Source organism: Anabrus simplex, chromosome 1, assembly GCF_040414725.1.
Source record: "Anabrus simplex isolate iqAnaSimp1 chromosome 1, ASM4041472v1, whole genome shotgun sequence".
NCBI classification, from domain to species: domain Eukaryota; kingdom Metazoa; phylum Arthropoda; class Insecta; order Orthoptera; family Tettigoniidae; genus Anabrus; species Anabrus simplex.
In genome coordinates, this window is record NC_090265.1 from 457,098,801 (window position 1) to 457,170,889 (window position 72,089).

The 72,089-nt window shown below is 41.2% G+C and overlaps 1 protein-coding gene and 1 long non-coding RNA gene across 2 annotated transcripts; one reads left to right on the plus strand and one right to left on the minus strand.

The window, feature by feature from the left end:
• Positions 1-13,770: 13,770 nt before the first annotated feature.
• On the minus strand, positions 13,771-40,464 carry LOC136872942 (venom protease). Its single transcript, XM_067146676.2, has 7 exons — positions 40,342-40,464; positions 31,672-31,920; positions 26,816-26,907; positions 26,594-26,709; positions 21,274-21,530; positions 17,956-18,113; positions 13,771-16,766 (listed from the first exon to the last, which is right to left on the minus strand). The coding sequence occupies exons 1-7, from the start codon at positions 40,424-40,426 to the stop codon at positions 16,602-16,604; spliced, it is 1,122 nt and encodes a 373-aa protein (XP_067002777.2). The 5' UTR covers positions 40,427-40,464; the 3' UTR covers positions 13,771-16,601.
• Positions 40,465-55,218: 14,754 nt separating this feature from the next.
• LOC137498960 (uncharacterized) lies at positions 55,219-56,376 on the plus strand. Its single transcript, XR_011017949.1, has 3 exons — positions 55,219-55,565; positions 55,875-56,033; positions 56,319-56,376. It is a non-coding gene; the product is annotated as an uncharacterized lncRNA (long non-coding RNA).
• The last annotated feature ends 15,713 nt before the right edge of the window (positions 56,377-72,089 follow it).

Consider the following 72,089-nt stretch of genomic DNA (forward strand, 5'->3'; position numbering starts at 1 on the left):
ATTAGACCATACTGCGTGATCATAATTAACTTCCTCGTAATAATGGTGTAATTAATCCATATCTAAATTGTGATTTCAGATAAAATCGTCACACGGTAATACAATTATGAATTAAATATTCCTCAATTTGCACTTAAATTGTGATAAGCCTGCCAATTAAAATTGTACACTTCCTATCTAAATATATGTCAGTGGAGGCCTGGGTGTCAGTTCCGAAGTCATATCTCGTAGTTCTGGGTGCTCACGGAATAAAATTACACTATTTACCAGCCATGCATTATCATCGCTGGACTAACTACAGCCTAACTTGAATTACTCTGAATTACTAAAAAAAAATTGGTCTCCTGACGCATCAATAATTACAAGTTTCCCCAAATAAAATGATTAAGTCAAAATACTACTGCATGCAAACTTATCGTATTACCCCTTTATTTACAATTGATTGCTCAGACGTGTTACTAATTAAATAAAGTAAATAGAAGCTACGTGTATCATGGTAGCACATCTACATTACTGAAGTTACAATCTTTAACATTATAGCGTCAGGTAATGATAACTGTTCCCAGCCCAATCTGATTACGTCATATTAATTATGATTGATACTCATCTCCATCTCGATGACCCGTTGTCAGCTCAGGGAGTCCATTGCTGGTTTAGTGCTGACCCATAGGCACCAAAGCATTTACTGGAGGCACCATTCTTCTTTCCAACCGGGAGTCCATTGTTCTAGGTTGACGAAACCGCTGGCAGTATTCCTGAGGCACACAACACGTCACTATTTATTCCAAGATTTGTTTAGTTACATTCAGTGTGAACGTCCAGCCACGATATCGGACCTCACTCCGCAATCCGCGATTCAGTTTCGGATTCCGCGTACCTTTGTTACTACTCGACACAGTAGCGCCGTAGTAATAATAATGATAATATTATTACAAATTATATTTAATGTTCGCGACACGTCCCTGATCTTTAAAGTTTAGACACTTAGCATCACGTCTATCCAATCTCTGCAATATTTACGCACAGTACGCGATTTCACTTGTAAATTAAATTGAAATTCACTCAAACAAAAGATCACTGGAAGCTCGACGGCACGTAGCTTCGCCGTCTGTAAGCCACAAATCCCGACTGACTCTTCTCCCTTCCTGCAGTAGTTTTTACTAGGGAGCGATACCCCTTCCACTAATTTGCGTAGCGCCTATTCCCGGCGTACTCGAGGTAAAATAGTGCGGGTGACCGGTGACCAGTATCTAGTTGGTGCGATTGAGACATAACCACCCAATTATCCTTCGGTGAATCTCTTTAAATTAATTAAAATATGTTCTGCTTCCCCTACCACACGGGGTGAATTCCCTCCGTCGAGGACGTGTCATGAGACTAACCAGATGGCCCCAGTACTTTTCCACGCAGAAACAACACAGTATTCTTTCTTCTGCTGAAAGTTATCACGGAAAAGGACATTAAACACTCTAAATAAATGTCCCAATAACATTCATCCCTTTTAAATCGGGAGATGAGCCCCTAATTCGAGTTTTATTAATTTTCTACCTCGTAGGTAATTAAGTTGGCCAGTCCGATTCAAAGATGGCTCCTATATTCCGTTTCGAAAAAGTTAGTTTCCCCTCATTCTGTGAGCCTTGAGGAGGGATGTCTTCTCTCGAGTGATGTCACAGGGAATCCCCATTCGTAACCCCTCCCGGGTCTAAGTTGGCTTGGCTTCATCTGCGGGGCCCCCGCTACACAAAGGATAATACTGCGCAATAAGTCGCAGACAAAGAAATCTCGTAAAATAATTTTAAAATACATATGAATATTAATTAGTTTTGGTATGACCCCTATTAATAATATGAATATTAATCATTTTCAACGTTCTTTCCCTTTAATAGCATTGCGTGCGTAATTACGGATATCGATATCAACCTAAGGTCCTTGGATCATGCCCCTGTCGGGTTCAATATATATCAATGAAGTGTGGGGCTACCTGGCCGAGACGGTAGGTTCGAATCTCCGTCAGGAAGTCGTAAGATTTAAGAAACGAGATTTCCACTTCCGGAGGTGCATATGGCCGTGAGGTTCACTCAGCTTGAACCAAAAATGAGTACAGGTTAATTCCTGGGGGCAAAGGCGGCCGGGCGTAGAGCTAACCACTCTACCCCATCACGTGCCGAGGTTACACATAGTGGAAGCCTTTACCTTCCACCAATCCAAGGGCCTTCATTGCCTGTACGGAGATGACTTTGCTATATATCAATGATAATCAGAGATAAGGCTGTTTGCAGATGATGTTATACTGTACAGAGTAATAAATAAGTTACAAGATTGTGAGCGGCTGCAGGGTGACCACGATAGTGTTGTGAGATGGACGGTGGGCAATGGTATGATGATAAACGGGGTTAAAATCAGGTTGTGAGTTTCACAAATAGGAAAAGTCCTCTCAGTTTCAATTACCGCGTTGATGGGGTGAAAGTTCCTTTTGGGGATCGCTGTAAGTACCTAGGTGTTAATATAAGAAAAGACCTTCATTGGGGTAATCACATAAATATGGTTGTTAATAAAGGGTACAGATCTCTGCACTTGGTTATGAGGGTATTTAGGGGTTGTAGTAAGGATGTAAAGGAGAGGGCATATAAGTCTCTGGTAAGACCCCAACTAGAGTATGGTTCCAGTGTATGGGACCCTCATCAGGATTACTTGATTCAAGAACTGAAAAACATCCAAAGAAAAGCAGCTCGATTTGTTCTGGGTGATTTCCGACAAAAGAGTAGCGTTACAAAAATGTTGCAAAGTTTGGGCTGGGAAGACTTAGGAGAAAGGTGACGAGCTGTTCGATTAAGTGGTATGTTCCGAGCTCTCAGTGGAGAGATGGTGTAGGAGGACATCAGTAAACGAATAAGTTTGAGTGGTGTCTTTGAAAGTAGGAAAGATCACAATATAAAGTTGGAATTGGAAAAATTGGGGCAAACATTCGTTTACAAGAAGGGTAGTTAGGGATTGAAATAACTTACCAAGGGAAATGTTCAAAATAATTTTCCAATTTCTTTGCGATCATTTAAGAAAGGGCTAGGAAAACAAGAGATAGGGAATCTGTCACCTGGGCGACTGCCCTAAATGCAGATCAGTACTGATTGATTGATTGATTGATTGATTGATTGATTGATTGATTGATTGATTGATTGATTGATTGATTGATTGATTGATTGATTGATTGATTGATTGATTGATTGATTGATTGATTGATTGATTGATTGATTGATTGATTAGTGGTGTGTGTGAATAATGAATAATAACATATAATAACAACATATAATAATAACATATAATAACATATTAATTAGTGACATATCGTCTTTCACTGTTGCTGTTGGTTTGTATTCGACGAGTTTTATCTTTAATACAGCACAATTTATTTGGCACTTGTACACTTGACTATTCCTTGACCTTTAACCCATACTCTAGCCCCGCAGTAAGTTTAGTGCTACAAAAGAAGGGATGAACTGCGGCTTCTACTGAATATTTACTGGGAGAACTTCCACTGTGAGAGCTTTAGTCATCTGTCTATTTAGAAACTGGTAGCCTGAGTGGCTCAGATGAGTAAGGCGCTAGCTAGATTTCTGAGTCCAAGTTGGTAGGTTCGATCCTGGCTCAGTCCGGTGGTATTTGAAGGTGCACATTTACGTCAGCCCTATGTCGGCAGAATTCCCGCTGAACAAAGTGCCGTTTCCTCGGCGTCTCCGAAAACCATAAAAGTAGACATAGTTAGTAGGACGTAAAACCTGTAACATAATTACTTTTATCCATTTAGGAACTCTTTATTGGGAGCAGCAGCCTTAGTGATGATGTGATGGCATTTCGCAGTGTGTATTTAAGTTCAGTAAGTTACGATGTTATAACCGGCAGGAGGTAAATACTTCTGAGAATATAAGAGAATATAAGAGAATCATTCATTAGATAATTGTTTCTCAGTTTTCAATCATAGTTTTAAGTTCCTCTGACAGTTTGTCACAAGACTTTAATTTTCTTCAAATATTTTGCTTCTCTTTCTTCTGCTTTCTCCATTATTCTTTTTTTAGAGTCATTGGGCTTCACTCTCGAAGGTCCAATGCAGTTCCCTTCTTTACTCTTTACTCTAGGTCTTTTTATGGTAAATGTAGGTCTGGTAATAAATAACATGTGAAACAAATTAAAAGCGGGAAGCGCATACGCTGCCTAGCGGATAAGTTTTGTAAAATATTCCATGCTGCGAGTTCCAATAGTTGTATCTAAAAATCACCGCGAGGTATAGGCTTCTATAGCACAGGTTCGACCTAGAACGGTGTATAACGGAATGCAAACCTTACTATAACAGTAAGATCTATTATGAAGGAGAAGTTTAAGGTAGACGTAGACCGTTCGATCTCCTATGTGAACAATGATGCATAACATTGTTTATCATAGTCAACAACATGTGCGGTAAATATTAGCAATTTAATTATCCACCTAGAAACCAAGATTTAATATAGGTAGTGGTGAATTTGACAAAGGAATCTAAATAAAATCAAATGCACGATGTCCGGGAGAAGACAAAATATTTGAATATAGTAGGCCTACATTAACGATTATTTTTGTGTACTGGCACACGAATTATCATTTGCTGAAGTGAGCATGGGGAAACTATATAATCTGTTTGACAGCTGAACATAACAGCTTTGGAGTTAAAGCCACATCTTATAACATAGCTTGTTACATGATGTTCTAGTAGTAACGAGCTATCGACTGATGGTTGCCGCTCTCGGGCAATTCTGATTGTCATGTTGCCAACGTAGCAATCTCTACTGGCGAACATGAGAATTGTTGTAACCGAGATCACTGTCTTTCAGGCGTGGCGCGTTCTGTAGGTTCAGTGGCTTAGTGAACCCCTACAAACAGGTAACTCTTAGTGCAATAGTTTATAAAGGGCCTACTCCTTTAATTCAGAAGGACGTGGGTTCGATTTCCCGTCAGGAAGTTAAAAAATTTAAGAAACAGAAACGATATTTTCACGTCTGGAGGTGCACATGACCCTGACGTTCACACAGCCTACACCAAAAATGAGTACCAGCTTAATTCCTGGAGCCAAAGGCGATTGGGCGTAGAGCTAACCACTCTATCCCTTCAAGTGCCGAGGTTACGAGTAGAAGAAGCCTTATCTTCCACCCCTTCCAGGGCCTTCATGGCCTGTACGGAGATGACTTCGCTTTCCTTTCTTACTCCTTTAATTAGCTCAGTACATTGTTTCATGTAGCGATAATTTTATGCTCTCCGAAAACAGCGAAGAAGTTCAAGTTTTGGACTATGAGACGTAGGGAGGTTGCGTAAGGCGCAGGCTGCGGGAATCAACGAGAACATAGCTTAGCACGAGGTACATCGCGAAGCTCCGAAATTAGCCGGAGCACTGACTCATAGAACGCGATTAAAATTTACCTAAATGGTGGGTTTTTCAGGGATTTTAATTTCACGATTTTGCGGTTTTCATTTAAATTAACTGCAATGAATCACAATATTTTGGTAACTATGATTTGTACGCCTATGTGAACAATGATACATTGACTGACAGAGCAAATGCAACACCAAGAAGGAGTGGTTCGAAAGGGATGAAAGTTGGGGAAAAAACAGAGACGGCACGGACGAATAATTGATGTTTATTTCAAACCGATATGCAGGTTACACAATGCGGACGGCATCGACTCAGTAGGATGTAGGACCACCGCGAGCGGCGATGCACGCAGAAACACGTCGAGGTACAGAGTCAATAAGAGTGCTGATGGTGTCCTGAGGGATGGTTCTCCATTCTCTGTCAACCATTTGCCACAGTTGGTCGTCCGTACGAGGCTGGGGCAGAGTTTGCAAACGGCGTCCAATGAGATCCCACACGTGTTCGATTGGTGAGAGATCCGGAGAGTACGCTGGCCACAGAAGCATCTGTACACCTCGTAGAGCCTGTTGAGAGATGCGAGCAGTGTGTGGGCGGGCATTATCCTGCTGAAACAGAGCATTGGGCAGCCCCTGAAGGTACGGGAGTGCCACCGGCCGCAGCACATGCTGCACGTAGCGGTGGGCATTTAACGTGCCTTGAATACGCACTAGAGGTGACGTGGAATCATACGCAATAGCGCCCCAAACCATGATGCCGCGTTGTCTAGCGGTAGGGCGCTCCACAGTTACTGCCGGATTTGACCTTTCTCCACGCCGACGCCTCGTCTCACACTCGTCTGCGGTGACTATCACTGACAGAACAGTAGCGTGACTCATCGGAGAACACGACGTTCCGCCATTCCCTCATCCAAGTCGCTCTAGCCCGGCACCATGTCAGGCGTGCACGTCTATGCTGTGGAGTCAATGGTAGTCTTCTGAGCGGACGCCGGGAGTGCAGGCCTCCTTCAACCAATCGACGGGAAATTGTTCTGGTCGATATTGGAACAGCCAGGGTGTCTTGCACATGCTGAAGAATGGCGGTTGACGTGGCGTGCGGGGCTGCCACCGCTTGGCGGCGGATGCGCCGATCCTCGCGTGCTGACGTCACTCGGGCTGCGCCTGGACCCCTCGCACGTGCCACATGTCCCTGCGCCAACCATCTTCGCCACAGGCGCTGCACCGTGGACACATCCCTATGGGTATCGGCTGCGATTTGACGAAGCGACCAACCTGCCCTTCTCAGCCCGATCACCATACCCCTCGTAAAGTCGTCTGTCTGCTGGAAATGCCTCCGTTGACGGCGGCCTGGCATTCTTAGCTATACACGTGTCCTGTGGCACACGACAACACGTTCTACAATGACTGTCGGCTGAGAAATCACGGTACGAAGTGGGCCATTCGCCAACGCCGTGTCCCATTTATCGTTCGCTACGTGCGCAGCACAGCGGCGCATTTCACATCATGAGCATACCTCAGTGACGTCAGTCTACCCTGCAATTGGCATAAAGTTCTGACCACTCCTTCTTGGTGTTGCATTTGCTCTGTCAGTCAGTGTACATAACATTATTTATCATGTTCAACACCATGTGCGGTAAATTTCATTTAGTAATATAACAGTCACCTAGAAACCAAGATTTAATATAGGTAGTGGAATACATTCAAGACAGAGTCGAAAATCGAACCCGTCGATCAGTCACCCGGTGGACTAAACAGATCGAAAAGACAGGGAACGGTCGTCGACCCTACAAACCTTGCATGGGAAACGGGATGAAGAAAAGTGAAGGAAATAATTTTAGGGTGACGTGATGGTATTTCGCAGTGTGTGTTCAAGTTTAGTAAGTTACAATATTATAACCGGCAGGAGGAAAATACCGTCTGAGAATATAAGATATGTTTTTATTGTAATATCTGAACTTTCCACTTGGAGATTCTATCGTTTGTAACGAATGATTCATTTCAGAAATTCCAAGTGAACCCTCCGTACCTTGATGAATCAACATGTACACATTTTTTATCATCCACTTAAGGTTAAGGTCGAGTAGTGGTTCTATCACTGAAATATAATCACTAGAATGAAAAGTTGCCAGAATGTGAAACCAAAATGTCAAGAATGCGAGACTAATCTCATAATAATTTGACGACGAGTAATGTAAGCGATAGCTGACAAGTTTAATCAAGTGTGCGGTGTAGGAGGAAAGCCTGAGTGAGTTAGTTACAAGAAATACAACTGGAATCTGAATTAATGTGTAAAATTGTAGGAAACTATGGTCTTGCCAAGTTAGAACTGTAGTTTCGAATGGACATGGTTTGATTTCCCAGTGCTCTTTTAGGAGTTCAAAGGCCGATCTTGCATAGCAGTTGGTTATATGCATGCCTTTCTGACTCAAGATTGTGAGACAGAAACTCGGGAGCAGGCGGTTGGGATTTAATGAGACATTAATTAACAAACTTTAATTATTGTCATTACTAAATACTAACCAAATTAAGACGAAATGTCATTGGAATGGATGCGAAATATACCTTTCATTGCCCAAGACTCTTCAAATTCGAGGATGAGAAATCGTTATTAAACTCAAAAATCGTGTATATGGTGGCTATTTTATGTCAGTGAGCGTTATGACAAATGTTAACACATGATGAAACTTAATTTTATTATAAAATTTTGTCTTAAGGGGAGTACTTACTGCCTATGCTGACAGTGGTAATTTCTCCAATTTTAGGTACGCTCAGGTAAAAGGTCCTTTGTCCTACAGATTTGAAACTTTATAGTGCTATTGTATGAACTTTGTTCTTTACACTTCTGTCTTCAGTTTTAGGATTAGATGCATGGTTATTTTTGGGGATTTGTTTCTAAATTTAAAAAAATGTTAATGAAAAATTTTAGTTATAATGATTTTTTCTGGTCTCATATATTAACATATCTTAAATAACCTGGTAGCTTTACAGAGAGAAGGTGTGGAATTATTACTGATAATTATTTCAGATTTCTACCTTTTATAGTTTTTTGACTGAGCTTATCTATATAAAGAAAAAACAAAAGCCGAGAAAATTAACTTCAAAGTTTAGCTTATATAAATCTCACTTGGGATATAGTCCAGAACCCTCCTGCTGCATATTACTCATCTTCCTTGTCCTCCAGACTTCTTTTTATTGCTCTCCTTGACTTCCTTATCTTGGATTCTACTATGAACAGCTTTTTATCCTCCATTTTGATCCGACGAACATCAAAAGCTTGAAACGCACTGAGTGAATTACACCCTGTTTGGACCCCAGCTTTTCTAGTACCCTAATTATGCCCGCATTTCCCATATTAAATGATAAAACAGCTTCATGTACTCCTGATTTTAAGTTTTTATATCCAACAAAAATAATTTTAGGTACACGGATCCAAACAACATAAAAGATTCGTTTACATGTTGGGTTTTCCTATGCAAACATTTCTTCAATAAGTCGGGATGGGCAATATCCTTATAAATGGGCTTAATCAGAAGCATCAGTTCTTCCGGAAGTCCATGGTTTTTGTAGGTTTCCTTGTCTTTTTATACGTGCACCATGAACCACGATAAGCAACTCAGTAACCCGAAATAATAAGCTAACCTAAAAATCTTGAAGAAAAATCTGATATTGCTATAACGTGAAGTTGGATTAAAGAGATTATCTGTACAAAATTATGAAGTTAGATTAAACGTATTCAAATCCTAGATATTATCTGTACATCATACGGTATAATTATGTCTTAGAAAACTTCATGTTAGTTGGTTCTATTTTTCTGTCTAATCTTGGGCAAGTTTCGGTACTGTTGCCGTTTGTGCTATTTTGGATATTTCTGTTGCTGTGAGCAACTTTTCTTCATAAGATTTCGACTGATAAGAAGCCCCAACATAGTCTATGCGGTTCACTAATGTACGGTACTTGCATTTCCTAGAAAGTTATCAAAGAGTAAAATCCAGCCTGCACTCAGAGGAAGGGAGTGGCATTTGTGAATGGGAGGGGCCATGGAATATCCAAATTATGGGCACTTGTAACGCGATTTCGCTGAAATAAAAAACTGTGCTCTATTGTACCCATACCAAACAATACTAAAATACATTAAAATGAAATTTGCAAATTTTTGCAAAAAGTGAGGTACGTACTCTCCTTAAGTTCCCAGTGATGTAAATTTAAACCTCCAGACACCTGCATTTCACCTCATATAAGTTACTTATCAGTCCAGCTTACTCCTTGACACTACTCAAAACGGAATTTGCAGCACCAGGAAGAAATTTATAAACTGTGATGATTTTGGGTATATTGATTACTTATTTTAAACACATTCTAGTAAAGCACCGATCTAGTCAGCGGACCTCAGACGTGTTCAGTCCTGCCTGGAATTCGGGGAGCATTTAACACTAAACGGACAAGGAAAGATTACTTACTCAAGAAAATATGGGCAGACTACATTTTTTTTATTTGCTAGTTGCTTAACGTCGCACCGACACAGATAGGTCGTACGGCGACTATGGGACAGGAAAGAGCTAGGAGTGGGAAGGAAGCGGCCCTGGCCTTAACTGAAGTACAGCCCCAGCATTTTCCTGGTATGAAAATTGGAAACCACGGAAAACCATCTTCAGGGCTGCCGATAGTGGGGTTCGAACCTACTATCTCCCGAATACTGGATACTGGCCGCACTTAAGCGACTGAAGCTATCGACCTCGGTAGACTACAATTTAGTATTGATGAAATTTGTTTATAAAATAAACACAAACTCGAAATATGTACAAGTACGCAACATAAATTAAAAGGAAACTTTACTCATTGTAAGTTTAAATTATTTTATGAAAGTGAACAAAAATATCGACGCTGACTGCTTATATTACATGCTTCTATGTTTGCATGAGTACCCTGTATTCCACGTCCGTGGGAACATCACGGTAGAATCCTAACATCTGCTTGTTTAATTACCCTGGGGAAGCACCTGTTGATAACTTAGTGGTTATATAAACTTCTCGAATGGGTCACGAACACTACACTTCATACACAATAAAACCTCTACGTGGGAGTAAACAAACATATTACAACTAACTAGGGTGCTTTCCGACCTCTCATAAAAAGCAATATCATTACACTGGTGCAACGCCCAACCAGGAAAAAAGGTGTTAACAGAATTTAATGAAAATCGGTACATACAGTCGGGGAATAAGAAACTACCGTCTAAGCTATAAACAATTTTATTCACCCTGGATGAAACTGCAGTTTAGGGGAAGGCACCTAAAATTTATTTTTTAAATACCTACAATAAGTTATTGCCTGGGGAATAGACTGCACACTGAATGACTCGAGTAGTGATTCTGAAACTTTGCTGAGTTAGGTCCGTTTAGTAATTTGTGACACGTTATTGGGAGAAGACGATGCAGTTTCCATGATCCGAGCCGTTTGTTGCCCGTGTAACAAGAACAATTAAAGAATTAGTTACATTGAAATGAAAGTCAGACATTGGTTCCATGTAATATGACCTCTGATTTTTTAAATTCTGCCTTTGCTGGCAAGACCTATCATTTAGTCTTCTGGTATGGGCTAGAACATTTTTTTTAAATTCTCCTGTCTCAGTCTTACCCTTCGCCTTACCAATTTGAAATTGAGTGAAGTAGGCTTATAAGCGATGCTGGTAATGGCCATGCCTGATACAGCCAGTCTCGATTGTGAATGGTGTGAAAATGTCGCTCAAAGGGTCAGTTGGTGGGCACATTACAGTATACCTGGAAGACTGATTTGTAATAGCAATAGCTGGCTCGGTGAGAAAAGCAACGGAAAACTACTTCACTCCTCATTTCCTTTGTATGCTTCTTCAGTGACGCCTAGGCGATCTATGACAGCTGATGTTGGATCTGTTAAGGATCCGACCAGCCTTCGGGCTGACTATTCAACAAACAACAAAAACAATCTAAAAGAATTCAACCGGGCGAGTTGGCCGTGCGCGTAGAGGCGCGTGGCTGTGAGCTTGCATCCGGGAGATCGTGGGTTCGAGCCCCACTGTCGGCAGCCCTGAAGATGGTTTTCCGTGGTTTCCCATTTTCACACCAGGCAAATGCTGGGGCTGTACCTTAATGAAGACCACGGCCACTTCCTTCCAACTCCTAGGCCTTTCCCATCCCATCGTCGCCACAAGACCTATCTGTGTCGGTGTGACGTAAAGCAACTAGCAAAAAAAAAAAAAAAAAAAGTTCAAATCGGTCGTAGATATGAAGATATGAAGTCCGGCTCCATGGCTAAATGATTAGCGTGCTGGCCTTTAGTCACAGGGGTCCCGGGTTCGATTCCCGGCAGGGTCGGAAATTTTAACCATTATTGGTTAATTTGTCTGGCACGGGGGCTGGGTGTATGTGCCATCTTCAACATCATTTCATCCTCATGACGACGCGCAGGTCGCCTAAGGGAGTCAAATCAAAAAAGACCTACCGAGCTCGATAGCTGCAGTCGCTTAAGTGCGGCCAGTATCCAGTATTCGGGAGATAGTAGGTTCGAACCCCACTGTCGGCAGCCCTGAAAATGGTTTTCCGTGGTTTCCCATTTACACACCAGGCAAATGCTGGGGCTGTACCTTAGTTAAGGCCACGGCCGCTTCCTTCCCACTCCTAGCCCTTTCCTATCCCATCGTCGCCATAAGACCTATCTGTGTCGGTTCGACGTAAAGCAACTAGCAGAAAAAAAAGTTCTGCACCTGGCGAGCCGAACATGTCCTCGGACACTCCCGGCACTAAAAGCTATACACCATTTCATTTAATTTGTATGAAACTATTTAATCATGTTATCCTACAGTCAAGTATCACTTCCAGTCAGAATGTCCGATTAAAATAATCCTGTCAGTGACCTGACTGGTAACCAAGATGACAAATATGGCCTGGTGTTATTTTCCGTAATCTTTCTTAGATGGTAATTGTACATAGTATTTTCACAGTTTGGGCTTAACAGACAAACTTTTAAAAAGGCTTACAGTTTTACATAACTGTTGATATCGTGATCATAGACACGGACCTCCAGTATTACGTAAAATACGAACCACAGGAATGTCAATTTTACTTTTGAAAATCCTACATGCATTGCCTTGCTGAGAAGACAGTGACAGGCAAACTTCAGTGTGTAATAATGCAAATAGGAGGAAATGAACGGCGTAGAGCCGATTAACTCATTTCAAGGACAAGATCATTGAGATCTGAAATGGTGTAAATAACTATACGTCTGCCTTCTAGGCCATAAATATACATTGCCGGGCAAAATTCCAGCATCCTGGCGTTCCTTAAAATCTCTCTTGAACTTCACTATTTCAATCTCACGCAATGTCTTACCGCTCTCTCTGTTAGTTGATGTTCTATTTCTATCTTTGATGTTACGTAATACTGAAGTTATCTTTCAAGTACCGGTCCTAAGACTTTGTTTGTTTGTTTGCCAAATGTAATATTCGTAATCTTTTATTATTTATAGTATGGCCCAAAATGTACTTTTATCTAAATTGCACTAATCAATTGTGCTCTATAAAATTGCTCGCACTGAAAATGTCCTTGTTAGATATTGTATAGGCCCTAGCTATCCTCTGTACTCTCGTCATCAGTCTCTGTAGCTTCTGTACGTATGTCTTCTTGTTTACATATGAACTGGGCTGAGTAGCTCAGGTAGTAGAGCGCTGGATATCAGAGTCCCAAGTTGGTGACTTTGATCCTGGTTTGGTTTGGTAGTGTTTGAAGGTGCGAACTTCGCCATCGTCGTGTCAGTAGATGTTACAGGCACGTAAAACGATTCCTATGGAACAAAATTCCGACACCTTGAAGTCTCCAAAAACCGATAAAGTAGTTTATGGGACGCAAAACCAAAAATATTATGATAATACTCGTTTATCTGTAGTGCAATGTATGTGTATATACAAAGAACACAAACATGCGCTCTTGCAATATGATTGAACGACGTTATAAATAAGATCGATGGTAACATTCTCACAAAGTACATACATACAACATAAAACATAATGAAACGTACACATTATATATTCCTTAAAGGGATATATTTCTTTCAAACATTATGGAATTAATGTTTTATTTGCGTTTAATGAAACGTTAAACTGATAGCAATATTCCAATATCAGTTACTGCACTGGAGTTGCTTGTTGTTTTGCTTAGGTCTAGGTCACCTTAATTCCGTGTGCTTCTGAGTGTCTTAAAGATTCCAGCAAGCATATAGATGGAGAGAGTGCGGAGAAGGAGAAAAGCACACTTAGGATGTCTGTCAGAAGTCGATACTTCGCTTGAAGTGTATCTTAGCGCATACGACTCCGGAGGAAGGTGTGACAATGTAAATAGTCAATAAACAATATAGATATTAAAATATTTATTACTACTCAGTCTGCTTACAAAAAACACAAACATGCACTCATGCAATACGATTGAACAATGTTATAAATAAGATCGATGGTAACATTCTCACAAAGTACATACATACAACATAAAACATAATGAAACGTACACATTGTAAGTGTTATGTACAAAGGCTAGTGTCGTACTAAGAAATAATACCAGTCATTGATTTATGAAATACTAGAACGCACGAGAGGTATAATCAGAAAATGAGCACCAAGTCTACAAAACAGATCCTGTCCTCTTTAAATCTTCATAGCATAACACCGAATATACCTTTTCCTGCCAAGAAAATAGGCTAATTTTACAAGCAGGAATATAAAATGCGAAGTATTGTCTGAATACAGTCAATAAACCACTCAATACCGTATGCAATTCGATTTGCAAGGCAATTTTAGACATTTAAAATAATGACTATACCCTTAAGTATTGTTGACAATGATATATTTTGTAGAATGTTTCTCCATTTTAAATTTCCATTCTTCCTTAATGCCAGTTGCCTCAAAAGATATGAGGTTTACATACTCAGATATCCTAAATTTAAAAAAAAAATGTAAACTTATTCTACTCTAGACATATCTTAACAATAAAAGTCGTTTTGAGTATAACATGATTTTTTTTAAATAATGAGGACCCATGGCAATAAATTTGATTGAATCATTTGTCACCTCTCTTTAGTTTTGAGCTAGAATAATAAACTTTACATGTAGAGTCTGATGGTTTATTATACATTAACTATTGTTCTTTTCTTTAAGACATCGCACTAGTTAGTGATCTTGTTTTGACCTGAGCTGGGCTTTTTAGTGTTGAATGTTACATTACTGCGAATTTTGCAACATCTCTCTACGAATAAATTTCCGTCTATACAACAAAAGATTTTTGGCACAACTCTGTTAGATGACGAGAAAGACAAAAGCTCTCTTTTGAAGAGTTTTTACATTACCAGCTTGGTCATACTCTTCATACTTAGACTACTTTTGCCTAAAACACCAGCTGAAGTGAGCACGTGGCATACAGTCGAGGAGACAAAAACTGATCGGCGGACGTGTGGGCAGTCAGGACCAAGAAACATTTTTAATAATAATAATAATAACCCTTCTATTTCCAATGTTTGATGGTTATTTAATGAACGATCGATTTTTTGTAAGAAAGAGGTGAATGAAGAAATTGTTTATCTTGGTTTATATGTCGGCTTTCTATCTGGATATGTCTTTGGATGTCCGACGCTAGTACAGCTAACTCTTCATGGTACAAATGAAACTGCGAATAACATAGTCCTTAAAAATAATGAGCGCATGTTATCGTATGTTCCTCGTATTTAATACTTTATCAGAATTAATTTTAATTATCAAACTATAATTTATCTCCCATGTAGTTGCAAACTCCATGGATACCTACAACAAACATTGCACCTATGATCAATTGAATTAGAGATACTTGGATTTTAGCGTGTAGCACCCACTTTCGACCGGATGATAGACGCGATGCAGCGTGGACTCACAAACACACACCGAAAGTTTTCAGGAGACGTGCTGGTCCATTGCCACTGCACAGACTTCAAAAATGCACGTAGTTTGGTCGGAAGAGAGTCTAGGGTGCACACATTCCTCCCGACAGCATCCCAGGTGTGCTCAATATGATTGAGGCTGTGTGACTGGGAGCTAGACGAGTGTCCTCCTATCCATGGAGTTTTCGTCGAACGAATTGGCCACAATTCGGGAAGGATGGACTAGTGCATTGTCTCGTTGTAGATACAGGTCTCCTTCAAGGTACTGGGGGTGAACAAATGGGTGGACATGATCTAGCAGCAGATTTCTGTCTCGTTCGCCGGCGAGGGACGTCGGCAGGTGTATCAGGGGCCCCATTTCATCCCATGTGAACAGACCCCATGCCAGGATACCCTGCTGGCAAGAGGGCACCTTTTGTCCCATCCGTTTGGAGACGCACTCGTACTCTACCTTTGGTGTGTACCAACTGGTACCTCGATTCATCTGTCCAGGAGACTTTTCACTATGCTTCGAGAGTCCAATGGCGGTGTTCCCTTGCCCATGTCAATTAATGTGTCTTGTAATGTGTGTTAAACAGATTTACGCGAGTGGAAGGGTAGCTTCTGTATCCCACTGCAAGGAGATGGTTCTGGGTGTTATTGTTGCTGACATTTTATTGTTGTCCAGCGTTGAATTCGCGAGTGATCTGTTGCACGGCGGTCGGTCTAAACACTCCTACCATTCAAGCTAGCCGACGATGACTCCTGTCATTGCAAACAGATGCAGTTCTCACCAACGACTATTATTTTTCCTGAATCCACATATTCAAAGTAAACTCTTGACATGTGTGACCTGGGAAGTGCTACACCTACACGACTTCGGAGATCGAATGGCCCATGCTTACAGAATGGAAATCTGGCTGCGATCAAATGTTCTGAGTTGCCATGACTGATCCACCTCGTGCTTAACTGTTACTCACACGGCCACTACAATGCCTGATGACATCGTAGTCATCCACGCCGTACCTATTGTATTCACCGGGCTGAACACAGCATCTTTTCTTCAAAGTGGCAGCTATCTCTAATTCAGTTGTTCATTAGAATATAAATCTATAGGTTCGGTTGTTTCTGAGAAAAGTGTACCTGCAAGGAACTTACACAATACTATGTGCTCATTCTTTTTTTCTTTCTTGAGCCCTTGTACGTTAACACAAACGTGAGAAATCCTTCAATTTATGAGCTGCTTGCTGATTAAGAAGGAAAATCTCACTATCACAGAATTAATCCTATGACGATGATGGTCACTACCACACAATACCCTCTATCCAATCCAAATAGCTCGAAACCCTCGTGTAGATACTAGGTTTCTTTCCACCACAGGGACTAGGTCCGAAGCTGGTCACTCCCACAACAGAATACACGGAGCTGCTGCTGTTCTCTAGAATCTGCAGAGGGCCTCCAGAGTCTCCCTTAAACAGCAAACATGAAATATATTGTCATCAGTAACATTGATATTATGTACCTCCTCCCTCCAAGTTCTCAACACAAGTGACATATGTGCGCGACAACTACTTCGTATGTACCTGAATCTGGTCTTGGTTACACTCACTTGTAGTAGTATTCATTGTTTCATCTTTGACCAGTTATGTACCGATAGCCCATTTGATCACAGGCTCGCCTTCAGAGTTACAGAAGCGAATCCTAGCGCAGCCGGTTATCATTTATAAGTGCGTAAATTTGGGAGACTTGTCATTAGATGCAATTTTTTGAAAGAAAAAATCCGACACTCTTGTGTCTTTCAAATCCTTGATTACTTGAAAAGATGTTATGCACGCATATTTAATTAATCTTGGCTCACGGAATAGCATTCCAAGACCTTCAATTACAAGGGAAAGTGGTCTAATTTCGCATATTACATGATTATTTTCCGTATGTCCGACTCGTTGGCTGAATTGTCAGCGTACTGGCCTTCGGTTCAGAGGGTCCCTGGTTTGATTCCCGGCTGGGTCGGGGATTTTAACCTTCATTGGTTAATTCCAGTGGCCCGGGGACTGGGTGTTTGTGCTGTCCCGAACATTCCTGCAACTCACACACCACACATAACACTATCCTCCACCACAATGACACGCAGTTTCCTACACATGGCAGATGCCACTCACCCTCATCGGAGGGTCTGCCTTACAAGGGCTGCACTCGGCTAGAAATAGCCACACGAAATTATAAATTATTATATTTTTCCGTATCTTACTGTATTATGTGTCTATCAAAAAATATTTTTTCCACAGATCATACGTTACTTTTCCTACAAAGCGCAAGTATGTAATGTATTGTTAACGCAAAGCAATTCATATTTCTATCCATTCACCAGCAAAATAGTTTACAGGACTCCTGAATGTTGAGGTTTTGTACTGAAAGTATGATTTTGACGTGCCAACTGCGCGGGTCTCTTCAATTTAAGCATACTTCCATTCATATGGATTTTTACAAATTCGATACCTCAGTGATGGGCAACCCCCATTCCACTCATCCAGATAATAATTAAATTTACAAACTAGATTCTCGCATACATTTTATTCTACGAAATATTGTTTTTAGAATAATGACCATGAACTAAATACGTATTTCTTCTCTCAATTCTGAATAATTTTGGGTTCATACCTGACAGGTGTCTGAACGACCACTGGGATCTCCTGCGCACAGCATCTCCTTTCTTACACCTTCAGGAAGTTTGCTCATTCTTTTATAGTTGTTCTGGCAGGAGTCATGAGGGAAAGAACTAACTGTGGTCTTGAGAAGACGAGAACTCTGAGTAAAACCTGAAACGAACAAAACATACTTTGTTAAAACATCAACAAGTTCAGGCAGGGTAAAGGGAGCTGTACTCTCACGACCAGTCCCAGCTCACATGGTGCAAACCAACATCCTTGTCTGAGTTGTGAGGATATGCTAGGTATATTGTTGACAAAGTAATTCAGTTTTTGATTTGGGAGAATAATAAAATCTGGATTGAGTTGTACTCTTTTAGAATTGAACTACACTGGTGATTGCCCAGTGTTGTTAGAAAAATGCATGTATTCTATAGAAATCTAGTAAGTCAATTGTTACAACATTTTACTGTATTAAAAAAGTATTTAAATACTAGCACATACCATAAGCATAATACTGAAGTGACACAAAAAATTAAAATAAGAAGCATCTTCCTGGATTAATATGTGTGTGTGTGTATGTGTGTGTGTGTGTGTGTGATTTCAGCTATGTATTTAATAATAATAATATTCATGATTTTACGTCCCACCAACTGCTTGATAGCTTGCGAAGAAGCCAAAGTGCCGGAATTTTGTCCCGCAGGAGTTCTTTTAAGTGCCATTAAATCTGCCGACACGAGGCTGACGTATTTGAGCACCTTCAAATACCACCGGACTGAACCAGGATCGGACCTGCTAAGCTGGGATCAGAAGACAAGCGCTTCAACCGTCTGAACCACTCAGCCCGGCTTGATGTATTTATTATTACAAACAAACAAAAGGTAATAATAGTAAAAGTGATTTATTTTGAAGATGATTTGGAAAATACTTTCCAGTAATGTCATGCAAACGATGAACCTATTGGAGATATTATCAATGCTAGTAACAGCAGTTACTTGTGTTCGGACACGAGGAGTCTGTTTATCGTGTATGCCAATCCACTTGGTGACCATTCGTTAAGGCATCAAGCCTTTAAAGTCGGACACCTTGGTTAGCTGGTTCAAATCCTCTTGGTGGAAAATATTTCACCATCAAAATGTTAACCAGTAGGGTAGGAGAGGTGATGGCATAAAATGTCTAATCATTAGATTGCGTGTCAAAAGCTTGGATTCGATTCCAAATCTCTCCGCAGTGCTGGTATGGACTGGGCGAACATGACGCTGTTGATGATGGTAATACCGAGCTCGATAGCTGCAGTCGCTTAAGTGCGGATAGTATCCAGTATTCGGGAGATAGTAGGTTCGAACCCCACTGTCGGCAGCCCTGAAAATGGTTTTCCGTGGTTTCCCATTTTCACACCAGGCAAATGCTGGGGCTGTACCTTAATTAAGGCCACGGCCGCTTCCTTCCCACTCCTAGCCCTTCCCTGTCCCATCGTCGCCATAAGACCTATCTGTGTCGGTGCGACGTAAAGCAACTAGCAAAAAAAAAAGATGATGGTAATTTGTCCGTTATGCACCCTAGAAACTATGCCGTGATTTTCAAACTTACGTATCTGCCCTTGTTACGAATTGGTTAGAAATGTCGAATAATTGTATAAATTGTTAATGGAAGAACTAATGAGCCTACCCCTTGGTGTTATTCAAGAGGAGTAGGCTATGTGCCGACACCGGGTTTCACCCTCTTCCTCTCTCATTATCATTATTATCACCACATACCCAGACGCGTAGGTCACCCATGGCTGTCATAGAGAAAAATTTGCACCAGGCCTTTCCGGGGGCCACACGCAATCAATTAATCTTATGAGACCAAAGAAACTGAAAAACGAAATGTTGATATCTTAATCACTATGACCAGAAGATATAAATACATAGAGGGTAACGTCCTATCAATTCTTGTAGGTTTTGAGAGACTTCGGAATATCGTATTTTTGTACCGTTAGCCACCGATATGGAGTTATCATATTTAAACAGCCTCAGATGCCAGCAAATTGGACAGAGATCGATGATAAGTCATGAATTCGAGAACTGAAGTTGTTTCTGGTATATAGCATACCGAACTTTAAATTAATTGTAAAAGCAAAGTCACCTCCGAACAGGCCATGGAGGCCCTTGGAGGAGTGGAAGGTAAAGGCTTCCACCATTGTTAACCTCGGCACGTGATGGGGTAGAGTGGTTAGCTCTACGCCCGGCCGCCTTTGCCCCCAGGAATTAACCTGGTACTCATTTTTGGTGTAGGCTGAGTGAACCTCAGGGCCATATGCACCTCCGGAAGTGGAAATCTCGTTTCTTAAATTTTTCGACTTCCTGACGGGGATTCGAACCCACGTCCTTCCGGGTGAACCGAGCACGCCTTTACCGCCTCGGCCAGGCAGCCCCTTTTTAAATTCATTGTGTAGCCTAGAAACTATACGGTGATTTTCGAATTTACATATCTGCCCTTATTACTAACTGGTCATAAATATCGAATAATAATGTTTTTAAATTCTTAGTGGAAGAACTAATTAGCGTAATGCACAATTATGTTATTGTTGATTTGCAAAATGTGTTCTAAGCTAATTCTCACAAACTGGTGAAATGAAATGGCGTATGGCTTTTAGTGCCGGGAGTGACCGAAGACAAGTTCGCATCGCCAGTGCAGATCTTCTGATCTGACTCTCGTAGGCGACCTGCGCGTCGTGATAAGGATGAAATGATGATAAAGACGACACATATTTTATAGGTTTCAGATTGTTTGAGGACCAATGCGTGAAAAAATTATGTTGTATGTCTGTCTGTCCGCTTATAAAAAACTGCGGAATATATTTTAATCAAACTTCACATTCAAAATGTGCCAAATCGTGCCTATTATGATTATGGTTCATATAATTTCGAGATCCTTAAATTTACCGAGAGGTTTGCAGGAAAAATGAAATAAAATTAAAAACAAATATCCCAGTTGATTAAATTTGCGAAGAGATTTTTTTAGAATAAAAATTGTATAGATTTTATTCTAAGCAAATTTCTTTCGTTCAGGACTTCAGGGTGAAGTTTTTAAAGTTACTTCGGGGCGACGAAGACGTATGAGTACCAAGTAAATCGTGGCAACTTCAATCGACCCGACAACGACAGGTATTGTACGTTCTTTTGAAGTGTCTCCAAAGAAATTATACTAAAACGAAAATTTTCTCCACCATACAGCCTGTTTATAGACCGTACATGGAGAGTTTGACGAATACAGAACACACTAAATTCTGACACCACAATTAGATTAGTATTACCACAGTACACTAATATCTGTGCTTGGTACTCACCACCGCTATCGGTAGCTCCCCAACCAGTAGCAATAAGCTCCGTACTCGGGTCTTCTTCCTTTGTGTACAGACATGCAGGACTAATGTTCTGAGAGAACTTGACAGGCCGTGTGAGACGAACTAGAGCAATATCATCATAGTTAAACTTCTTCTTGTAACCGGGATGAAGTATTACCCTGTCAATTGGGTAGTCTGAACCGGATGTTGACACAGCATTGATATCGTTCTGGCCCAAACGCACCATCTTTGGATAGCCTCTGAAACCAAGGAGAATAAATAAATAAATAAATAAATAAATAAATAAATAAATAAATAAATAAATAAATAAATAAATAAATAAATAAATACTAAAACCCGGAGAACCATATTTTAACATTCCTCTTGATGACAAGAAAATTACAACGCAGAGGCTTTATTTTATAAAGTTAAACATTAATTAAATGTTTAAAAAATCACAATTTCATAGCCACTACAAAGAGATGACTCTAGGCTGGTATAGATTATGCTGGTAAGAGTTAACATGTGACATGAAAAATTATGATCCAAACATGGCATCAAAACTGCAAAGTTAAGAAATTCATTCATATCTCCCTTCATTGAAGTGAAAGAATAGAAACAGTTTCACGAAGTCCTTCAGAGTGAGGAAAAACTCATCAGTATTAGTTTCGACCATTTATGATCGTACTGGAAATGTTTCAAAGTAAGAATAATTTCGAGAACTATGCAAAGCACTCGGTCAAAATGATTGCATAAAGAAAGTTTCTGCACAGAGAGTATTCTGTGGCAGTTCGCTGATTCCTTTTCATTACTGTTTTTTTTTTTTTTGCTAGGGGTTTTACGTCGCACCGACACAGATAGGTCTTATGGCGACGATGGGATAGGAAAGGCCTAGGAGTTGGAAGGAAGCGGCCGTGGCCTTAATTAAGGTACAGCCCCAGCATTTGCCTGGTGTGAAAATGGGAAACCACGGAAAACCATTTTCAGGGCTGCCGATAGTGGGATTCGAACCTACTATCTCCCGGATGCAAGCTCACAGCCGCGTGCCTCTACGCGCACGGCCAACTCGCCCGGTTTCATTACTGTTTGAAATGTGTATGTTGACCCTTCCTTTTACAATGACTTTGTCTACAGCACTTCTCTGGTATTGCTAAAATCTTTAAACACGATTAACATTAAATATTTTCTATTCACTCTAGTTCACATAATCATATTAAGAATCATAGTCGACTCTAAGTGGGGAAAATGACTCGTTGGCTGAATGGTCAACGTACTGGCCTTGAGTTCAGAGGGTCCCAAGTTCGATTTCTGGCCGAGTCGGAGATTTTAACCTTCATTGGTTAATTCCATTGGCCCGGGGGCTGGGTGTTTGTGCTGTCCCCAACATCCCTGCAATTCACACACCACACATAACATTATCCTCCACTACAAAAATACGCAGTTCCCTACACATGGCAGATGCCGCCCACCCTCATCGGAGGGTCTGCCTTACAAGGGCTGCGCTCGGCTAGAAATAGCCACACGAAATTATTATTATTAGTGGGAAAAATGCATTGATAGCGTCTACATTGAATTTTACAGGGAATTTTATGTACTCAAAAGTCATAAATTAATAGTGCCAAAAGCTCCGTTCATAACACAAAACTGCATAGAAATCGTAGTTATGGTCTTAATCCTAGTGCATTAATAGAGTATATTTCAGCAACGGGAGACTACTTTACTCCTCATTTCCCTAGTACCTCTCTTCAGTGATGCCTAGGTCACCTATGACAGCTGATGGTGGAGTTATTGAGGATCCAACTAGCCTTAGGGCTGATGACTGAACATACATATAAGTGTCTCTCCTGAGACATCATAACTTACATCTAAAGGAATGTAAGTGGTGTTCTTTATACTACTCATTTTGTTATTTAATAGATGTACCATTTAATAGATGTACCATGAATAAACATGAAAGGAATATTACTTCTTTTCTGCACGATTCTCTCTGACGGAATATTTGTAATTATCTAGCATATCCTCGATATCAATAATTCCAGCCTTTTCACTGCCACACGCCATACATAAATACCATTTGATAAGTGTAGATGTGGTAAATCGTATTATACTATTTGCTGCCCAGTAGCTACATGCATACATACATCTTCATTACGGTATAGACTGTTAGGCCTTTGTGTTCAGTCAGCAAGCCTATGTGAATTCCTTTAGTTATGGCCTCATTTAGTTCGACGTCTCTTACCCTCAGATCATTAAAACTGAGTCTAATATCGCCTCCTTTGTTTTCCTCTTCTTCTATATCCCTTTATGGTGACTTCATTATTCCTCTGGACCTATGACCTTAGATGTTAAGCCCCTTTAAACAACAAGCATCATCATCAGCATCATTATTCCTCTAGGTAATCCATCATCCTCAGTCCACCTCACATGACCACACCTCCGGTTTATACGTACAGCTTCTTTCAACTTAACCTTTATCTCCTAATTCCGAGTACCCTCCTGTCATTCATCCCACCAGCAATCATTCTCCATTCACTTTACTTTCATGTCGATTACTTCAAACTTACAAATAAGATATTCCGATTCACTCCTGTACAACAAAGACCGATGTAAAAATTGTTTCGTCCGGGTGCTGAATTCTTTCTTACAGAGTACTATTGATCGCTACGGTGAGCTCATTGCATTAGCCTTACTGCAGTTTGTTTGATTTCGAATTTGAAATTACAGTGTTCAAGAAACAGAATTTTGCATATTTTAGTTTAATGAACTCTTTTATTTAGTTATGTGTATGCACGTACATTATACATTACGAATGGTATATACAAAGGAAAAAACACGGAGATAACTATTAAAAAAGCAACAGAAACGTAGCAAAAGCACGAAGTTGTTAATGTGGAATTGATTTGAACTCAAAAATGATCGTTCATAATGTGACAGATCAATACGTGCAGATCCACCTCGGGCTCTGAGGCATACTTGAACATAACGAGGCATACTAGTCTGAACCAAAGAATGTGAACCTGTTTTGGGGCAGAATATTGGATAGCTCCTTCAGTCGGTTGCTGAATGTTAACAGGCGGGTTACGACGGTGGGTAACTTTTGCTCTATTAAGTCCATACCGAACATGTTCAACGCAGTTCATACCCGCAGATTGTACATTGGCCACTAGTGTAAAGCTCTGCCTCCTGTCATTTCTTGTTGGATACAGTACTTTTGCATCCATCTCTTGGCACAGGCCTGAGTAAAGTGTAGCTTCCACTGAAGTCCCAGTCTCATCCATGGCTGTGACAATATGGAAGTTGCTGGGGTATGGGTAGTGCTGAATAATGACATTCAGAGCATGACTAGTGCATCTGAGTGTTATGAAAGGTGCTGTTCATAGGGTCAGTCGTGCTGCTATAGTACTTTCTGACCCAGTGAGAAAAGCAATGGCAAACTACCTCACTCCTCATCTTGCCTAGTACGCCTCATTTTGGTGCTGCCGTTGGTTTTTGGGGTTTCCTTGTAACCGCATAACCTTTGGTGGTGCTATTTGAGGATCCAACCAGCCTCTGGGCTGATGACCTAACAGACAGACAGTGTAAAGCCCTCGCTCACAGTGGCAGCAGATATTGTAACTACAGGTTGGAGGATATTTTCTCTTTTCATCAAACCAGTCATGTCACCCAGCACAGGAATTAGAGCCGTACGACAGCCAAACACGATCCCACACCAAAACATGACGGAAACCCCTTGTAGCTGATGGTGTTTTATAATTAAGTGCTCGTTCCATATATTCTCCACCCTATAATACTCCTGTTTTTTTTATAGCGGATTTACGTCGCACCGGCACAGATAGATCTGATGGCGACGATGAGATAGGAAAGGCCTAGGAGTTGGAAGGAAGCGGCCGTAGCCTTAATTAAGGTACAGCCCCAGCATTTGCCAGGTGTGAAAATGGGAAACCATGAAAAACCATCTTCAGGGCTGCCGACAGTGGGATTCGAACCCACTATCTCCCGGATGCAAGCTCACAGCCGCGCACCTCTACCCACACGTCAAACTCACCCCGTAAATGCTCCTGTTATACGGGTGAAAACTTATAGTGACATCATTAGAAAGGAGAGTACGGTACGCTTCCAATGTTGCTGATGCCGTGGGCTATGAGTCGTTGCGTACCTGACTAAAGATGTAGTTTCAAAGAAGCTTTGGCACAGACCCAGCCTCAGTCCGTCGTGCAGCCGATTTCACACTGTCTGATCCAGCACATTAACTCCGCTGACCCTCCAAAGATCCTGACGGAATGAGATGGCATTAGCAGTGGGCGTACCGATCCTTCTCGACAGCTGTCCACCCGCTATCGACCAGCAACCGTTCGTGTCTCCTATTTCTTTCCGAACTCTGGAGACATCACTCTGACTCTCTCCAATACGAGTAGCAACATCCAGTTGTCGCCATCCTTCTTGCAACAATTGAAATGCGGTCACTAGCAGAAACGGGTACTCTTACTATGCTTACCTCATTCCTACACGTCACCGATCTTACAAGTGTGTCGCTAAACTGGCCGGCAGGACAAACGCCTCCTGTAGGACGAATACCGAACCTGATCTGGATTTAGCGTCACTATTTGTCACAGACATTGAACAGCAAGCAATGCATGCTGTAAACATGTTTGAGGAACCGTGACATATACCATGTGATATCTTAGCATGCAAAACTTTTTTAACATAGACATTTTTTAGGCTGGGGATCTATATGTAATTAGCGTGGACAGAAAAACTTCGACAGAAAACGCCGTGGTAACCATGGCAACGAGCGTTCGTCATCTGTCTATACTAAGTCTTCGCCATCTCCTTCCTCACGTTATTACCGTGTGCAAGAACACTGCTTTCTGTATATAGAAGGTAGGCCCACAATCGGCGCCGTGAATTAAAAGTTTCCACTGTCTTTCACTGGCGTTTCGTCTTTGAACACTGTACTAAGCTAAATGATAAGATCAACAAATAGCGATAATTACGCTAACGTTAATATTATTACTTAAAACACCGAGCGCATTGGCCGCAGGGTTACGGTCGCACAGCTGTGAGCTTGCATTCTGGAGATAGTCGGTTTGAACCCTATTGTTGGCAGTCCTCAAGGTGGTTTTCCATGGTTTCCCATTTTCACACCAGGCAAATCCTGGGGATGTACCTTAATTAAGGCTACGGTCGCTTTTTTCCCACTCCTACGCCTTTCCTATCCCATCGTCGTCATAAGACCTATCTGTGTCGGTGCGATGTTAAACCAATTGTAAAAAAAGAAACTAATTTTATCGGCGCGACGTAAAGTAAATTGCAAAATACTTACAACCGACGATCTGTGACACAGTGCGCTGCGGTCAACACAAAACGATCACTGATAAGAGAACCTCCACATCGCCAGCTTATTGTTGTTTCACCAGAGACAAGGAATCCTAGAGCAGCCTGTAAAAAAAGGAATATGTGATACAGAGAACCATTCCCACTAGTGAGCTTAAAATTACGATTTTTGGTTTATATGTCTTTCCATTGCCATCAGAAAAATTATTACCATATGTGGAAATTCTCCATCCATAGCCTCTTCGCCATTTAGGATGAAATAGCCAATTCTTTTCACCTCATTCTCCCTGTACTGCTGACAAGCTGTGAACATAAACACCGCGTTATTAGTAACATCCAGTGGAACGTGGAAGAGGAAAGGAAAGAATATCTATCCTAATATAATCGGACTTTAGGAAAAACAGGTTCAAAATATTCTGATAGCAGTCGGCACAATCTATTTCCCGCTTTCAAACTTAATCCAGTTTACTGTTAGGGTGCCGTCTTATTTCAAGTTATTCAATTTGTTGCCACATAGATATCTAACAAATGACATGATTACACCTTATGCATGCACTGTAGTTAGAAGGATTTATTGTCTCTGAAAATAGGGTGTGGTCGCCCTTCTATGTGCACATTGGAACTGACAGGTGCTGAGCCTAACCAACAGTCTTACGCAGCAGCATGGCCGGTGGTTTAGTAGCACACTACCGCAGTGAGAATTCTGGTAGATACGGCTTCTGCCAACATTCAAGCAGGTGATTTCCATGATAAAATGAATTAAAATGAATTAGTAGCGACTGAAACAAGCCGTATCAATGATGCATCATGTTCGGAGAAACAGCCTCTTTTCAATTACGATTATTTGCATTCTAGCGGAACTGAGCGTTCTTTGGAAGAAGTTTTTAAAATAAACATGTCATGCCAAATTAATACATAAATCGGTACAAAATGAGAGGGTCTAAAAACTGATAGACGTTTAGAGTATTGTGATTCTTATCCCGTAGACTTTGCGTGGGTGGGTGTCAAACATCTGTTATTTTACTGTCTGGATAGTGTAATCATAACTGATTGGGGATTACATTGGAAAAGAAATTTGTGGTCAGTATAGATTGTCACTTTATCATTTAGGAAATGAGAAATATCAGGAAATCTAAGGAAACCATCTCAAGGATATCCGAAGTCTGTGTTGTAAACCACCTGTATTCAGGATCTTTGGTTGCCCTCATAAATACACTGAGCTACTTAGCCGGTACACAACTTACCCACCTCACTACACCGTTCATGGATGCCTTCACAAATGAACTCAGACACCTTAAGATAATAAGTAATCTATATATATATAAAATAGCTTGTCCTGACTGACTGATTCATCATCGCCGAGCCAAAACTACTAGACATAATGAAATGAAATTTTGGGGATACATTCATATTAAGATGTAGGTGCTCGCTAAGAGAGGATTTTTGGATATTCCGTTGCTAAGGGGGTGAAAAGGGGGGGTGAAGTTTTAAAATGAGTGCACCTATATCTCAAAACTTTAAAAGTTTACAAATGTAAAAATTGGTATTTAGAATCTTCTTTGAAAATAAGGAAACACGTATTTTTTTGTTTTCAGAAAATCCCAATAGGAGGGGTGAAAAAGGGTGAAAATGGGGGAAAATGTGTTGAATGCCTTTAATCAGGCTACCGGTACTTATATCTCAGAAACTGAAGATATTACAGACCAGAAAATTGGTACTTTTGATCTCTTTTAAAAATAAAGAAACACGTATTTTTTTGTTTTTGGAAAATCTAATTAATGGGAGGGTGAAAAGGGGGTGAATTTTTAAAATTAGTGAATCTATATCTCCAAACTTCTAAAGTTTGCAGATGTAAAAATTGGTATTTAGAATCTTCATTAAAAATAAAGAAACACGTATTTTTTTGTTTTCGGAAAATCGCAATAGGAGGTGTGAAAAGGGGTGAAAAAGGGGTTGAATGCCTTTAATGAGGCTACTTATATCTCAGAAACTGAAGATATTATAGACCTGAAAATTGGTGTTTGGGATCTCCTTTAAAAATAAAGAAACACGTATTTTTTTGTTTCTGGAAAACCCAATTAAGGGGGGTAAAAAAGGGGTAATATTTTAAAATGAGTGTATCTATATCTCAAAACTTTGAAAGGTTATAGGTGTAAAAATAGGTATTTAGAATCTCCATTAAAGATAAAGAAACACGTATATTTTGTTTTCGGAAAATCCTAATAGGAGGGGTGGAAAAGGTTGAAAAAGGGGTCGAATGCATTTCATGAGTCTACTTATATTTCAGAACCTGAAGATATTACAGACCTGAAAATTGGTGTTTGGGATCTCCTTTAAAAATAAATAAACACGTATTTTTTGTTTGTGGAAAATACATTTAATGGGGGGGTGAAAAGGGGGTGATTTTTTAAAATGAGTGTATCTATATCTCAAAACTTTTTAAGTTTATAGATGTAAAAATTGGTATTTAGAATCTCCTTTAAAAATAAAGAAACACGTATTCTTTTGTTTTCGGAAAATCCCAATAGGAAGGGTGTAAAAGGGTGAATAATGGGTTGAATGCCTTTCATGAGGATACTTATATTTCAGAACCTGAAGATATTACAGACCTGAAAATTGGTATTTTGGATCTACTTTAAAAGTAAAGAAACAGGTATTTTTTTCGTTTTTGGAAAATCCAAATATTGGGGGGTGAAAACGGGGGTGAATTTTTTAAAATGAGTGTGTCTACATCTTAAAACTTTAAAATTTACAGATGTAAAAATTGGTGGTTAGAATCTCCTCTAAAAATAAAGGAACACGTATTTTTTTGTTTCCAGTAAGTCCTAATAGGAGGGGTGTAAAAGGGTGAAAAATGGGTTGAATGCCTTTAATGAGGATACACATATCTCAGAAACGAAAGATATTACAGAACTGATAATTCGCATACGGGATCTCCTTTAAAAATAAAGAAAGACGTATTTTTTAGTTTTTGGAAAAGCCAATTAATGGCGGTTAAACAGGAGTGACAAATTGGGGTGAATTTTTTGAAAGACTATATCTACAGAATATCTTGGAATCGTAAAATGTTACAGACGTAAACAGTGGGTGTAAATCTCCTGTAAATGTAAAGAAATATAGGTTATTTGTTTTTGGAAACTCTACTTAAGGGGAACCCAAAAGGGGTGAAATTTTAAAATGATAATTTTTACGGATATCTAAAAAACTTAACATGTTACAGAAGTGAAAAATAGTATTTTTTATCTCTATTAAACATAAAGAAAAGTGTATTTTTAGTTTTTGGAAATACCACTTGGGTGAAAGGCGGGGGAGGGGGGTAAAGTGACTGAAAATGGTGATGAATTCTTTTAATTAGGCTACTGATATCTCAAAAATGAAGATGTTACAGACGTGAAATTTGATATTTGCAATCTGCTTTAAAAGTAAAGAAACACGTATTCTCGGAAAATCCAATGAAGGGGGGGGGGTGAAAGAATTGAAACATTAGTTGACAATTGTATGAGAATACATACATCTAATACTAAAGTTGTTACAGACGTGAAAATTCGTATTTGGATCTCCTTTAAAAACAAAGAAAAAGGCGTTTTGGTGGGGAAACCATCTTGGAGGGCGGGAGTGTAAAGGAGTTGAATTCCTTTCATGAGGACACATAAATCAAAAACTGAAGAAGTTAGAGTCGTGATAATTGGTATTTAGAAGATCCTTTACTATTAAAGAAACAAGTATTTTTTTGCTGGAAAATTCATTTAGGGGGAGGAGAGATTATTGTGAAATGAAGTGAAAAAAAGTAAATTATTTTTATGTGGATACTTATATCTCAAAACTGCAGGTAATAGACGTGAACATTGGTGTTTAGAATCTCCCTTAAACATAAAGAAACAAGCATCCTTTTAATTCTTTTTCGCATACGGGATAAATAAACTTAACAGGGATGGGGTGTAGAAGGAGGTGAGACCAATTGATTTTACTGTTATTAGTGTACTTATAAGGATCCTCCGTTGCTCAGGCGGCAGCGCGCCGGCCTCTCACAGCTGGGTTCCGTGGTTCAAATCCCGGTCACTCCATGTGGCATTCGTGCTGGACAAAACGGAGGCGGGACAGGTTTTTCTCCGGATACTCCGGTTTTCCCTGTCATCAGCCATTCCAGCAACACATAATAGTAATAATAATAATAATAATATTCCGGTCCGTCGTCAAATTGCGGACCGCGATGGAAACGGCTCCTGGACGGGTAATGACTAAGAATGCAGTCCGGTCGCGGGTTCAGTGCCGCCAAGGCACCCAGTATGACAGCACGCCGGATCTGCTGAAGGATTATATCCGTATTAAAAATATTATAGGAAAAGATGGCAAAGATTTACGGACCCAACTGACCTGGAGGAATACCTGAGCCTAACCCGGGAAGTACGAAATCGATTGCTGGAAAGGAAGATTTAAAAATGGGAGGAAACGTGCCGTAAAATAATAGATCGGGAATTTTGGTAGATTCTCGCAGAGAACGAGTCAGATCGCGAATTTCGGCGGATTATATATCTAAAACAATAAGCATTCAATTATAAATTTCAGTATAATACCGTAGCGAAGCACGGGTATCTTGCTAGTATTCTATATAGAGAGAAACATCATTTGGTGACACGATGCTGACTACGGAGATAAACTATGAAAGCGGCAGAAGCCAATACAACGATTTTAGGACAATCGATCTATTGGTTTAACTTTGGTAAGGAACCCCAGAATATATCTTTTGAGGCCATTTGTGACAGATTAGGGAGACAAGACAGTCCGAATCATACCACTGGGTATCCTTTAAATAGACATCTAATGTACTTCATTTCCTATCCAGCCAAATGCTGTGTTTATGCATACTATGGTATCTCCGTGCCCAAACTTCCACATAGATAAACTCGGCAATCCAGAAATCGTAATACCAAAAGATACCATAAGATAATTTCAATCATCAACCCTATCTTCTGATGATTTTTAGTGTATGCTTGTTACCGAAAGCTGAGTACGGTATCGCAGCTCGTCGTGAATAATTCAGAGATATATGGCATAATTCCCACCTACCTTGCTGGCTCTTCCGAATACCGCCATGTTGCTGCCTGTTCTCGCGCTTTGGTGCAGTTTCCTCCAACTCATCTTCGTTGGATGCTTGTATGTTTGATGGACAGCACACGATCTCCTCAAAGCCAAGAAACCCACAGCGAACTGTTGATCTCAAAGAACCACTTCTGAGAGCCGCCAAGACTGGTGAGCATCTACTTATTCTGGAACAAACACCGCGTATTCCTCCGGGAAGTGAACAATCCTGATCCTCTGAAAGTAAAAGGTGAGACATGGGACATGTATTATTCGTAAAACATTACATCAATTAAATTTACTATTTGGGTAAATTTCGCTGTCAGAGCTAAGCATTAGGATTATCAACCTATATGGGAGGAAACTGCCTGCTGTCATTTCTTGATGGATACAGTACTTTTGCATCCATCTCTTGGCACAGGCCAGAGTAAAGTGTAGCTTCCACCGAAGTCCCAGTCAACATCCATGGCTGTGACAATATGGAAGTTGCTGGGGTATGGGTAGTGCTGAGTAATGACATTCAGAGCATGACTAGTGCATCTGAGTGTTATGAAAGGTGTTGCTCATAGGGTCAGTCGTGCTGCTATAGTACTTTCTGACCCAGTGAGGAAAGCAATGGCAAACTATCTCACTTCTCATCTTGCCTAGTACGCCTCATTTTGGTGCTGCCATTGGTTTTTGGGGTTTCTTTATAACCGCATAACCTTTTGTGGTGCTATTTGAGGATCCAACCAGCCTCTGGGCTGATGACCTACCAGACAGACAGATGGGAGGAAAGGGAAAAGTGCTTTCATAGAACCTGCTAATGAGGGTATGCAAGATGAGGGACGATAAAAGAAGAAATGGGACAGTTAGGTGTTGGTAAACGCTGACAGCGCTAAGTTCATATGAACACGAGTCAGCGTAGAAAAAAAATCATAAAGAGATTCTGATGAAAGTGACTTGAAGCTGTGCCCAACTTAATCCTGAGTGTTGTGATCATCTCATCTAACGAAATGTGTACGCATACAGTTACCGTTTCAAGCGTTGAGCATGTACAAGAAGCAAGAATTCAGTTGCGTGTGCATGCACGTACCTTGTCATCTTTTCCCTCGTCCATATGTGAAGAATACAGTGTTAATTTTAACAATGATGTTCCAGTACTTACGGAAGAAAGCTGTAGATGGAAAACTCACAGTGAAATCACAGCCTCTCCGTTCTAAATCATCGGTTTCTGAATACCACATTCCAAGCATGGAAGAAGTTTAATGTGAGAGGGAAACTTAGAGAAAATTTTTGGGAGGGAAATACATTTTAACCATTTTGTGTTCTAATCACATGCTAGCTAGTCGATCAATAATAACTGTTAATAAAAATGAGACGGTATTTGTTTGTTAGATTCTTTGTTCTGTATAGACTCGAAAACTGCTGGGCCAATTGAGCTGAAATTTGTGTCGCTGCGCCGTAAAGCACTTATTGTAGTAATAATAATACATGAAATGTTCAAAATGCCCTCCATTAGCATTGATATATCGTCGCTCCTATGCCAAACCAGCGAATGTGACAATGCTATTCCTATCTATTATTTCCCTTAAGACTGGTCACGCCTCCAAGCTACATATTGATATGCAGTTCTATTCCTGAATATTTCCCATGATTAATGTACCATATAGAGTTGCAGAAATTAAGTTCTAACATGAAAATAAACAGTTTTCTGACCCATGTCTGTAGAGCATAATTTTCTTCTTCTACGTGTGAGAAATGTGTACTAAAATTTGACGACCTTACTGTATGTACACCGTATGTATAAACGTACATGCTATATAGTATACTGATACAAACGACGAAACTGCCTGACTCTTGTTCAGGATCACACATGCAGTCATGATGTGGACAGCCTCTGTAGGCGTGCAGAGATGTTCCATTGTCTTAGTTGATCATCCTGCCAAGTTTCACTGTAATCAGGCTCTTTCAATCCCAATAATTCCCTTGTAAGTGGGATAGAGTGATTAGTCTTGTACCCAACCCTCTTTACCTCCCAGGAATTAACCTGGTACTCAATGTTTGGTGTAGGCTGAATGAAACTCAGAACCAAGTGCTTCTCCAGAAGTGGAAACATAGGTGTTATTACATTGTTTTCTCTAACGGGACATCACACCAACGTCCTTTCGGTTGAACTGAGTACGCCTTTACCGCCTTGGCTAAGCAGCCCTTATACCGTAGGCTTGCCATACGTCCTGAAAAAGCAAGACGGTGCTGAATTTGAGCATGTGTCCCGACGTCCTGACTGAATTTTAAGAAATCCCTAAATGACCTGAATTTTAACAATCAGAGCAAGTTATTTAACATTTCGCTGAATTCACAATGGACAGATGACAGAAATAGACTGAGAGCAGAATCTGTTAAATCAATATTATTGTTGCAATACAATTTTAAAGAAATATCTTGTCAGGAATTTCATGATTACATTTTTAAATAATGATGAGTTGCTCAAAAATGTGTCAAATTCAGAAACGTATGATTGGTGTCAGCGTCACGGCAGTTCTGTGTCATAAATATCTTTAAAACAAAGCAAATACATGTTGTTTTTAGTTTTCATTTACTCGTGTTATTGAGAAATTAATAATTCAACGTGTGCTGCCCCATCTGTTACTTAAAAATCTATGCAAATAACAATATGATATAATTTTGCAGGGGTCTGTAAAGTAGGGATTTTACTTAAATTATTTCTTATTATTTCTCTATTTGATTTTAAACATTAACATCATGTAACAAGTGTGTATTTTGGTAACAGACGGGGCAGTTCACATGCAATTACCCAAATACACTCGTTGGAACCATACGCGCCGACTTTTGGTCTTGAGCACGCGGGCAAGTGCTCCCTTGGAGTCGGCGCCTATGACTGGAACTTGTAGATGCTGGTGTGCTGAATTTCACCTGAACCTTATGGCAACCCTACTTATACGCTCCAGAGTGGAGCTTTAATAGTCTTGCATTTAATACACGATTGACCGAGCCTCACGTCAGTAGATTTATGAGCATGTAAAAGAACTCCTGCATGACAAATCCACGAAACGTTTGTGTAAAGCATTGTTTGAAATATTGTGCAAGTCGCGTCAAGCCGTAAACTTCAGGTGATAGAACGACCTTGTGTATTGCCTTCTGTTACCTTGACAACCAGACTTTCTCCAGGCATGTCAGTGGCGCTTGGTGTGGCCACAATGTCCGGATCTAGAAGTCAGTGCCGAGCGAGTTGTTGCCTGGTCTGAGTCACGTAGCTTTCAGCTTGCATTCGGCAGATAGTGGGTTCCAAATCCCACTGCCGGTTGAACTGAAGATGGTTTTCCGTGGTTTCCCATTTTCACACCAGGCAAAGACTGTGGTTGCACCTTAATCGCTTCCTTCGCACTCCTAGCCCTTTTTCCATCGTCACCATAAGACCTATCCGTGGTGGTGCGACATACTGTAAGGCAAATTTTTAAAAAATGAACTCATTACTGCAGATTCACTTCGACTGACCAGGCTGAGTTGCTCAGACAGTAGATCTTTGGCTTTTTAAGCCCAAGATGACGGGTTCAATTCCGCCTCAGTCCGGTGTACAGTAATTTGAATGTGCTCAAATAATACAGCGTCGTGTCGGTACGTTTACCGGCATGTAAAGAAAACTCCTGTAAGGAAACATTTCCTGCATTTCGGCATCTACGAAAACCGAAATAGTTAATGGGACAAATAAACCAATATCCGGTATTATTATTATTATTATTATTATTATTATTATTTATTACATCGACTAAAGCTAATAGCGAAAAATAATCCTTAACATATGATAAAAATCCAATTTTTTGGTCTGTGCAGTCGATTAAGGACATTATACATATCCTCATTTAATTTAACGAGGCTGATCTACCCTCCACCCTGTCCATACCTCAAATGGGATGATAATCCTTAGACGAGATGGAGATAAACAGTGGATCCTTCAGGAAGACTCAGATACGTTACCAAAGCGCCAAATGAGCTAACGAATGAATGAATACTAAGCGACGTCTGTTTGAACGACCTGTGTAAGGACTGGGACTGAAAACCAACATTTTATGAAAATGAAAATCCACAGCCTGTTTCCAGTCATTCGACCGAGTCAGGAATGGAATGGATGAAGCCCCCATCTAGTGGCGGGGATAGCAATTGTGCCGGCTGCCGAAGCCTGTCGCACTCCTGTAGGGCGATGATTAATTAATAACAGATGAAATGAAATTATATTGGAGAGTGTTGCTGGAATGAAATATGACAGGGAAAACTGGAGTACCCGGAGAAAAACCTGTCCCGTCTCCGCTTTGTCCAGCACAAATCTCGCATTGAGTGACCGGGATTTGAACCACGGAGCCCAGCGGTGAGAGGCCGGGGCGCTACCGCCTGAGCCACAGAGGCTCGCCTGGAAACCAACATTTTATATTGAAGCTAATGTCAAGGGGCTTATAGCTTCTACAGTAGCTTACAAAAGTTTAAGACCAGCGTAAATGAACTCACTGTCCTATATTTATGATACGAATTGGTCTGCAAACTATTTTGTGGCTTACTCGTGTTGATATACATGTTATGAAAAACAACCGTTAAAATATCGAACGAAGTTTAAGAGCTGTAATTTTTCAAATATTTTGAGAACATATAAAATACCCCACTTTTGGATACAAAGCCCATCCTGTTTACTGAACTGCAGATGGCATATTGCTTCTTTATTGGATAGTTATTTAGAAAAAAAGCCAGACTGTATATTGGCATAAAAGCCAAACAATGAAAGTATAATAGGGTTTTTCCTGGGGATGTTCTTTTTGAAACTTCGCATTTCAATAATAAAAAGTAACGCCGTATTTAGAAATACTTGAAAAATGTTTGGAATGAGCTACGGTCAGCGAACTTGCACCCCCCTCACGTAGTACAGGCTTCTCTCAACAGATCGCAGGGGTTGATAAATGTTTCTAGTCACTGTACATGTTACAGACTGAGAATTATCGCAGACCAGCGTCTTATCTTGGACGTTACAGTCACACTCCGAACTAGAAAGTGAGTGTCGTGAAAAATGCAGAAAAATTAACCCTGTGATACCTTCATCTTCCGGCTTTTACAGAAATATACACTATTGGATAAAGATATTTTAAAAAAAACAAGTAGCAATAATACGTGCTGCTTTACATAGTCGTCCCGTTTCTTACCCTTTAGTTTGACCAGAAAGCCTTTTGGATCATAGGCTGCAGAGCTGAAGTAATTAAAGAAATAAACGTGAAGCGAAAAAAAATTCATTGCAAACTAGTGTTACGTAACGGATTCAAACGTGTATGTTCACGTGACCTATGCTCAATTCGCGGTCATCTTTTGCCCTCCGGCAATGTGATTCTGACTTTTCCTGTCGAGACGAACCGGTCTTTCAAGTCACTTACTCGTTACTCAACATCACAACATACTGATGCTGGGTATATTTTAAATTCATTTCTATTGATATCAAACTTGTGTAGTCAGTAAGTGTGAATGAAAACCAGTATTATCACGGGTTCTGTGATTATACAGTGTAGTTAGCCTGTGATTATTTGGGTCAGTTTTAAGATGATTCATGTTTAAAAATTAGGAACTCCTTAAGCATCTTTCTAGAAGAGTGATAAATGTATGAAAAATACACTCAGGAATGCTGCTGTTTACGGCGGGTTTCGAACTTCCGACCTTAGAACAGTGCAAATTTCCAAGGGGCAAGCTTTTATTTTTACGTTGATAATGTGATAGTATAATATCCTCTTTTACGTAAAATCCGAACCATGGAACGTGACGTTTCATTTCAAATATCCTAGGTTTCGAACCGCAGTAGCCTTGGTGAAAAGCCAGTGTCGATCTAACTCGGTCGTCACACCCTGCATTGCTTATAGTCAACCTTGATAATACGTTCATTTGTCTATGACGATGTGTGCTTGTAATTCTAATTTGCAAAAAAACGTAAAGCAAAGCCATCTCCGTACAGGCCATGACGGCCCTGGGAGTGGTTGAAGGTAAAGGCTTCCACTATTCGTAACCTCGCCACTTCATGGGGTATAGTGGTTAGCTCTACGCCCGGCCGCCTTTGCCCCCAGGAATTAACCTGGTACTCATTTTTGGTGTAGGCTGAGTGAACCTCTGAGCCATATGCACCTCCGGAAGTGGAAATCTCATTTCTTAAATTTTATGACATCCTGACGGGGATTCGAACCGAGTGCGCCTTTACCGCCTCGGCCAGGCAGCCCCTCGATTCTAATTTGCAAGGAGTCATATATTTCTAATGATAACGATTTGAACGGAGGAACCTACTATGTTCTTAAATTGTGTCTATTTGCTTGTACCATCGTGGCGTCTGCACTGAATTTGCTTATCTGTACCGGTAGTTTTAATGTGGTTAAAGCAGCGGAAAGTGTTCGGAGATTTGAAAAAGTGCCAGTACACTTCTTGAAATGACCAAGCAAGTTGGATAAGCAGTTTGGTCATTTAGCTGTGAGCTTGCATTCGGGAGATGGTGGGTTCTAATCCCACCGGCTAAAATATGGTTTTAAATTGCTTCCCATGTTTGCACCAGAGTCCTTAATTAAGGCCACGGCCACTGCGTCCCCATAAACTTTCCTAGTTTTAGTGCGACGTTAAACCACTTACAAAAAAATATAAGTGTGTAGAAATTTGCCAACGAAAATGGAATGAGTTGATCTCCGGGCTTGACGTTTTGTTGTTGTATAAAGGAAACATGTCCGCCTCTGTGGTGTAGTGGTTAGCGTGATTAGCTGCCACCCCCGGAGGTCTCCGGGTTCGATTCCCGGCTCTGCCACGAAAATTTGAAAAGTGGTACGAGGGCTGGAACGGGGTCCACTCAGCCTCGGGAGGTCAATTGAGTAGAGGTGGGTTCGATTCCCACCTCAGCCATCCTCGAAGTGGTTTTCCGTGGTTTCCCACTTCTCCTCCAGGCGAATGCCGGGATGGTACCTAACTTAAGGCCACGGCCGCTTCCTTCCCTCTTCCTTGTCTATCCCTTCCAATCTTCCCATCCCTCCACAAGGCCCCTGTTCAGCATAGCAGGTGAGGCCGCCTGGGCGAGGTACTGGTCATACTCCCCAGTTGTATCCCCCGACCAAGAGTCTGAAGCTCCAGGACACTGCCCTTGAGGCGGTAGAGGTGGGATCCCTCGCTGTGTCCGAGGGAAAAGCCGAACCTGGAGGGTAAACAGATGATGATGATGATGATGATAAAGGAGACATACAACAAGATAACCACCTTTCCTTAGCTATGAAATGAAATGGCGTATGGCTTTTAGTGCCGGGAGTGTCTGAGGACAAGTTCGGCTCGCCAGATGCAGGTCTTTTGAATTGACTCCCGTAGGCGACCTGCGCATCGTGATGAGGATGAAACGATGATGAAGACGACACATACACCCAGCCCCCGTGCCAGAGGAATTAACCAATTTTGGTTAAAATTCCCGACCCTGGCGAGAATCGAACCCGGGACCCCTGTGACCAAAGGCCAGCACGCTAACTATTTAGCCACTCCTTAGCTATCATTGTGGAAGGAGGATGGAATCGACCCTTCAAAGATATTGACTAAAGCAAGAGGGGGCTCATGAATTAAGCCTCCAAACTCACCTAGGGGACTTCTGACCGGCGCTCCACACTGTCAAGTTGAGAACTCCTGGGGATATTGTGCAACTCTTGTATGTAGCATGAAGTCAGTCTGAGCTCTAACTTCACTTGTAAATGTCAATTTTCGTATGGTATTCCGTGGTCTTCTGTTCTCCTGCACTAAGGCGAATGCCGGGACAGATCCTTTCATAGGCCACGGCCACCACCCGCACCTTATATCACCGCTTCAATCTCCTTGAACCGAGAGAGGGCGTAACCCTCTCGGAGGCCCGCCGTACCCCTTCAGGGTCGCAATGAAAACAACAGTAGTACACAATTCTCTTAAGCGCTCTTTCATCCTTTTACAGAACGAAACGACTTCGCTTCGAATAAGAATATTTCAACAATAACGTATTGTTAGATTGATCCTAGTGCGCTGTATTTACTGTTAACGACAAGTGTTAGTGGAAATTGGGTATTCTGGACAGCATAAATTTAGGTTTGAATCTGACAATTAAGAAGAGCCCAGCGTACTCTGATAAATTTTACCCAGATGCCTACGTTCAAAATTTGTAACGTGAATGTACAGAACGTACTGAGTATCCCTTGCCTTAGTATTAGGTTGTGTTTTTTTTTTTTTTTTGCTATTTTGCTTTACGTCGCACCGACACAGATAGGTATTATGGCGACGATGGGATAGGAAAGGCTTAGGAATGGGAAGGAAGCGGCCGTGGCCTTAATTAAGGTACAGCCCCAGCATTTGCCTGGTGCAAAAATACGAAACCACGGAAATCCAACTTCAGGGCTGCCGACAGTGGGATTCGAACCCACTATCTCCCGGATGCAAGTTCACACCTGAGCGCTCCTAACTGCACGGTCAGCTCGCCCGGTAGTAATTAGTTTCCTCTCACTGTCAAGTCCGCAACAAAATTTTCGAAAAAATGTCCTTGTATCGCCATACGTTATATGTATTTTTCGTAGTTCCAAGGGTAGAACAACAATAACAATACTAACTTATGCCCTTGACACTTGGTTGTTGAAGAGATATGGCTCTAGATAAACTCACCATCTAATTGCATCGGGAAGCACCTTCCAGGAATTATCCATAGAGATAAAGCTAGCAGATAATACCATAACACAGACATTGTCATAAACACTAAACACTGCGTCCGCTTGTCGTATACAAACTGTGGCCTCTACCGCGAGTCGCGCACCTTTAAATACGCTGTTGAATCAACTCGAGGAAAGGTCCAGCACGCGAGACAGGATATGCGCTCCCCCCACGCAAGCTACTCTCCTACTCTCGCTTGACCATTGCGGTTACGCCTCGCACGCGCTTTTACACGGAAAAAAGACACACGCATAGCGGAACTAATTATAAAAGCTATTGCGTTATGACAGATTACTAATCGCATCTCGACACAAGTATCTCGGCTATTGCAAGGTTATTCCTGACTCCATGTCGCGAACAACTGGTCTATGTCACTTCCCTAGACACTTCATTTCTCTGCTTTACTGAGTTTTAACAGAAATGAGATTAAATTGAAGGCCGAAACCGAAAGGGTTACATTCAAAATCCATGATTTTTCAGGACAAGAGTTTAAAATTTTAGCTTTTTACATAATTGCCTCTCAAAACTACACTTTTTATACATATTTTTACCGAGCGTGTCGGCAGTGCCGTTAGGGGCGCGCTAGCTGTGAGCTTGCATTCGGGAGATAAAGGGTTCGAACCTCCACTGTAGGCAGCCCTGAAGATTGTTTTCCGTGGTTTTCCATTTTCACACCAGGCAAATGCTGGGCCTGTACCTTAATTAAAGCCACGACCGTTTCCTTCCCACTTTTAGACCTTTCCTATTCCATCGTCGCCATAAGACCTATATGTGTCGGTGTGACGTAATGCCAATTGTAAAAACGACACATATATTTATGACACTTCGTGTGTAGGTGTGTACATAGTTCTTCGATCATTTATTATGATCTGGAAAAGAGTTACAACTCAAAAACCCATTCTAATTAAGCAAAACGACTAGTGTCAGAACGCTGAAAACCTGGCGTGAATACATCAGATTTTTTGTTGTAACACCGTCGGTGGTTGTAGAGATCGAGATAAGCTATACACTGATGATAAAAACACAGAAATTCATCTTTTGAGTTATAACGCTTTCGTTCTTAGTCATCGAAATACTTAAATATCTAGTAGCCATGTAGTAATGTAGTGACGCCAAGAGCACCATCTCGAAACTAATCCTATTACTTCCGGGGCGTTATTTTGATGCATTTTGTAGGGTTAGATTGCCTGCTTCTTACCCGGAGGCCCCGAGTTCGATTCCCGGCCAGATCAGGGATTTTTACCTGGATCTGAGGGCTGGTTCGAAGTCCACTCAGCGTTCATGATTAAAATTGAGCAATTATCTGACGGTGAGATAGCGGCCCCGGTCTAGAAAGCCAAGAATAACGGCCGAGAGGGTTCATCGTGCTGACCACACGACACCTCGTAATCTGCAGGCCGAGCAGCGGTCGCTCGGTAGGTCAAGGCCCTTCAAGCGCTGTAGTGCCATGGGATTTGGTTTGGGTTTACAGTTTAATCCGGACGGTCTGCCGCTTGAATTCAAGCTCACAGCTACGCGACCCGATATCGAAAGAAGAGCAACGGTTAAGCAATAATGAAAAGTTTACTTGATGTGCGACAAAATATTGGCAACTCCGTTGAAAAGTACGACCGTAGGGAAGGATGGAGGGAAAAAGGATAAGGGTGGTCTACAGAGCCATTTAAGGTCTTTCAGTCTATTAAGACGACTACTATCCAGCCAGATGGTATTCTTATATTGGTGCTTTACATGGCCAGCGTGACGATTGCCGTATTGCTTGGCTTTCGTGATCGGTGTACTCTGCTCCTTAGCTCATGTGTTAACCTCATGAAACCGAGCAAATCCCATTCACATCTGAAAGTTCGATTGAAATACTTAGATTATCCAGAGATCAGACCTAGGGCTTTGCGAGAGATACAAAGATTCTACTCTTTACACAATAGAGCCGGCATTTCGTCGTCAGATATGATAGGTTAAATTGCACTCACCCTTTGACTCCGAAGTGCTCCTTTGCAACACTCAAGCGGCAATGTAAGAAGCTGCAGTATCGAAAGAAGGTTTTTTTTTTTCCTAGTGGTTTTTAACGCCGTACTAACACATTAAAGGTTTTCAGCGACGCGAAGATGTGCAATAAATTGGGATTAAGACAAGAAAGAAGATCCCTGGAAGTCTCTCAGAAAGGGTATATGAGTGAACTGCAGTAAAAAATAAATCGTGGAGTCTTATTTGCAAATTTTCAGACCCTAGAAATCGGTGTGGGATATTCCAGTACCTGTATGTCGGAGCTCTGGTTTTACGGTAAATCCATAACTACAACTTCCCTCGTCCTGAGTCCAGCACGTGGCAAGGCATAATGTTCCAATGGATGATGGAATCTGTTTTGGTATCGTTGAATACGCAAGTGTAATTTTTATTATTCGGTAAGTATACCGTAGCTTGGTACAAGTACTTATAAATTATTCCGCAGACTGTAAATAGGCTATATTACATTACATGGAGAGCTTGCTGTAGAGTAGTAATTTGTTTTAAAGCCATGCAGAATTTAATATGTGGTTAGCATTACTTGAATGTTAACTGTGAAAGAAAAGGAGTAAACTTGTCTCATCATACAAGCACTTACTATTATATGAAAGGCTGATATAAATATCCTCTCCAACAATCTCTCGCTGTGCAGTACTGCTACATACTTCTAATAATAATAATAATAATAATAATAATAATAATAATAATAATAATAATAATAATGTTATTTGCTTTACGTCCCACTAACTACTTTTTCTGTTTTCGTTGACGCCGAGGTGCAGGAATTTAGTCCCTCTGGTAGTTATTTTACGTGCCAGTAAATCTATCGACACGAAGCTGGCATATTTGAGCACCTTCAAATACCACCGGACTGAGCCAGGATCGAACCTGCCAAATTGGGGTCAGAAGGCCAGCGCCTCAACCGTCTGAGCCACTCAGCCCGGCGCTACAGACTTCTAATATACAGTATACCAGTCACGTACGTCTCCTTGTAGAGATGTGTTTTATCACCATGTCCCCATGCAATGTATTAATTCATTCTCCAAACATTAAAAAGTACTGTTAATAATGCCATTGGTTTTACGTCCCACGAAGTGCAGGAGTTTTTTACGTGGCAGAAAACCTACCGACACCTTGCTGACGTTTCTGAGCACCTTCAAATACCAGCGGACTGAGGCAGGAACGAACCTGTCAGCTTCAGTTAAAAAAAAAACACACACCCACAAATAATATGTCTATTACAGCCTTCTGCAACCCCTGTAAGGCAAATATTCCGTTGAGGGTGAGTGGCGCATGTTGCGACAAGGAAAACTATGTGTTAGTCTAGTGTAGGGAAATGTGGTGCAAGCTGGAGGCAGCAATTTGCGGTAGAAGTTCCCTGACTCAATCGGAAATCGAACCTGTAACGTCGCTATATGAAGACCAGAACGCTAATCATAAACCACATTTGATATGAGTTTTCGTTACAGTCCATATTTCTAGGTTTTACAAGGGAAGTACGAAGAGTGAGTTTACAAAAAGATTTCCACAATACCTAGCTTTGCATTAGCATAATGCAATCAGCGCTGTGTGTTCGCACAGTAATCACATACATTGATATCTATCTTCGTAGTGTAATGGTTAGTGCTATTAGCTACCGTTCTCGGAGAGACGGGTATGATCCCCGTTACTGCCAGAAATTTAAGACTGGGATGGTAAGTTGTTAAAAATGTACATGTAACTTAATTCTGTGGGGGTTTGCTTGAAAAGAGCTGCGCTAGCCGGGGATGAGGACACATCTTTAGCTCTAGCTCTACGGCTCAGATGAGGACTACCCGCTAAATTGAAGAGCTGCGCTATCTAGGGACGAGGGCACATCTTTAGCTCTATGGCTCAGGTGAGGACTACCCGCTGAATTGAAGAGCTGCGCTATCTAGGGACGAGGGCACATCTTTAGCTCTATGGCTCAGGTGAGGACTACCCGCTGAATTGAAGAGCTGCGCTATCTAGGGACGAGGGCACATCTTCACTTTAGCTCTATGGTTCAGGTGAGGACTATCCGCTGAATGGAAGAGCTGCGCTATCTAAGGACGAGGGCACATCTTCACTCTAGATCTATGGTTCAGGTGAGGACTACCCGCTGAATGGAAGAGCTGCGCTATCTAGGGACGAGGGCACATCTTCATTCTAGCTCTATGGCTCAGGTGAGGACTACCCGCTGAATTGAAGAGCTGCGCTGTCTAGGGACGAGGGCAAATCTTCACTCTAGCTCTATGGCTCAGGTGAGGACTACCCGCTGAATTGAAGAGCTGCGCTGTCTAGGGACGAGGGCACATCTTTAGCTCTATGGCTCAGGTGAGGACTATCCGCTGAATTGAAGAGCTGCGCTATCTAGGGACGAGGGCACATCTTCACTCTAGCTCTATGGCTCAGGTGAGGACTACCCGCTAAATTGAAGAGCTGCGCTATCTAGGGACGAGGGCACATCTTCACTTTAGCTCTATGGCTCAGGTGAGGACTATCCGCTGAATTGAAGAGCTGCGCTATCTAGGGACGAGGGCACATCTTCACTCTAGCTCTATGGCTCAGGTGAGGACTACCCGCTGAATTGAAGAGCTGCGCTATCTAAGGCCGAGGGCACATCTTCACTTTAGCTCTATGGTTCAGGTGAGGACTATCCGCTGAATTGAAGAGCTGCGCTATCTAGGAACGAGGGCAAATCTTCACTCTAGCTCTATGGCTCAGGTGAGGACTACCCGCTGAATGGAAGAGCTGCGCTATCTAAGGACGAGGGCAAATCTTCACTCTAGCTCTATGGCTCAGGTGAGGACTAACCGCTGAATTGAAGAGCTGCGCTATCTAGGGACGAGGGCACATCTTCATTCTAGCTCTATGGCTCAGGTGAGGACTACCCGCTGAATTGAAGAGCTGCGCTGTCTAGGGACGAGGGCAAATCTTCACTCTAGCTCTATGGCTCAGGTGAGGACTACCCGCTGAATAGAAGAGCTGCGCTATCTAGGGACGAGGGCACATCTTTAGCTCTATGGCTCAGGTGAGGACTATCCGCTGAATTGAAGAGCTGCGCTATCTAGGGACGAGGGCTAATATTCACTCTAGCTCTATGGCTCAGGTGAGGACTACCCGCTGAATAGAAGAGCTGCGCTATCTAGGGACGAGGGCACATCTTCACTCTAGCTCTATGGCTCAGGTGAGGACTACCCGCTGAATGGAAGAGCTGCGCTATATAAAGACGAGGGCACATCTTCACTCTAGCTCCATGGCTCAGGTGAGGACTACCCGCTAAATTGAAGAGCTGCGCTATCTAGGGACGAGGGCACATCTTTAGCTCTATGGCTCAGGTGAGGACTACCCGCTGAATTGAAGAGCTGCGCTATCTAGGGGCGAGGGCACATCTTCACTCTAGCTCTATGGCTCAGGTGAGGACTACCCGCTGAATGGAAGAGCTGCGCTATATAAAGACGAGGGCACATCTTCACTCTAGCTCTATGGCTCAGGTGAGGACTACCCGCTGAATTGAAGAGCTGCGCTATCTAGGGACGAGGGCACATCTTTACCTCTATGGCTCAGGTGAGGACTACCCGCTGAATTGAAGAGCTGCGCTATCTAAGGACGAGGGCACATCTTCACTCTAGCTCTATGGCTCAGGTGAGGACTACCCGCTGAATTGAAGAGCTGCGCTATCTAAGGACGAGGGCACACCTTCACTCTAGCTCTATGGCTCAGGTGAGGACTACCCGCTGAATTGAAGAGCTGCGCTATCTAGGGACGAGGGCACATCTTCACTCTAGCTCTATGGCTCAGGTGAGGACTACCCGCTGAATTGAAGAGCTGCGCTATCTAGGGACGAGGGCACATCTTCACTCTAGCTCTATGGCTCAGGTGAGGACTACCCGCTGAATGGAAGAGCTGCGCTATCTAAGGACTAGGGCACATCTTCACTCTAGCTCTATGGCTCAGGTGAGGACTACCCGCTGAATTGAAGAGCTGCGCTATCTAAGGACGAGGGCACATCTTCACTTTAGCTCTATGGCTCAGGTGAGGACTACCCGCTGAATGGAAGAGCTGCGCTATCTAGGGACGAGGGCACATCTTCACTTTAGCTCTATGGTTCAGGTGAGGACTATCCGCTGAATGGAAGAGCTGCGCTATCTAAGGACGAGGGCACATCTTCACTCTAGCTCTATGGCTCAGGTGAGGACTACCCGCTGAATGGGAGAGCTGCGCTATCTAGGGAGGAGGGCACATCTTCACTCTAGCTCTATGGCTCAGGTGAGGACTACCCGCTGAATTGAAGAGCTGCGCTGTCTAGGGACGAGGGCAAATCTTCACTAGCTCTATGGCTCAGGTGAGGACTACCCGCTGAATTGAAGAGCTGCGCTGTCTAGGGAAGAGGGCACATCTTTAGCTCTATGGCTCAGGTGAGGACTACCCGCTGAATTGAAGAGCTGCGCTATCTAGGGACGAGGGCACATCTTCACTCTAGCTCTATGGCTCAGGTGTTGACTACCCGCTGAATTGAAGAGCTGCGCTGTCTAGGGACGAGGGCAAATCTTCACTCTAGCTCTATGGCTCAGGTGAAGACTACCCGCTGAATTGAAGAGCTGCGCTGTCTAGGGACAAGGGCACAACTTTACACTAACTGTAGGCCTATGGGTGAGTGGTCAGTGTTTCGGCTTTGGGTTCTCAGGGACGCGGGTTCGACTCCCAGCAGGTTTGAGAGATTTATACCTTAAAACGGTTAATTTCCTTGGCTCGGATACCGGGTGTCTGAGCTGTCGCTACAATTCTTGCAACACGTAAGCCAAAGTAACACGCAGTTTCTCATACATGGACGATGCTGCCTTACAAGAGCTCCACCAGGCTAGCAATAGCCCCACGATATAATAATACCACATAGTGCCTTCACTTGGGAAGGCATAACGATGATCTAACCTGAGAGGCCCGACAGGGCAACCTGAACTTGCAACCACGAAAGCATGGGCCATGAAGGCCCAAGCTGGAGACTGCATTAACAGTAGGACAATCTGCGTCTACATGTGGGGAAGCAGGGAAAAAGAATATAACCAATAAATGGCTACGACAGGTTAATATCTTGTACTGTTACCGCTGCCTGAAAAGAGCTCCAGGCAACTTCACGTTAACATGCATCGTAAGCAGTGTTGTGATGGCCAACAAAGCACCACTTGCTCTGCCACACAGGAGGCGTCAGTGTACGTCAACTGCATGAACAGCCATCCAGCTTCCCATCGCAGCTGCACAGTTTATTGGACCATGGATACAGCGGAGGTCCGTTGCCAAGCAACCCGTCAGCCACCTACAACAACGGGTCTTTAGGATAGACGATGTGATACTAAGGTTTCCTCTGGGGATCAAATTGTATCGCAGGTTCTAGAACTTCTCCACGGCATGACTTTAGCCGGCAAGGGCCGTGGTAGCCACAGCTGTGTGAAGACGGAAGGATCTCCACACACAAGCCGACAGTACGATAGTAGTCTATTCTTTATTGCACAACACATTTCCTACCGATAACATAACAAGAAATTCCATACCACATCCTTGCAATGCTACCTCCAATTCACTGGTTTTACCTGTAGGCAACTTTCTATTTCCGCGTACGGAGTTTTCCTTCGTCTATCCGACCTACATACAGTGAAATTTCACTTAAACGACCAGCAAATATAACACAAAAAAATTGTCTTTTCGAGGGATAGTCTCTTGACAGAGGTGGGAATTTAAAACAATTTAAAATAGTAATTTAATATTATGTGATTCAAATACAGTGTTTAACTGTAGTTTATTTACATTGGTTAACATTTAATATAATGTGATTTAAATAGTGTTTAACTGTAGTTTATTTACATTGGTTAACATTTAATATAATGTGATTTAAATAGTGTTTAACTGTAGTTTATTTACATTGGTTAAAATTTAATATAATGTGAAATAGTGTTTAACGGTAGTTTATTTACATTGGTTAATATTTAATATAATTTGTGTTCACAATTCTGGTCTTTATATATCACTGTATTGTAAAAAGTTTTAAATTTATCTCTGTTCGATCCACACTGTCGGCTGCCCTGAAGATGGTTTTCCGTGGTTTCCTATTTTAACACCATACAGATGCTGGGGCTGTACCTTAATTAAGGTCACGACCGCTTCCTTCCCACTCCTCGCCCTTTCCTATTCCATCGTCACCATCAGACCTCTATGTGTCGGTGGAACGTAAATATAAATAAAGTAGCTCTGGTTCTTCTTAACACATGTTCTCGTTTTCCAGACAACCTATCTAAGTGAACTGGAAATACCGTTGGTACGTACAGAATCTATACAATCTTTCATTTAAACCGATTTTTGTATGTTTTCGATATTAACTAACTCTTCCTGTAGGAACATCGTATTCTATACTGACATTTCTGTTCCGACATAACCGTCATCTACGTCATCGCCGACTGGAAGGCCATCTGATTTTTATACGGCGATTCGTAAAAAAGAAAACATGCTTTAGATGTTAAGTATTAAATCAAAGGTATATAGACAGACGTTTCAGTTTTAGATGGCCATTGTATACAATAAATTTACCGCCCTGGAAATTGCCTTTTAAAGGAGGTCAGACAAAGACAATTTAAAAGAAAGATTTTATAGGTGCTATTTGCAGTTTCGGTCGCATAGCTATGTGTTCGAATTCGGGAGATGGTGCTTTCGAAACCCATTGTCGACAGATCTGACGATGGTTTTCTTTGGTTTTCCATTTTTACAGCAGACAAATGTCAGGGCCGTGCCTTATTTAAGGCCGCGGTCGCCTCTTGCCCAGTCCTATTTCATATACACCATTAATACCTGAGTATGTTGGTGCTACGTTAAACTCTAACTAAAAGAAATATTTGCAGTTACTGAAGGGTATTTATTTATTATTAATTTCTTCTTAGGAGGAACTTAACAAAATATCTTTTGAAAGTACGTTAAATATTTTTTATTTGATGTGTGTTCAATATAATTTCAGCTTTGTCCGGCTTCATGACTAAGTAGTTAGCGTGCTGCCCTTTGGTCTATAGGGTTCTATTTCTGGCTGGGCAAGGAAGTGTAACATTCATTGCTAATTCCTGTGGCTCGGGTGCTGCATGTGTGTGTGTGTGTGTGTGTGTGTGTGTAAGCTTCAGCGTTAGAATTCATTATAGATAGGGCTCTATCCTCAGACGTGCAGATCGCCTGTAAGGCGTCAACTCGAAAGACCTGCACCAGGCTGTTTCGAAGGCCACACGCCATTAATGAATTAAGCTAACAACATATAGCCGGTCCCGCGGTGTAGGAGTAGTAGGGTTCCATTTCCGGCCAGGTCAGGGATTTTTACCTGTATCTGAGGGCTGGTCCGAGGTTCACTCAGCCAATGTGATTACAATTGAGGAGGTATCTGACGGCGGGATAGCGGTCCCGGTCTTGACATTATTCGTAGCGCCGATCACACAACACCTCATAATCTGCAGGCCTTCGGGATGGGCAGCCGTCGTTTGGTAGACCATGGCCCCTTTGGGCTGTTGCGCCATGGGGTAATAAACATGTATTTCTATACAAAAGTTCTCTCATTCCTTCTTTCTACAAGAATATGAAATGTATCTATGTTTATACATATTCATGATTATTTTGAGAGGGAGAAGGATGTTTATCATTACAGTTTCTCCCTAACCACATTATAGTAGATTACCGTTATTTCGAGTCTCGATAGTTCGATATTCCCATAAACCTGAGCTGAAAATTTTGAATTAATTACAATGATAAATAGTCTTAGCAGTGTGCGAATGCCTTATACGAGGCGAAAGCCGAACACTGCATACTGGAGATTGACCTTGAATGCAATATGGCAGTTCCCCTACTCCTACCATTCACATTAGAGGCAGTTGTACGTTATGTCGAACAACCACAGCCTGTGGCGACCCCGACGTACAACCTGCTGTTTAGACGGTGACGTGACTTTGCTGCTCGGAAACAGTGCAGTTAATTAAATCAGAAGACACTAGACAATTTTTAATGTGATGAAATGTGTGTTTATATTTTCATCACAACCGAAATAGACTCCCTACAATGTTTAATTTCAAAATACTCTGGACAATTTATTTTAGTGTAAGGCAATCTGATGCCTTTTCTGGCGACATATGGTGTTTACTGTGCACTATGTTTTCTGGTATGGGCTAGAATAAATTAGTTACTTTCATTGACCTGTCTCAGTCTCATCCTTGGCTTTGACAAAATGAAGGTGACCGTGGTATGAGTGATGCTAGGAATATCATTCCTTATGCAGCCAGTCCCTGTTATGAATGGTGTGAAAATATCACTCATAGGGTCAGTTGGTGCGTGCATTTCAATGGGCTTGGCAGACTGATATGCGATAGCAACTTCTGGCTCAGTGAGGAAAGAAACGGGAAATTACCTCACTCCTCATTTCCCTACTATGCCTCTTCAGTGACGCCTAGGCTACCTATGCCAGCTGTTGGCGGAACTGTAGAGGATCAAACCAGCCTTCGGGCTGAATAAACAACAATTACAACAAGGCAATCTGTGTTTGTTTTTGTTTTCGTAACTTTTTTTTTTGCTAATTGCTTTACGTCGCACCGACACAGATAGGTCTTATGGCGACGATGGGACATGAAAGGGCTAGGAGTGGGAAGGAAGCGGCCGTGGCCTTAATTAAGGCACAGCCCCAGCATTTGCCTGGTGTGAAAATGGGAAACCACGGAAAACCATTTTCAGGGCTGCCGACAGTGGGGTTCGAACCAACTGTCTCCCGAATACTGGATACTGGCCGCACTTAAACGACTGCAGCTATCGAGCTCGGTGTTTTCGTAACTTAAGAAGTAAACTCGTATCCTCATCCCGAGGTACTGCAGCTCTTTTCAAGCACACCCCCAATGGAGGTGAGCTGCAAGTATCATTTTAATCACATACCAGTCCTCCTGCAATTCTTAAATGTCTGACAGTACCGGCAATAACAGTGCTAACCGTTACGCTACGGAGGCGGACGTTTTTGTAATTACTGTGCTGTAATGTTTGGTAGTCTCGGTTCCGCCCACCTTGAATTACCCAGACTCTACCGTATGGGAAATCTTTTAAAAATGTAAGCGAACATCGTTCTCTTTTTAATTTACATACTATATGAACTGAACGTAAGAATTTTAATTTATAAGTATCTCAAGGTTACAGAGAAATGTCTGTGTACACTCACACTGGCCCAGGGAAAAGTACGTCGCCAGGAGTCGTTTGCCATGACTGGCATTCTTACCGCAACCCTCTCGTTGTGGCCAATGTTCTTTTTTTCTTTTTTTGCTATTGGCTTTACGTTGCACCGACACCGATATGTCTTATTGCGACGATGGGACAGGAAAGGGCTACAAGTGGGAAGGAAGCGGCCGTGGCCTTAATTAAGGTACAGCCCCAGCATTTGCCTGGTGTGAAAATGTGAAACCACGGAAAACCATCTTCAGGGCTGCCGACAGTGGGGTTCGAACGTACTATCCCCCGAATACTGGATACTGGCCGCACTTAAGCAACTGCAGCTATCGAGCTCGGTACCAATGTTCTTGACAGATCTGTACTATTGTTTGGTATCATGACAAGCACGTGAACTAGCGCGATGATGTTTATATTAATAAAAGAACACTCACATTACAGTTGAAATAATATCACTTTGACAGATTTCCTTGCGACTTAGGCCTATTCATTTCAAGACTTATTGTTCTGTACAATACAATAATATTCTATAGGAGGGCCTTTCAGGGTGCACGCATCAGTGCATTGCACTGTGCACGGTGCAAAAGACGACTTCACTTGGTTGACCAGAGTGCAGACCCCCACTCCTCGATTTGGAGCAATAGCGCTGTCTCTCTCTCTTTCCCCACGCCTGTCTCCATCTTCCATACTTGCTCCGTAGCGCTCCCAATCCGAGCCAAATAGCCCAGAGACGAAGCGTTGGTCCGAGCCGAGCCGAATCAAGCCGAGTGCGACCGAAGCACTGTGCACATGAACTCTGCTCTTCAGTTTGCACGTGTGAGAATTTTGGCGTTTAAGAGGCCTTGGTCTATAGGAATGATTAAGGAATGTAGGTACATAGCTGTCGGCTTACTTGAACATATTGTAGGCCTATAATGTCTCCAACTAACTATTCCTCTAAATTCGCAGTAAATGTTCATTTATAGCACAGGCGGGCACAATTCGGCTCAATGCGCAGCGCTCCAGCTCAGGCAAGTGAAAGAGCAGAGTATACCCTCTGACGGAAGGTGGCCTACTAGCTGCTTGCACGGATCGCATTTACTTCTACTAAAGGGGCACGGATTTAAACAGATTTCAACTTTTGACAGTTTTGTTGTGCCTATGGCTCGTTCTATTCAGAGCATTAGATTATGATGAGGGAACAAAATAAATTATTTTGTATAGATCAAAAATGATTTGTGCTAAACTAAGTAGGTACGTTTAATTATATTCATTTCGTTAGGTTATGCGGTGGAAACAAACCTACTTATTTTCATATGTGATAACTAGAGCTAGGGAGTTGGAGACCCATAAATTGCCTAAGAAAGACCTGTAATAAAGACCTAAAATTCAGAAAAAGGCATAAAATCTGGCTGAAAAGACGTTAAAATGGGATCCAAATTCATTCAAAATTTTAGTTTTAATTACATATCTAATGAATGAATATAATGTTTATAAATGCAAAATTATGTTGGTATGCAACATGCAGTGCAAATATATCAAATTATTTTTCTTTCAGCCATTATATATTTTTAAATTAACAAAATTTAAAAAAGAATCTTCGCGTTTGTAAAAGAAGTACTTGCAGAATTTAGAACGAAATGGTTTTTTTTTTTTTACCAATTAAAATTAATTCAGTGAATCCGTAATGCACATTCTGGAGAACGAAATTGAAATTAGTATAACTGGAATCATAGATAGCTTAACCACACTGGGGTTACAGAAAATGAAATTATGAAACCGTACCTTATTTAGCTTTGCAGTAAATCAAAACAGTCATCTCCAGGTTCTTAGGTGGAAAGCATGGTCGGTTTTCAGACAGCACGTTGCGAAACATCGAGGAACATCTCTCCATATCAACGGATGTTAAGGGTTCGTACTTGAAGCAAATGAGGTATTCCTTTTCCAAATCACCCACATCAAAATTTTCTCCTTTCATTATTTCACTTATGTTGCACATAATTTGATACCCCTGTTTTTTCAAGCATTAGTTTCATTTTTCATTTCATTTCACTCCATTTTCTCTCTTACTCAAGAAAAGATTTTTAAGAGATGATGGATGAACTAAATGATGATTCGAATTGTGAATGGGCAGTATAAATGTAGTCGAAAGAAAGTGAAGCTGCAATAAAAGCCGTTAAGACCAAAAACAAAGGCTAATTGGGGCCTATAAGCCAAAAAAAAAAAAAAAACGCCGGCAAAGGCAAAAGGGGACAAATAAATTCCACCATTTTCTGGCCTACAATGACCCAGAACGATCATATATAATCTTGGCCCACGTCTTCGGACACTCGAGAAGAAAAGGCTTTTTGCCTCAACTTTCGAGCTCTAGTGATAATTAAATACTCCTTTGGCTACAACATATACCGTAGTCATTTTTATTATTTATTATTACACATTCTTCCTCTACCTAGACGCTGTCCGAAGACAAAAAATACACAATACAGCGAATATTGATTTGGTAAATACTTTATAAAAACTCGAAAAATTAAAAATAATGCTACAAATTTAGACAATTCTAAAACAAATTAGTAAATTAAAAGCTATACAATCATTTAAAGCATTTAAAAAGTCATAAGAATAATTTGAGAAATCATTTCTACAACATTTATGTATGATTCGGACTTGAGACCACTTGATCTTATTCCGATGAGATGTCTCAAAATCAGCATAGGCCTCCTGAGAGCTCGTAAAAATAGTGTAGGCCAACATAAAAGCTTGTTTTGGAATACAGCATAAACAACGAACGACAAACGAACTGTACGACTGTTTGCGTGAACATAATATATTCAGCCAAGTACATTTCTGTGGCTTTGCTTGCACCTTGACTGCGCAAATCGCCATAGTAGTCCTTACAGCACAAAGTCTGCTGCTGTCAGTTCTTTCTGCGCTCATGCCGTTAGCTCAAGGAGCGCTTCTCTTTCATTGCTCACCAGTGGTTTATATGTTGGGGCATTGTGTTACACATACTGTCGTGTCTGATAATCTCTTGTAACTACAGATTATCTCAAATATGATCGAGTATGGGATTTTATCTCAATTAACGCCTAGCGAATGGCGAGTCATTGATCAACGTAACGGCCAAGCACTTCAACTTGATGAAAAATTTGGTCAAGGGAGCCCCCCCACGAGAGGAGTTCTTTTAGTTACAAGTTTACGAATGGAGAATTAATTTCACTTCCCTTGTCAATAGCTTCACATATTTCATTCAAGTGTGCTGGGAATAGAATCTGTAAACACCTGAACCGCACTCGACCACGTTTACCCCAAGACTAAAACGACAATACACTTCTCTTACGATATCCTAGAATACACACCCTTAAACCCTGTAGCATCTACTGCGTGTAACCTAACACGACAATTGTTTGCGGTTAGGGTCGCGTAGCTGTGAGTAGTTGTGTGCTAAGACAGATGACAGGATCATATCATCCTAATGAAGCTTATAGAAAAGTTTTAAGGCTAGGTTTCTGGACGCAGCACAAGAAATTTGCGCAAAGTTGGCTCGTCAAGGGGTATTTCTATAATAGGGGTTTCCAATTGGCGGCCCGCTGGCCGTCAGTGGCTCGCGAAGCCACTTTGCGGCCTGCGAGAGCACTGTAAGGGGGCTGTCACACAGGCTCGATCGAACGACTGCGATCGACCGACTAAGAAAACAAACCTACAGAGGGCAGTGGCACCAGTCACACAGCATCGATCGTCAGCGATCAACTACGAGCGATGAAGATCGACTGGTTTGTAAAAACAAACGTGTCCGTTTTTCAGTCGCAGTCGTTCGATAATGGCGGACGCAACATAGTCATCTGTTGATGAAATCGAAACATTAATTTGCTTAGTGTATGAAAACAAAGTGGTGTATAATCCTAGACTCCCTGGATATAGTAATAGGGAGACCGTGAATTTTGTATGGCATTCTATAGTGTGGAGAATTGGGACAAAAACTGGTAAGTAATTATTAGATTTATTACGATTATCTTATGAAGTGTTATCTTAGATTATTTATTGATAAAGTATATTATACGGAATAGAGTGGTAAAGTGAGTTACACTAGGAGAAGTAGTAATTATCATTCTTGTAACTTAATTGAAGAAATGTTTGGAAAACATAAGCAGTGCTTTCCTAACCTCCATCTCGTACCTAATGAAATGAATACCATTGTTTGCTTTAATGACAAATAAGTGTAGGCCTATGCCATAAGTAGGCCTACTACATGTATATTTTCTTTGTCACAATATTCTGATTCATTGTTTCAGGAAAAAGTTGTGCCAGAACATGGCAAATTCTGAGGGCTGGATATCGAACTTGGAGAGATAACATCCTCCCTCTCCTCCCAGGTTCTGCTGTACAGAAAACATAAAATGGGTCTACTTCAATGCCGTCAACTTTCTGGAACTCTTCATTGCTGGAAGAAGGTACAATTCTGTAATATTTATTTTTAAAAGTAGGCCTACATTACAGACCAGTGTTCTAGTTGTGAAAGAGTGAGGGGAAGATTCAGTCTGCAGGCCATAAGTTCCACCCATCTGTTCATTAATTTATCATATATAACTGAAAGTAATAATATAATCTAACCTAGCAATCATCTTACTAAAATAATTATTGAAAGTAACAATTTCTTAAACAGAAGGCTTGTGTCCAGACTAAAATGTAGCTCCAATTTAGAAGAAATGCATTAATATGTTGTTCATTTTTTTCAGTTCTATAACAAACACATCTATGGAATGGCACCTGGTGTATGAGAGCCTTTTCACCAAGCTGAAATATAGGAGGAGGAAGCAGAAATAATTTGTGTTGGAGGGGTTTAACTCCTACAGTTCAGAAATTACTGAAGGGACTTCAACTTCCAGTCCAGTGGCTTCTGCTTCTACAAGCAGCTTTGCCAGCAGTTAAAAATAAAAGAAACAGAAATGTGACAGTGATGTGTTAAGTGAATATTTAGAAAAGATACTGAAAACTGAAAAGAAAATATAATCAATGTTATTTTTAGTGTCTTCATGATGACATGGAAAGAATGAGTGAACTAGGTCGAAGGGTTTTCAAAGTTAAAATTCAGAAACTGTTGTATACAGTGTTAGACCAAGAAAGAATCTAATAAAATTTATGTTCTTGAGAAATGTTCTACTTTTTAAATTAAATCATTTTTTGTTATACTTATCTATCAATATTTATTGGAATACTCAGTGAGTTATGTGTATTAGGACCTGATGGGAAAGAACCTTAACTCCAATTTTTATTAATTATTAGCATTATTACAACATCTTAATTTGTATATTTTATGTGGTAGAACAGGTATGGTTTACAAGGAAAGGAGTTTTTGAAATACATGTAGTAGGTCCTTTCTGTGTGTATGTAGTAAGCAGTTGTAAAGCACAGGTGGTCTGAAACCAGACCAGCGTATTGATAGTTCTGTCCAAGAGCTGACTTCCTTCTTACGGTATACTGTTGATCACAACTGCAAACTCATTGCACTAGGTTTGTACAGCACAGGTGGTCTGAAACCAGACCAGTGTATTGAGACTTCCTTCTTACGGTATACTGTTGATCGCAACTGCAAACTCATTGCACTAGGTTTGTACAGCACAGGTGGTCTGAAACCAGACCAGTGTAAAGACATTAGTAGTTTTGTCCAGGAGCTGACTGCCTTCTTACAGAATACTGTTGATCACAACTGCAAGCTCATTGCATTGGGTTTATTGCATCTGTGTTCAATGTTGCTTGCTATACTGCCATCCTGCGAGAATACACATCCTAAATACCTATTTGAAATTATCTACCTGTTCCAGTTTTGTATTCTCAACCTGACATTCAGTTCTATTTTATCTCCTCATTCCAAGTACTCTCCTGCCATTGTACCTGTCTGCACCAGCAATCACTACTTTCATGTCTGTTACCGTACTTATAATTTATTAATAACATATAGGCCTACAGAGGGCATCAAGGTAGACTGATTATTTTATTTCTTGTACTGTAGATCCATTAATATTAGATTGCACAGTTTCAATAGACCAAGTTGTTTGCATAGGACAAAATTCTTACTACAGTTATACCTGACAGAATCCCTCCCTGCCACCTTATACCTTTGTAACTTACTGTAGGTAGCCTTTATCTCCTCATTCCAAGTACTCTCCTGCCATTGGTACCTGTTTGCACCAGCAATCACTACTTTCATGTCTGTTACCGTACTTATAATTTATTAATAACATATAGGCCAACAGAGGGCATCAAGGTGGAGCAATTATTTTATTTCTTGTGCTGTAGATCCATGTAAACAATGAAAAACAAAGGTGAGAAATTCATTTGTAACTATTTTGACAGGTGTTTGCACCAAAGTTTTGTAGATTTTAATCTACAAAATAAAAAACTGCATTTTGTGTGAAGTGATATTAAAGGGATATGATGGCAGAACATGTACATATTTGTAAAAAATATATTCATGTGACAGATACATGCTTGTAATAAAAGGTTGAGTAGATTAATTACCCTGTAAGTCAATCCAAGATCTTACAAGACCCATACACCCTACTCTGTCAAACATTAATTTATATAATCAGTATTTACAAACAGTTTTCACAGGCAATGTAAGATATAGCAAAATTAAATCATTTACTACCTGAGGCCTAAATAACATTTTACTGTAGACGGCAATAGTAGTCTATTTAGTTGTTAGAAAGGCATACTCTTCACTTCTAAAAATAGAAGGCAAGGTGCTTGTTATTAGCACCTATTATTTTTTGCAGTGGTTGGTTCTCATTTTTGGTGAAATTGAAGGCAAAGTTTTCATTTTCCTTGAACTGATTCATAAGGAAAGTATTTCAGGATGGATAGATGGGCTTGGTCATGTTCATATCAGTAAAGAAGTTACATATGAACAATACACAGAAAGGCAAAATCAACATTGAGGTAAGAAAGAGAGTCCTACCAGACCTTTGTGGAAAAAGTTGTTACTCTGTACCAAGGAGTTTACCAGTAACTTGGATGGAAGTGCAGGATTTATATTAATTGGCTTATTATTGCCAAGTGAGCAATTAGATCAGCTTGCCAGTGCAAAGTTTGGGGAGACAGTACTTTATGCTTAGTGATGAGGGTAATAAACAAGACCTTGTGTGTAATTTACATGTAGTTTTGACAAGTTTCAGTCTATTACACTGCCAACGTACTTATTAGAACAATATTCCAGAAGCTTTTCCTATAGTTATTAAGCTAGTGTACAGAGCACTAGCCTCACCTGAACTCCTCAAGAAATGTACACATATGTGAATACACAGAATCCTAAAGAGAATTTACTTCGGAAGAGATGTCCATAGACAACCTTTCTTCACAGCCATTTGGTAAAATTAGCTGCTTTCGAAGCTGCTGTAGTCTTCAATGATATAAATTAAGACAGGATTGTCATTCTTGCAAAGTTTGGATATGGACCTGGATTCTTTGCACAAAACACAGTAGACCTACAGAAATTCAGCAACATGCTTGTCATGAAAGCAATATGATACTATTCTGAACATGGCACAATAACAAAGAAGAGGAGAGGCGACAAGAGATTTGCAGAGGATCATGAGGGAGAGAAACAGTGTAAGGAACTCCATTGCTTTTATCATTTTCACAATATTCAGAGCATATGTGCATTTTTCTTTCTTTCAAAATTATTTACAAGATTGTAATGAAACTTGACACACTATTTCTACATTAGGTAATGTAAATTTTGACTGGGAGCATTTCTTGATATGTCTATTATTTTGGTAGGTGGGATCTCACCAAGTGGTATGAAAAAAAAAAAAAAAAAAAAAAGCTGTTAACCTCCATCTAATAAACACCTCAAAATATCATTTGAAAAGACAGTAATTATGCCCCAGGATCCAGCATCATTAAAACAAATAAGCATAAATGGTATTAGTCTTAATATTTGAAATACAATGAGCCACTTTTGTGAGGCTTTTGTTGGAATTTTCACGCTGTCAAGAATTCTGGCTGTAGTGCTCTATGAATGGCATCATATATAATAGGAACAAATCCACTGATGTATTGTGAGCAATCCTAAATCTGTATGAGTCACCGATGTCCAGAAACCTGTAGGCCTAAATAAATATATTTCCACTGTTGATGGTAGCACCTTCAAATTATGAATTCAAATTGATGTACATAACAGTTTTCAGTCCTTTTTATCAATACTTTATTAGAATCCTGCAGAATGCCACTAATCTTTTATTTGATATATTTTGCCATGGACATACAGTAGTTGTTTCGAAGGTGAACATCACTTTTGACTTTAAACCTAAAAAAATCGTTGTGAATATTGAATTTAACGATAGTGTCAGCCTTTCCTCAGAACTTATACTTTTCCTGTAATTTGTTTGCCTGATGTTTATTATTGACTTCATTTTTTCCTCTAATTCCTTATACCGTAATTATTGATAGGCATTCGGTACTAGTTCCTGAATTTTTCTTCGTCATTCCGCAACGAAGACACACTTTGGTGGAATTCTCCATGGCTCTTTACCTTGTCCACTGCGATCGTCTGGTTCTTTCCTTTCTCCTAATATATTCATAGGTTAGAATCATATTTCCACCCGAATTATCGCTTTCACAACACATTCTTTTTCTCTCGTGAATATGAATACATCTGTAGACTGTACGGTACTGGGCGGGAGTATCAGCTGTTTCCGTGCAGTCGATCCCTCTCGATCGATGAGCAGTGTGACAAGGTAAATGAATTTAGTCGTTAGTACTCGATGCCAGTTGGTCGCTCTTGATCGTTCGATGCCCTGTGTGACAGCGGGCTAAGAAATAATGTGAAGAAAAGTCACAAAAATATTTATTAGCTCGTTCAAAAATGTATTAATTTTTATACACCTTATAGACCCAAGTCAGAACTAATTATTCTTTAATACTAGTTCCTCTTTTCAAGTATTCACTTGTTCTCAACAGATTATTTTTTATTTTAAAGGATTTAAAATAAAAAATTCTAGTAATGTTATTATTTTTTATCCCACTGACTACTTTTGATGGTTTTCGGAGACGCCGAGGTGTCGAAATTTTGTCCCACCGGAATTCTTTTACGTGTCAGTAAATCTACAGACACGAGGCTGACCTATTTGAGCACCTTCAAATACCACCGGACTGAACCAGAATCGAACCTGCCAAGCTGGGGTCAGAAGGCAGAGCCTCAACCGTCTCAGACACTCAGCCCGGCTCCAAATTTCACTCTCTTATGCAATTTTAATGTTTTAAGCAATTATAATGTTCAAAACTTCATTTCAGTTGAACTATGCATATTATTTCATAATGGTGCTTTTGTACTATTTGCAGAATTTTACGAAAATTGGCCTTTTCAAGTGCGGCCCGCGAACATAACTAAGGTATCCAAAATGGCCCTCGAGCCCTTACCAATTGGAAACCCCTGTTCTGTAATGTCCAGATAAACCAACAGTGCTTGCCCCCTGAATACATTTATCAGACCTCTAAAAGATGCCAAACAAAAATTATTGAAACTTTTGTCACCACACAGACAAATCGAGGAACTCGAGTGTTTCATTATAACATTCGAATGATAGCGCAGAGAGCAGTGTTTCTCACACAAAGTGTTTTAATGTGTGTTGTGTGCCAATGTTTTTCCTTCTCTCTTCAGTTGAAATGACTATCTTCTAGAGGAATAGTGTAAGAGAGAAGGATAAAAGGACATGTGACAAGTGATCATTAGACTGTAACAAAATATTGAATGATGGTTGTGATTTGCTTGTTGTGTTACTTTTCTTTGTTAGTTTCATACCTTGTAATTGTGTGAGAAATAAAATAAGATTTTGTTTAAAAGAAGTAGAGCTCTGTGCTATCCAGTGAACGTCGGCATTTTCTGCTGTGTACTGACTCCTTGAGATCGTTACAGTCCATCGATATATGTTTCCTGCGACATCACCTGGTACTGCGGATTCAGGACCTGCCGGCCAGATTGTGGTGGATTAACACCAGAATTACGTTTCTGTGGCTCCAGAAGTTCCAAGTGCTGATAGGACTCTACGGGAGGCAGTCACATTGCCCCCGTTGTCTTACAAGGTTTCAGGCAGCGATATTCTTTCTCAAATGAGACTTTTGGTAATGACCCATGAGGAGCAGGAGTGGCAGGTCGCTCCTCTTTTAAGTAAGCTGACGTGAGAAGTGTTAAAGGAACAGCGAGTGTATGGAAGACTTCGCTTCGGGTCTCTCGAAGAGAAGCAGTGGTACTATGTCGTCTCAGGATCGGCCATGGTGTAGCAATGCATTCCTACTTACTGAAGGGAGAAGCATCTCCCCCCTCCCCTTCCGCAGGGGGTGTACTTGCGGTGGCCATAAGTTGAATAAAAGACATTATTTCACTTCTAATGTAGTACCTTATTCATAATCCATTACTTTATTACATTTTAATATTTAAAAATAGTTTTATAGGAAAGTACGTCATTGCGAATCAGATCGACTGAGTATTTGAAATTCATAATCACTTCCCTCAAATTTTCATCTTTTAAAAAATAATAGTCGGCAGCCCTGAAGATGGTTTCCCGCGGTTTCCCATTTTCACACCAGGCAAATGCTGGGGCTGTTCCTTAATTAAGGCCACGGCCGCTTCCTTCTCACTCCTAGGCCTTTCTTGTCCCATCGTCGCCATAAGACCTATCTGTGTCGGTGCGACGTAAAGCAAATCGCAAAAACAGAAGTCCTAGTCAGTGGGGTAAATGTTAAATTTGAATCTATCATCTCATACCATCCTTGTGTCGCCGAAAACCTTCGAAGTGTTAGTGCGACATTAAACCAGTGACAAGAACCAGGAAAAGACCGTTGTTATCACTGCGTGGTTTGGGGTGCATAGCTATTAGCTTGCATTTAGTAGATGGTGTGTTCGAACCCCACTGTCTACAGCCCAATAATGATTTTCTGTGGCTTCCCATTTTCACACCAGGTACATTACACTAATTAAGACCACGTTCGCTTCCTTCCCAGTCATACCCCTGTCCTATTCTTGTCTGATCCGATGATATGTAAAACTACTAGCAAAAACGAAAAGGGCAAGAAAACGGATTACTGCTCAGCCAGATGGCTTGTAGACGTTGGAATGTCTCGTGGTCAGCATACCAGTATGCTCAGCCATATTGTTTGGTTTTACTGACAGTTCGCCACCTCTCGTATCAGAGATGTGGTCACTTGTATCACGAGGCTGAGTGAACACCGTTCCATCCCTCAGTTTTGTATGATCAGATAATCAAACTTGGAGCCTTAGTGTAAGAGGCAGACTGCTACCCATATACCTTTGGGGTTGGCAATATCGTAGGCTGTACGCAGAAATTAAGTAGTTACGCACAGGTTTATACTTCATCTGAAATATGACACCTTATCGTATTGATGTAGCAAATCTGTGCAAATTTTTTGCGTGCAACACACAAACACGAGATGACCAAGAGATGTGTAATTTGCACGTTCGAAGGTGGAAATTACTCCTGAATTGAACATCTACAAGGGGAGATCACCGTGACATAATCAAAGGTCATCTGTACCCATCACTCTTACGCCTTAAGCAATACAAGACCTTCGCTAAGCTTGCGAAAGTATGTAATATGTGCAGGCATGTGTGAATAAACACACTCACCTCCCGAATGCAGAGCTTGGTCTCATAGCCGCACCCACTCCGTTCGGTATTACGAATACCATCCACTTTTATCACGAGCTAAATAGTCACAATAAATACAACTCAAGTTATAAGAGTCTCTCAAGATAAATTCTGGAGCTCTCGTTATATTACTTCAACTAATGTGCTTCTCCTGTCGGTTCAATCAATCAATCAATCAATTAATCAATCAATCAATCAATCAATCAATCAATCAATCAATCAATCAATCAATCAATCAATCAATCAATACTGATCTGCATTTAGGGCAGTCACCCAGGTGGCAGATTCCCTACCTGTTGTTTTCCTAGCCTTTTCTTAAATGATCGCAAAGAAATTGGAAATTTATTGAACATATCCCTTGGTAAGTTATTCCAATCCCTAATTCCCCTACCTATAAAAGAATATCTGCCCCAAATTTGTCCTCTTGAATTCCAGCTTTATCTTCATATTGTGATTTTTCCTACTTTTAAAGACATCACTCAAACATATTCGTCTACTGATGTAATTCCACGCCAACTCTCCACTGACAGCTTGGAACATACCGCTTAGTCGAGCAGCTGGTCTCCTTTCTCTCAAGTCTTCCCAGCCCAAACTTTGCAACATTTTTGTAACGCTACTCTTTTGTCGGAAACCACCCATAACAAATCGAGCAGCTTTTCTTTGGATTTTTCCAGTTCTTGAATCAAGTAATCCTGGTGAGGGTCCCATGCACTGGAACCATACTCTAGTTGGGGTCTTACCAGAGACTTATATGCCCTCTCCTTTACATCCTTACTACAACCCTTAAATACCCTAATAACCATGTTCAGAGATCTGTACCCTTTATTAACAACCATATTTACGTGATCATCCCAATGAAGATCTTTCCTGATATTAACACCTAGGTACTTACAATGATCCCCAAAGGGAACTTTCACCCCATCAACGCAATAATTAAAACTGAGAGGACTTTTCCTATTTGTGAAACTCACAACTTGACTTTTAACCCCGTTTATCATCATACCATTGCCTACTGTCCATCTCACGTTATCGTGGTCATTTTGCAGTTGCTCACAATTTTGTAACATTTATTACTCTGTAAAGAATAACATCATCTGCAAACAGCCTTATCTCTGGTTCCACTTCTTTACACATATCACTGATGTATATAAGAAAGCATAAAGGTCCAATAATACTGCCTTGAGGAATTCCCCTCTTGCTGCCGTGCTGTTACTCGGGGACCCGTTTTGTTGAATTTCGTACTGAAGCGATAAATGCATATTATAACACATCCTTACGTTAGGATCATTTAAAGTTGTAAACATTATAAAAGAGAAAACTTTTCACAACGCTTATCTACGAAAATGACGCCTGTTTAAAGCAAGTTCCAGAAGGATATCGGCTGACTTCTAAGTAGGTATGACCGCATGAGCTCATATAGGCTTCTTGGCTAGTTAATCCATTCTACCAATACAAGGGTGCACTTCTAAGCTTTTAGAACGAGTCTGAATTGCAATATTTAGTTCGAAATGCCCTGAATGCTGCTTTTCATTTTCCCATCATAAGCTAATAGAGCTACGGAAGTTTATTGACAATGAGTGTATGGGTCAAATGTGTATTAAAGGGTGAGATGAGAATTATTTTATTGGGAAAGGCTGTAACATGGAACTAGTTGTGAAAAATTTCTCGTTGATACTTCCGTACACGAGTCCACTATTTTCCCCCTCTTTTCAGTGACCCACTAATCCATGCAGGTTTCCGGTGATTATAAGATATGGAAAAGCTAGTACTTCGAAGGAAACGGCCGTGACCTTAATTAAGGTACAGCCCCAGAATTTTCTTGGGAAAATCACATTCAGGGCTCCTGATGGTAGGGTTCGAGCCCACAATCTACCAAATGCAAGCTTCCACCTACGTGGCCCTTGCCCCGCAGCGAACTCCCTCAGTGCACTCTTTTTTGTGTGTGTGTCAGGACGTTTTCTTTCATCGTAATACCGCCTCATCTCTTTCGAGTTATAATACTGATTTTACAAAAATAGAATGCCACTTACGAGCAGTGCATATTTAACGAAATTCTTCCAAAACGACGTGCTGTTTCTTAGATCCCTCCTGCGACGTTTTCTTCACAGACACGTTCACAAATAACCAGCTGACCTCACTTCCTGTAAAACACGACTAGCCTTGTCTCCAGACATGATGAATAGTTATTGGGAAATACTTTACTGTACCTGAGATAACTGATCTGATTCACATTTGTTTCCTGGATTTACTCGCTGATTCTTGTGATTGTTATTGAAGTGTTCCCAACCCGTTATAAAATACAAAATATTACCAAATGACTCACTTCGCATTCTATTGGACATACGCCAAAATTAAATCTTTATAATGATAATGAACTTGACATTCCTTGACCGCTAGCCTTGAATGTCAGATGTGTGTCTCTGGGTTGATGCCTAAATTACAACGGACTTCCCCGACCACTTCACAGATAAAAAAACAAAAAACAAACAAACGATTCAAGTTCTACTTCTTCGGGGAAGACTAGTGCATCCAACAATTTAAAGTCGACTGCCTCTTTACTCTTACATTAGGTCGTATCGCACTGAAATTGTTCACTTTCCCGAAGTTATCGGGTTCCGCTCTCTATCACGTAGAAAAATAATCCTACAAGCGACAGTTAACCAACAAATTAGGCATGAATATAGTATTATACATCATTATTACAATGATTGTTTCATAATGTATTATAAAACTGTCAAACTAGTGGTGTAAGGTAACATGCCTGCCTCTTACCCGAAGGCTCTGGATTCGATTTTCCGGCCAGTCTGAACTGATGGCTGGAACGGGCTTCACTCAGCTTTGTAAGTAACTCCGACGGTCGGGAACTAGTCTACAGGTCTCAACATTTCCTGTAGCTCGTCGTTTGTTTCCCGTAAAACTTACCAGAAATAAGTGTAACGAATAAGCGATCAAAGGTACTTGTTACATCACTGCTTCAACAGATATTCATGCTCTATCTCACCTTGTTGGGTGCAGCCCCACTCTTTCCAAATATCTCGCATAACATTAACTTACTCGGTTCAGCTTAGATGTTGTATGGGCTGATATGTGCACCGAATGTGATGCTTTAGTTCTCTGGGACTCATTGGTTGTGTCGCAGAGACTCTGCCCTTCACATATCTGTCGAAAAGAAATCCCATGTGATCATATCTGGGAATCTTGCTGTCTTAAGACACAGGCATATATTTCTCGATCCAACTCACGGGGAAGTAGAGACTACCTAGACGGGTAGTCAGGAGCAGTTTTGTTGTATTAAGAACACACCAGGAGCATTGCCTGGGTTCATTGCTTATAAGTTATGTTCTCTTTCAGGCCTCTATTTCCGAAGGAATACAGTAGTGATTGAATACGTCTTCTGCATCAGGGGTGGGTCGGAACCACCGGAAGGCTTCGTTTTCTCCGAGAGAGTCGGAGACACAGCGATTCCAGCGTTGCGAAGCAGAGAAGGATTTGGTCCTCGACGTCATGCGCCACCGCCAGCTCGATGGGAAGAGAATGTCACCGAGCAATCATATCGAGTTCTTCCTGCCGAGGGATCTGATTATTCAGTCTCGTGATCTAGACCGTCACGACTCCATCAAGACCGAGCTTTCTAGACCGTTTCAGGTCATGCGCTGATCAGTATGGGCGAGGAACCAGGGACGATTGCCCACGCAACCAAGATGACCATGGCGACAACCACCATCGCCATGCAGCCGACCAGGAGAGACGGGAAGGCTGCTGCACAAGCTGATCGGTACTTACTCCTGCCCTATAGCTTCCATGGGGGCCGTGGGCGGGAGCACCGGTGTGGACGTGGACGCACTCTGGCGTTACAGAGGCACGACTCATGCGGCCTTGTTTCATGAAGCGGTTGCAGAAAACCAAAGAAGTTTGCCAGGAGCACCTATAACCAGCGTGAGACAACTAGGAAGAGTATAAAATTCGGGCGCAATCCAGGATGACGCCCAGGAAAACAGCGGACAGCAGCACGGAAGAAGAAAGAGCCACGGCGGAACAGCCTGTCACCTCGCGGACTATAGGTGGAGACATGGGAACTACCAGGACGAGGTCCCACCCACACTGATCAGAGAATGACGACAGGAAGACGCCGTCATGGCATCATAAGGGAGGAGTTGGCGCACCAGGAGAGAACCACCCAGCGATACCCTGCAGCTACCTCTGGGAACGAGAGACCAAACAGGAGAGGACTCCAACAGGGAGCAGTGGCAAATATCAGGTAAGATCGAGCCGCCTCTCCTCAACAGCTTTTGCAGTGTTTCCGCTGTATGACGTGGGGGTTATCTTTGGATTTCGTGCGGCGAGATTCGATGCAATCGCTGTTCTGGTGGCCATCACCACACAGTATGCTCGGCTCTGTGGGAGGCGCTGGTGTGCGCCAACTGTGTGGAAAGTCACCCGGCTTCTTACCACAGTTGCCACATTTACCGGACCGGGCCTCTGGTATAGAAGAAGAAGGCTTACCACCATGGACCCGTCCCACCAAATGGCCTCCGCCTCGGCGGTTCTGGCCAACTTCTTGGGGATCGGAGACTCTGCTCCACGGATTCCATGGAGGCCAGGTTGTGTCGCAGGTCCTAAGATCTTTCTCAAAATAGCTCAGCAACTTGCAATGTCTACGCTAGTCACAGCAGTGCTGAGACGAGCTGATTCCCTGAATAATACAAACTGCAGGAATACGGTTATGATTTATGCTTGGTTAACATCCAGCCCACAACCTTGCATGTGTTATGCAGAACTTGCCAAGTATTACCTGTAGGCATCTTTCTATTACTGCCTATAGGTTTTTCTCCTAACCCTTATCAAAAACTTCTAGTACCACATAACATATCTCACATTTGCCTGGTAACATGCTTGGCACGGGGACATGCATGATACTTCTTTAAGTACCGTATCACCAGTGGCGACGCGTGACGTTTTGTAAAGTGTTACCACACTCCTTTTCAGAGTATATTGTCGCTCGCGCCGAAGCATTTTTATGAGCAGTACAGATGTCATTTCATACAAGTGAAAGACTTGATAATTGATATTATTTTGTATAAGATATCATTTGAAAATGATGAAATGGCAAACAATATATTGAATACTAGTGAGTATCAGCATCATAGAAACTAGCAGTCTCGATCATGCTCTAATTGAAAATAGTTCACATCATGAAAAAGGAATGGCATGCTACTTATGCACTCATAAACATAAAGTTTAAAATTAATATCTAACGGAGCTTCAAGGCTTACCTCAGTATTTCCTATTTGTACTTCATCTCGATACTACGGCATGTTGTGGCATCAAAAATATCTATCATAGCTTCGAAGAAATTAGGTAACTCAGCAGAAACTTATTCTCAATCGCAATCGAAGAAAGAGCAGAGAGCCTGCCCTGTGCTTGTGAATTTCTTTGGAAGGTGTGTATCCATTTTTAAGGCAGAGAAATTTCTTTCAGCGGAAGCGCTAGTTCAACGGGATGGTGAGAATGAGGTCAATCAATTTCGTTGCTTCTGGATATGCTTTTCTTAAGACCACTGGTGCGCAAATATTGGTAGAGGTCATATGTATTATTTTTCACAAGGTCCGGCTTCGTGTAGAGGACAGACAGTTCACTTTTAAGTTTCATGCAGTCAAAATTTCATCCACAGATCTTCACTAACGACTGATAGGCACTGTTCGGGAACTCCTTCGCGAAAATTGTTAAACTGATCATTATCAATTAACTGAAGGTACTCCAGCTTGTTAACATCAGAAAAATCTATCTGATAGTTGCACGGATGTAATGTCAATTATTTCCAAATACAATCGGAGATAAGATGTTTTCTTAGTTCCTACAAAATCAATTTTCTGGCGCTTTTGAGGGTAATATTCCTCCCTTCATTGTCTTGTAACTTTGACCACATAGTTTCAAAATTATTTCTGGTTGTCTGCAAACATGCTTTAAATTACTGGATCTCTTTGGAGCAAAAGGCAATATGACATATTTTCTTCTGAAGGATCTGATATTGAATATCAGATTGAAGAAGCACTTCAACAAATACATTTAATAGGAAATAGAAATCAAAGTCTCGCAGGGTAACATAGTAACCCTTAGCTTGAATTATAATTCCACCGTCCCATTCGTCTGCGTTATCTTTCATTTCTCTGAAGTGTTCAAGGAGATCTGTACACAGAGAGGGCACGACTTCAACGAGCCTGCCAGCATATATCCATCGGGTAGGCGCTACTGTTGGTAATCGTCTCTGTAGTACTCCGTTAAGAGCAGCGGCCCTTTTAGCAGATGATGAAGAAACCCTGCTAACCCGGACAAGGTCTGAAAAAAGAAATGCAAATTCTTGATGTGGTTAACAAATTGCTGTAATACCAAGTTGAGCCCATGGCCGTAGCAGTGAACAAATATAGTCTGATCATATTTATCCCTGACTAACTTCTGCAACCCACTGTGCTGTCCTGCCATCACTGCTGCGCCATCAAATGTTTCTGCTACTAACTTTTCACCACACTGAAATTCTTGTAACACTGCAAAGAGATGTTTAGAGAGAGAAACAGCAGAACGGTCACCTCTTACATCACTGAATATCAATAAACTCTCTTGAATTTCGCCTTCGGGACTAACATATCTAAATACAGTCGAGAGTTGTGTTCTGTTAGAAACATCTGTACTTTCATCCAAAATAACGGAAATAAAGTTTGCGTTCGTAACCTCGTCTTTAATTTCGCTGGTCATAAAAGTAGCTATGACTTCAATAATATCATTTTGTATATCAGATGAAAGTCCTGAGAAAACTGTAGATGTTTCTAAGTGGTGCCGAAATACGTCACCTTTCTTAGCATTTAATGCTAGTAACTCCCTGTAATTACCTCTGTTATCGAATTCTTCACTTTCTCGATGATCCCTGAAGGGTAATCCTTGCTTTGAAAGAAAACACATAGTACCTATTAAAGTGCTGACAAAATATCTGTTATTTTTACTAGCTTATTATGCTCGTCAATTTTCTTTCTGTGAGCTGTACTCAAACAGAACTCTATTCTGGACCTTCCGAAATGAATTATATCGGCAACAGCGTTGATGTGTGCTTGAGACACCTCATGGCGTCTCTTTAAAACTCTGAAACTATCTAAGTTGTCTACACTGTCTTTATTCCAAGCATATTTTCTAAGGAAAATAGAATATATGGCCAACAGTACAGTTTATTAATTGTTGCACAACCACATAACCAGTCCACATTTATGTACCACGAGTCATGAAAATATCGTACTGTTATTTTCGATTTCTTGAATAAATTTGTAAGAGAAGACGTGGGTCTACCTTTTTAATTATGTTTTTCTTTTCTTCAAAAGTTCTTGACGAAAATGGCGTGTTCATTAAGCTTTCCATTATACGTGAGCATTCTGGGCCCGCCAACTCACGTATTTTTTAAGTGGAAGCGTCGGCACTCATTTTAATGTTTAATACGTTGTGCAGTCCTATAAGCTATCCTTACCTAACATAAATTAAATATAAATTCAGACTTTAGAAAGAGAAGTCACATCGTATTATAAAAAAAACAATAACACAATAATATACAATGCACTGTTGAGCGCGGCGGAACGAACGGACGGAACAGCTCAGCACCGACGTTATAAGTTTTTGTTTCCACTTTCCACTGTGGTAACTGGACAAGGGAACGTAGTAGGATACATCCCAATGTCGAGGGGAAAGGGGCCTTGCTCGGCGCAGACGCAGTAATACTCGTCTAGCTGTTAGAAGAGATTCAAAGTGTAACCACTGCGTGGAGTGGCAACAGCATCTCGCTCAGCTTTGACGGTGGCAGACTGCTGCAATAGAGTTCTCGCAACACGCCCAGAAGGAAAAACAAAAATATTAAATACTAGCAAGATACCCGTGCTTCGCTACGGTATTATACTGAAATTTATAATTGAATGCTTATTGTTTTAGATATATAATCCGCCGAAATTCGCGATCTGACTCGTTCTCTGCGAGAATCTACCAAAATTCCCGATCTATTATTTTACGGCACGTTTCCTCCCATTTTTAAATCTTCCTTTCCAGCAATCGATTTCGTACTTCCCGGGTTAGGCTCAGGTATTCCTCCAGGTCAGTTGGGTCCGTAAATCTTTGCCATCTTTTCCTATAATATTTTTAATACGGATATAATCCTTCAGCAGATCCGGCGTGCTGTCATACTGGGTGCCTTGGCGGCACTGAACCCGCGACCGGACTGCATTCTTAGTCATTACCCGTCCAGGAGCCGTTTCCATCGCGGTCCGCAATTTGACGACGGACCGGAATATTATTATTATTATTATTATTACTATTATGTGTTGCTGGAATGGCTGATGACAGGGAAAACCGGAGTATCCGGAGAAAAACCTGTCCCGCCTCCGTTTTGTCCAGCACGAATGCCACATGGAGTGACCGGGATTTGAACCACGGAACCCAGCTGTGAGAGGCCGGCGCGCTGCCGCCTGAGCAACGGAGGATCCTTATAAGTACACTAATAACAGTAAAATCAATTGGTCTCACCTCCTTCTACACCCCATCCCTGTTAAGTTTATTTATCCCGTATGCGAAAAAGAATTAAAAGGATGCTTGTTTCTTTATGTTTAAGGGAGATTCTAAACACCAATGTTCACGTCTATTACCTGCAGTTTTGAGATATAAGTATCCACATAAAAATAATTTACTTTTTTTCACTTCATTTCACAATAATCTCTCCTCCCCCTAAATGAATTTTCCAGCAAAAAAATACTTGTTTCTTTAATAGTAAAGGATCTTCTAAATACCAATTATCACGACTCTAACTTCTTCAGTTTTT

What these genes read in the sequence shown, in the direction of transcription:
- LOC136872942 (XM_067146676.2), bottom strand. Translation starts at nt 40,426, where the DNA reads ATGACAATGTCTGTGTTATGGTATTATCTGCTAGCTTTATCTCTATGG. An exon ending in TGTGTCACAGATCGTCGGTT is followed by an intron (nt 21,531 to 26,593) that starts GTAAGTATTTTG and finishes CCTTGGTTTCAG; the next exon opens with AGGCTATCCAAAGATGGTGC. An exon ending in GGGAGCTACCGATAGCGGTG is followed by an intron (nt 18,114 to 21,273) that starts GTGAGTACCAAG and finishes TGTTCGTTTCAG; the next exon opens with GTTTTACTCAGAGTTCTCGT.